General features: G+C 47.1%; 3 protein-coding genes across 3 annotated transcripts; 2 read left to right on the forward strand and 1 right to left on the reverse strand.

Annotated features, from left to right (window-relative positions):
• Positions 1-29,106: 29,106 nt before the first annotated feature.
• LOC135392499 (TNF receptor-associated factor 2-like) lies at positions 29,107-30,537 on the reverse strand. Its single transcript, XM_064623206.1, has one exon. The coding sequence runs from the start codon at positions 30,535-30,537 to the stop codon at positions 29,107-29,109; it is 1,431 nt and encodes a 476-aa protein (XP_064479276.1).
• Positions 30,538-43,394: 12,857 nt separating this feature from the next.
• On the forward strand, positions 43,395-44,168 carry LOC135392500 (TNF receptor-associated factor 5-like). Its single transcript, XM_064623207.1, has one exon. The coding sequence runs from the start codon at positions 43,395-43,397 to the stop codon at positions 44,166-44,168; it is 774 nt and encodes a 257-aa protein (XP_064479277.1).
• A 5,081-nt stretch (positions 44,169-49,249) lies between these two features.
• LOC135392501 (uncharacterized) lies at positions 49,250-49,833 on the forward strand. Its single transcript, XM_064623208.1, has one exon. It carries the CDS (start codon positions 49,270-49,272, stop codon positions 49,831-49,833), a length of 564 nt encoding a protein of 187 aa, XP_064479278.1. The 5' UTR covers positions 49,250-49,269.
• The last annotated feature ends 22,256 nt before the right edge of the window (positions 49,834-72,089 follow it).

Genomic DNA, 72,089 nt, shown 5'->3' on the forward strand with positions numbered 1-72,089 from the left:
TCTGAGAGGAAGGCACCACGCAAGCTTTCCAGAGGACGGGCGTGGGGGACCCGGAGAAGTGAGCTCCCAACTCAACGTGTGCGGCCTCACCTGTGAGGTGTCAACATCTGTGAACGAACTGTCTGGACTTTATGACATCAACACAATATCGGACAGGTTGCCCATGAACGACCTACACCACCGGCCAGTGATAGAACTGACGGTTGGGGAGAAAGTGGCACGTGCGCTGCTAGGCAGTGGATCAGATGCGAACCTCGTATCCGTACAGTTTTTGCGGAATGCCAGCGGAAAGGTCAACACTCGTAGGGGCAGCATTGGATGACTCGAACTGTACCAACATGACAACAGTAACCTGACTACTATTGGTGGATTAGACATCGAGGTCACATGGAGAGATCAAACAGAGTGGATACCCTTCCAGGTGGTACCGGTACAAGCTACAGATTTCGTACTGGGAGCGTCATTTTTGGTACGCCACAGTCTGCTGACGGACCAGCGGGATCAAGTGACGTCGTTTGCTCAGACGGATGATATGATGTACGTTAACGACCTCGTTGGTGACAGCGTTGCATCAAAATGGGTGGACAGATTCCCAAGTGTATTTTCGGACAGGATTGGGAAGACGGGAGATCCTAGAGACCAGTGCAAGTTGCATATGTCCGAGGGCCCGCCGATACGCATCTACCGCAGAAACCTCCCGGCAGCGTGGCAAAGGGAGATACAAGAAACTGTGGAGAGGATGGAGGCGGCGGGAATTATTCGGCGAAGTACAAGCGCCTGGTGCTCTCCCCTGCAGCCTGTCAGAAAAGCAGACGGCAGCGTTAGGATTTGTGTGGACTATCGCGAGTTAAATAAGCGAGAACTCGGAAATGCCGCACCGTTGCGCGATATGCGGGAGATACTGAGGAGCTTTGCGGGTTCCACAGTGTACACAACCCTGGATCTACGGCATGGCTATTGGCAAGTGCCAATGAGCGAGGAAAGCATTCCATACACGGCATTCCAGGGCCCGAACGGCCTTTACGAGTTCACAAGGATGCCCTTTGGGTTGAAGTGTGCTCCCGGTGTATTTCAGGGCATAATGGAAAGAATTCTGACGGGACTAGTTGGGCGCACATGCTGGGTGTATTTAGATGATATCATCATCTTTGCAAGCGGAAGAGAAGAACTAGAGCAAAGGCTCAACGAAGTGCTGGAACGACTGGAGCAAAGTGGCCTTACTTGCAACCTGGAAAAGTGTCAGTTCTTCCGTGACGAACTAAAGTTCCTAGGGCGCGTCATATCAGCAAAAGGTGTGGAGATCGATCCGGCAAAATGTGCGGCTATACAGGAATATCCACGGCCACGTAACAAGCGGGAACTGAGAAGATTCCTTGGAATGGTAAACTGGAATCGCCAACACCTCGAACACGCGTCATCAATAGCAGAGCCTCTTGCGAGGGCAACTTCACGCAAGAAAAAATGGGAATGGAGTGAAGAAATGGAGGACGCATTCACTAAGCTGAAAGAGGAGATGGCTCGTGCTCCTGCACTAAGGTTGCCTGATTTCAGCAAACCATTCATTTTGGCTACTGACGCAAGCGCTGTAGGAGTTGGGGCTGTTTTATTGCAGACCGATGACACTGGGTTCGAACACCCACTGGAGTTTATGAGCGCTACTCTGACGGAGGCACAGCAGAGGTACACAGTCATGGAAAGAGAGTGCCTTGCGGTTGTGAGTGCAGTGGACAAGTTCCGGCAATATCTGCTTGGACGGCAGTTTACCGTCCGTACGGACTGTAGTGCATTAGTTTGGCTACAGGACAACAAATGCAAATCGGCACGCCTGGCCCGGTGGGCACTCACCTTACAGGAGTACGACTACACTATGGAGAAGATCAGGGGAAGTGACAACTGCTGTGCGGACGCTTTGTCACGCCACCCTACAGGTGACCTAGTCTCACCTTTGGTTGACAACGGTGAAGAGAACCGTAGCGAGTGGGACTCGGAACTGGAAAGCTCCAACGAAGCCATCCTAAGAGTGAGCTCCCTTGATGTCAGTGCCGAATGGGCTTTGGATCAGGAAAATAGCCCTTGGATCGCAGAATACCGCCAGCAACATTCTGAACAATGTCAGAAGCTCGGGACCCTCTGGTATCAGTCGATAGAAAACGATGGTGGTAGCCATATGCGCCTGATGGTCCCAGAAGTACGAATACGCGAAGTCCTACGCGAATGCCATGATGCTGAAACCGCGGGACACGGCGGTGTCAAACGCACGTACCACCGGGTATCCGAAGAGTTCACCTGGCCTGGATTGCGGGGCATGGTGAGAGACTATGTGGCATCCTGTGTAATATGCCATACAACAAAAGCAACAAACACCAAGCCTGCTGGCGTAATGGCTATCCGAGAACCTCATGGGCCGAACTATCGACTAAGTGTGGACCTCATGGGACCATACCCGTTGACAGCGGGAAGAAAAAGATGGATTCTCACGATTCAGGACACTTTCACGAAGTTTTTGTGGGCTACCGCATTGTCGGAAGCTACCGTGGAAAAGGTTGTGGAGCGACTAAGTTATCTTTTCTACGAGATAGGGGCTCCAAGGTCATTATCACAGACAACGGCCCACAGTTTCGGGCAAAGAAATTTGGAGAGCTCCTAGAGCTATGGGGAATAGAGCTTCAGCATTCCCCTGCATACAGCCCACACTGCAATCCCGTGGAGCGAGCAAACCGCAACGTGAAGTCATATTTGATGGCGTACCTAGAAGAAAAGCACAAAGACTGGGACACGAAGTTGCCGGCACTCTGTTACGCTATCAACACCTCGCTGAACGAGTCAGTCGGGTATACAGCCATGGAACTTCAGTACGGACGGCGCGTCAGAACGCCCTTGGCCTCACGGTTACAAAGTGAAGATACTTCAGAGGTGCCAGCTGTTGAGGAACAACTTCAGCACTTCCGACTCCTTTGGAAAAGGGCGAGTGAAAATCAGAATCAAGCAAGTACTCGCCAAAAGAAGAACTATGACAAGTCACGACAGGAGGTAACCTACGAACCTGGGGAATTAGTCTGGATACAGACGATGACTCTGTCAGATGCTAGAGAGGGCATTGTTGGAAAGTTTGCACCAAGGTGGAGAGGACCTGCCCAGGTCATTGAACAACGTGGACACAACCTCTATGAAGTGGCTGAACGTGACGGCAAGCAGTCAGTTCAACATATCAGCCGGCTGAAACGCGCAACGCTGCGAACAGCAGAGGTTGAAGAGGAAGTTGGACATTCCTTGTAGTTCTTCATGTCGCACTGACAAGTGTGCCCAGGTGTGATTGCTGAGCAACTTTTGAGTGTGTGGTTGTGTTTGTTGGGCAGACCACGGAACGCTTTCGGAACCGTGTCCCGCTTTGGGGTGGGCGAATGTAGCGAAAGTAGCAGTTTATCCGAGCAGTCACCGCTTAGGGGTGGGCGCCTGTAAGGGCGCTTTTCCTGCACAGAACGATGGGGCGCCAGCGAGGCGGCGGAGAGAAAGACATGAGGAAGAGACTGGGGGAAGAAAGAGAGACAATGGAGATGGCGGCATGACATGTAACGTGTGTGACGGTGTTCGAGGCTTTTCTGTCTTTAAGCAGTTTACAGGCGTGTATCCTATAATAATGTATCCCGGACGTCAATAAATTCATCCGGTGAGCGTTACAAGTTAAAGACGCTAACGTGGGCTTCGGTGAAGAAGAGCTCTGCATACTGCAAGATGTAGCGAAGAAAGGTTTCGTGTACAACGACTCAATCACTGTTGGCGTAAGAATTCCCTAACATGTTCCTTGCACATGGCTGACTCGTTTGTACCCGCCGTGGCATATTCTGCCACAGTTGTAATGAATGCTGAGTAGTTTTAGTGGTAAATATTTCTTACATTATGCGTTCGAACTTATATCACAGCTGTCAATCTTACAATTTCGACACCCAGGTAAGATGGCTCTAGACCTTGAGACATCGGGACGTTCTGATTGGTCAAATTTGCCAAGAAGGCAAGAACAACATTCCCGATATTTCTGTACAAGTTCATCTAACTCTGAGTGCACTTGTTTTTGAAATGCGACTAATGTTTCGTTTCCTGTTGTTACTTGAAGAGAAAAATATGTGCGAACATGGCTTCCACCTGTGTTTCCCCTAGTCATGTTGATTGCATCGCCGGCCAGCATGTCGTCTGACCTTTGAAAACAATCCAAATGCAAAAAAAAACAAATAAAAATAAAATAAAGTAAAATGAAAACGTGAAAGAAGTATTTAACAGATGCGACCTGTATTGTTGGTTCAAATAAAGTAACTGTTCATTTGATAAGCACTCGATTTTTCTTTTTGTTTAATTCCCAGCGTTTGAGTTCGTTTTCCCCGTGGAACATGAATGATGTGGCAGATGCAATCAAACACCTTGCAGGTGAGAGCTGTCGGATATCACTTTTTGTAGACATGGGGGGGGGGGTATAATTATTAGACGAAAAGAAAAAAAAACGGGGGAAAGGTCAGCCAAACGGGACGTCGGCTTGCTATTCCGGAAATTAATAAATAAAGAAAATTAAGAAATAAGAAATAAATGAGAGGAAAAGAAAATGAATTAGGAAATAAAGGATAAACTAACAAAGGATAAGAAGGATGAGGTAGATTAAAGACAAAGATGACAAGAAAAAAAAACAAGATGACTAAGAAACGGTGAAAGAATGATGAGATGGATCACAGAAGATGACTTTAAAAGGAAAGCAGGAGGTTAATGCGTTGAGGGTGAGAGTGGGGCACAGAAGAATGAGATTGCACGACAGAGTTCACAGGCTGTTCATCTGTAGACAACGGATTTGATGAACTTTACACCTTATCTGCATGACATTGGATTAGTTAGAGTGTGAGTTGTTTTCTAAGCAATTAATCAGGCTTGTAGAATTTCATGTTCGAGAGTTTTCTAAGATCCGTTGACTGTCGGGCTAGTTGGTGAATGATTACTCAAGCTGTAGCGCGAGGAAACAAGACGATAAGAAGGAGACTCACACAACGAGCGCTTTTCTGTTGCTCCTGTTTTCTTTCCGCTTAATTTTCTGTGCACCGAATGCAAGCGTTGCTTCAATTCTTCATTCGAAGGGCTTTTCTCGTAGTTGCTCACACAGGGAAATTAGTAATTATCGACGGGATTTCTTTGCAAACCTTCATTAAGTTGGTCAGAAACATCGTCCTGCAATATTTGCCTTTGGCAAAAAGCAAACAGAGTTTGTGCCTGCGTGCGTGAAAAAGAAAGAGATAAAAAAAAGTGATCAATACACATGGTGTTATCAGGACTTGTAAATTCGCATAAATAGAGAGAACATCGTTGACCTGTCTGTCTATGTCCGCGTTTACAATCGCTGATAACATCGCATGTCTGAAGCATAGCAGGTAATCGGTCTCTGCACTTTGATCCCAGTATCAGGAGGCGTTCGTTTTGTTTCTGGGTGAGTATGCTCGTGGTCTCCGATAATGTATCATTCTGTACGAACCATCCCGAAAGGTTTTCACTGCTCACAACATTATATAGATTAAATCTACGGGACTAGGGGACCCCCCGACCAGGGGAGGCGTCTACCCGTATCTCCGCGTTGGAAAATTTCAAACTGAGTTAGAGGATTTAAAAATTAAAATCAACGACATGGAACAGCACAATCGCAGCAGTAACATTGAAATATGGGGTATGCCTTTTCTAGTTGGGGAGGAAATTTTGAAAATTTTGAATGAGGTTGCTCCCATGCTTCAGGTTCTCCCTCTACTGAAGGGTGATTTTGATGCCATCACAGATTGCCCGCGAAGAGGGGTGACCCTGCGCCCCCTATTATTATCAGATTTAAGGATAGGCAGCCCCGTAATAAGTGGCTGGGGAACCAAAGCAGGATAAGATCCCTGGAATATTCCACCCCTGATAAACCGGTCTTTCTCTGTGAGAATCTTACCTCCTATACAACAAGAAGTTGTTGTGGCAAGTACGTATGTCAGCCAAAGATAAATGCTACCCATTCCTTTTGGTTTCGTATCGGTCTTGTTCTTTTTCGACGTTCTGACGGTACGAAAGCCATCCAAATAAGGTGCAATGATGATCTCATGTGTCTGTAGGGCGTAGCCGTTCTTTGTTCTCAGAAGACAACCTAATACCCATCTGTTTTGTTAAAAATGTCCTTTCCCTGTCTGCTTTTCTTTTTCTTTTTTCACAATATCGGTCAGAGTCTCCACGGAGACTCTGGCTACCATTGTACGTTTTGATCCACTTGCAATATATTTGACTGTTCGTAGTTTTCCTAAACACATTGATTATCTCAAGAATGTGATAAAATGCCTGCACTTTACAGTATCGTTTGTTGCGCTTTCTGAAACTTGGACCAATCAAAGCCATGTGACGCTGCTTTACTTAAACGGCTACACAGTTGAATTCAGTCATAGAACCGATTCTTATGGCGGGGTTGCCTGTATACTAAATGGAGGGTGCTCCCTGGAGGGTGCTGATTAATGTGGGGGGTCCCAATTAGCTCTAATTGCTAATTAATGGCGTCCAGAAGCCTTGTAGCGTTGTGCACTGTGAGAGTCCAGCACCTACTACTGTTGCCTGTATACTAAATGTGCCACCCCCTGCTCGCATAGAGATGATCTATATATCAACAAGCCCCTGGTAGATACATTGTTCATCGAGATACCCAGCTACCCGCTTTCGGTTAGCTACTTCCCAGGACGCCTCTTGTCATAGGGTTATTTATAGGTCTCCTAGCAGCGACCTCAATTTCTTCTTGTCGGAACTTAATGACCTTCAGCATGCGCTATGGTCATCTAGATTTAACACAATCATTCTTGGCGATTTCAACGTCGATCTTCTGAACGAAAGTTCCCAAACCATTACATACACGGAAAGCCTAAGCTCCCCCGGGTTTAAACAGTTGATTTCAATTGCTACACGCTTCGGTCTGTCGGGTCCGGGTTCTCTACTTTACCATATACTCACCAACCTTCATGACGACCGTTTGTACCATGGCGTCGCGGCGAGTGATATTTCTGACCACGAAATAATATATGTAGGCGCGAGCTCTGGCTCTGCTTCCTCTGGTTTCCAGCCACAACTTTCTTTAGTTGATTTTTATTTAGCAGGAATCTTTATAGCGCAGGTTACATCGAACTTTAACAATTTTGCTGATGTGGAAGAGAGGTTCAGTTATTTTATGTCTACACTCCAAGGCGCAATCGATAATGCGTCCAAAATAAGCACCCATATGATCGTCGCTCAGTGATTAAGCAACCTTGGATCACGAAAGGGATTCTCAAAAGCATAAAGTATAAGAACAACCTGTATCGCAAGGTGAGGCTGCCGCTACAGAAGACTGTTCTCCGCAGTCGTTGTACGAGGAACAATGATCTCCTTGAAAACACGATCAAGCTATGAAATGACCTCCTATTTTGTTCTCAACTGGTGTTCCCTTCCCTTCTGTTTGTATATATTTCTTGTTTGTGAAGTAAATTTTTCAGCTGTGTTTGAGACTTCGTGTTGTGTCTGTCCCTTCGTGTTCCCTAGTCTCGGGGTTTTTACATTATGCACGATCAAGCTAGCGAAACGGGACTCTTTTCAGCATGTTACTGCTTGTTCCGCTGGCGACTCTAAGCAACTCTGGCGTACAGTTAATAGTGCTATATCAAGAAACAGTGCTTCCGACGCGCCTGGTTCGCGCCTTCTTTTTCATCATGACGTACAGGTTATTGGTCCACCTGACATTGTAGGGAGCTGTTCAATGAGCACTTTTGTAACGTTGTAAATCGTTTCCACATAAGTATCGACGCTGCATCTCCACCACCCATTCGCACGCTGAATAGCGACTCCTTCTTTCTTCTTCCCGCTTCACCCGATGAAGTCCTTGCCACCACTCAATCAATGTAACCACTGAAATCTTGTGGCTCTGATGGTACATCGCAGTATTCCTGAAGCGTTTTGCCAATTTGTTGGCAGAACCCCTTTTGGTACTTTTGAACGAGCTCGTTTCAGACGGTATTTTCAAACAAGAATTAAAACTAGCAAAGATCATACCGGTCCATAATCGAGGTGCTAAGTCAGATGCCTCCAATATCTGACTTGTTTCCTTGTTCAGGATATTTAATATGACCAAGTAAATTTGTGGAGTACAGGTCCGATACAATTTCAATACAATTCCAATATAATGTAGCACAAACTGAATAACAAAATGAGTACGCTACACAAGTCACACCTGGTTATCATCAGTCAGCAAAGTATTGGAGAAAATACTGTTGGTACGTCTACAAGGGGGTATATGTTTATTAAGAAAAAAAAAAGAAAGGAAAAGTTAGCCAGGCAAAGAGCCGTCTTGTTGTTCAAAAAAAAAAAAAAAAGACGGAAAAAGAAAAGAAGGAAAAAAGGAAAGGAAATAAAGAAAGAAGACAAGAGACACTAGAACAACATCACATGCAGTTCACGAGTCTTGAGACTCAGAGAAAACTGAGGAGAGCGGCAGTGGCAGCCCACTGCTTGGGGTGCGGGACGTGGCCAAGGAGAGCGGTCAACGAAAAGATTTTTTTTTTTTTTTAGTATAAGCAGCCTTTTACAAAATCTCAGTTCGCCTTTCGCAGAGGTAAGTCCTGTAAGTAAAAGTCTGTTCCTGCTAGTTTCTCGCAATTCATTCCCCGCTCTCCATCTCAAAATAAAGTTGTTCTTGTTAGGGGATACAGCTACGCATGTGTGCATACAGTTCGGTGACCGGGAGGGGTGATGTTTTTCTATTTTTAACTTTTCATTTTTCTTTTTCCTTTCTGTAGGGTTCATTTAGGGGATCTTTGTGGGAGTAGCAGATTTCGTTAGGTGACGAATTCAATATCTTCCTTTTTTATATATATTCGAGCTCAACTCAAACTCAACTAAATGATAGGAGGAACCTGGCGGTGGACACATGGCTGGAAAATGACATTTAATTAATTGAAATGCTTTCAGTCGTTCGAGCACGTCCGTTCCGAATTTTTATCTTTCCAGACGAGGAGAAGGCCCTGCTCTATTATTCCGATTTATAGCAGACTATGATAAGCGCGGACGCGCGACCGAAGGCGGGCTGGAACAGCGCGCTCATTTTCTTGTTATTTTGGTTTCGTCACTGATCATCATCTCCGATTTCGGAGTCAATCGAATCTTCCTTACCTCCCGAAGTGAAAATCTCTCCTGGGGCGTCACAAGAAACCAAGTGCCTACATCAGTTCTCAAACAGCTAGCAGCGGACATGATGATATGCTAATCATACTGGAGTTTTTAGCCATGAATGTTGATCGCCTGCGTTTGGTATCCAAACGGAATATGTGTCGCATGGACACCGTATCTCACACCGCACATCATCAACGTCGGCTCAGCTCTATGCTATCGCGTTGTTTCTGCGTAAGGCCTCGTGTAACGCTCCGCGGACCTGGGTCGTTTACTGGGGTTCAAAGGCTGCTGTTCAATGTATGGCCAACATGGAGATTCGTGGATCGCTCGCCCTAGTTGTTAATGGTATCCTCCATCAAGTTCAGCTTCTAAGTGATCACGGTCATCATATATCCCTGCAGTTGGTCCCGGGTCACTCTGGTTTGAGCGGAAACGAAGAGGCTGACAGAGCGGCAACGGCTGCCCAACAGTCTCGGACGGCTGTACCAATAGTGTTGTCGAGAGGAGACAGGAGACCACTTCTGACTGAGCTCATCCAGCCACTAGCTCGCCAGTAGTGGAGCCGGGACATCACTGACAGGTCTCTCATGTACTCGGTGGATCCAATTTTGTCTTTCGCAGTTCCAGACCGTTTACAACGCTATTTTACGTCCCTCCTGCACAGGCTTCGTCTCAATGTAGACGTGGCTCCCCAGTTCAAGTACCGGGTCGGATACTATGACAGAAGCCTATGCTCCAAATGTGGTGTCGTGGCGAACATTGAGCACGCCCTAGAGCACGAATGTGAGCTCTACGAAACGGAGAGGTGGCAACTCTGTGCTCAGTTGAGTACTGCATGCTAGCAGACAGATATTCAACCTGGCTGCACTTCTTGGCTCATATCAGAGCAACGTGCAACACTGTCGATGTCTTCTGATTTTCTTGGAGTTCCTGTTTTCTGCCGGTTTGCTCCAGGCGCTGCAGAGTCATACGTTGTATCTCAATGACCATTGCTGCTTCTTTCATGTTTTTTTTTTCTTCATCTTCCTTTTGAGCGGCGTAGCATAGCCAATGGTGGACTGAATTGTTGTGCCTGTACATAACTTCATTCGCATATCTCACATCTAATGTTTGGCGTGTTATGGGGTAGTGTGCTGCTCCGTGGGGTAGTGTACCACACTCTCCGAGTCTCTTCGTCTTGTCTCTCGCCCCTTCTCCCTATCGAAATTGCTTGGTCCCTGGCCTAATCCAGCCCAGCAACGCTCTGCGCTCAAAGCTCTTCTGACATTTCTGGACACCATTGGACTTCAATCGTTATTGTGAAGGGGCTCGTGATTTTATTCCCCACATTCCCACCAGCAATGGGGCAGAGTATCGCCTGTGGCGATGAACCTCCCCACTCTCCAAAGCCAAAAATAAACTTGTCGTTGCTACTGCTCTCCAGCCGGTGAATCACCGCACGAGCAGCGTAAAGCGTGTTGCAAAAAGAAAAAAAAAAGAAAAAGAGAGAGAGAGAGAGAAAGAAAGAAAAAAAGTAAAAAAAAAAACGGAAAGAGTGGAACATAGTACCCTCATACACCCTCGTACTCAGTTTCTCTGTCGAAATATACATCTTCAGCGCGCAAAAGGCGTGGGAGGTTTGAATAAAGGCAATTACGCAATGCGATTGAGAAAAAGGCAGCCTAAGGACAAAGTTGGCAATGTTAACTGGAGACGTTAAAACAACGTGTTTCTATAGGTGGTTGTGAATCCCTCTTTGAGGCATGTGAAATCCCGGATGTGTCATTAGATGTGATAAAAAGAGAGCTTGTGGAAGCCACATTAAGGGTTCAGGAAATTATATCAGCTTGCGTAAATGGCGCCAGACGGCCTTCTGGATTCGACGCGCGTCTTGCTGGTGTGCAGGGAGTTGGGTGCGACGGGCTCGTCTCTCAGCACGGTGACGTAGGGCACGGAATCTAGCGTATTCGCTGTCCACCGCAGAGAACTGCGCTGGTATACGGAAAGCCGTCGTAGCCGCCTGTACAGCGTTGGTCACGGTGTCCCGGAAAATGCGCTCGTCTTCCAGCGTGCCGCTTAGAGGGACCGAGTCGATGGCCGCCTTGTACTGCTGCAAGTCCGTTCGCCTGACAGGATGGGACGTTGCGAGGTGGGAATGCCCCTGACGCCGATCAAAACGGGGAGATGGTCGCTACCGAGTGTGTCAGCATCCACGCGACAGACCAGCCGCCGTGCTAAGCACGCTGAGGTGACGGTGAGGTCCAGGCACGACGAGAGGAACGCATCGTAGAGAAACGTGGGTGGGCCGTCGTTGAGGACACAGAGACTATGGTCTGCAAAGAAGCTTGCGAGCCGCTCTCCTCTTGCATCGGTGTGGGTACTACCCCAGATGACATTATGAGCGTTGAAATCGCTGCATAGCACGAAAGGCGGGGGAAGGCTGGCGAGGAGCGCAGCCAGATCATCGACATTGTAGTTGACTGCCGGCGGGAGGTATAGAGATATGATTGTGACATCCAGGGAGCCCAGGCGAATTGAGCAGCAGACGTACTCGCCGAAACCTTGCGCCTGCACGTCGCGCTGAATGGCCGGAGTGTCAGAACGAACGAAAATAGCAGCGCGGCTCCGTGCACCATGGGGCTCCGAAAGGTGAGTAACATAATTAGACAGACGGAAGTCAGGTGAGAGCCCACATTCTGCGATACACATGACAGGGAATTTATGACGCCATGCAAACTGGCGGAAGTCCGATAACTTCGACCGAAGCCCTCTGGAATTCCACTGGAAGATGGCCGTGGTTTCGTAGCGCACTGACGTCGAGTGCTGCATGCCATTATTCATTATGGGTGGCAGGGGCACGAAGGCAACTGTTGAGCAGTGGCTCCAGAGCAAGCACAACTTGAACTGCTGACAGACCAGCAGACGCAGGAAACCGGTGAACGATGGCGCGCAGCGCAGCGAAGAGCATGGGGAGGATAGAGTCAAAGTGGGTGTCCTGTCCAAAGTGGGTGTCCTGTCCCTTGGGCAGCTGGGAGAAGCCTGCTACAAAAGGCCCAGATACTTGGGGTCCATCGGCATCGGACTTGCGAGGGCCAGGTACTGTAGGAGGTGGAGGCGCTGTTGACTTGACAACCGAAGCGTAGGCCTTGTGAGACCGGGGTGCTTCGTTTGTTTCTCTTAAGGGCTGTTCACTCCTCAGAACGCTTGGGAAGACTCGAGAACGCTCAGGAAGGCTCGGGATGTGGTCCGCAGAAACAGGGGACGGTCGCTTGTCTTGTGGCGCAGAGATGGCCTTCCCATTCAGGACCCGTCACCGATGGGCAGCAGCAGCAGCCTTGGCAACTTTACACGCCCGAAAGGTCGCAGTATGTGGTCCGGCACAATTGGCACACTTCGGCTCGCGTCGAGCAGTGCACTCTTTATAGTCATGTGGGCCAGAGCACACTTTACATCTCTGTGGCCCACGACAGGCCTTTGCATAGTGACCGTGCTTTTGACAGTTGAAGCACTGAACAGGAGGGTCGATGTACTCCGAAACACGGTAGTACGTGAACCCAAGGGAAATCTCTGCAGGGAGCATGAGGCCCGTTTGGAAAGTCAATAGGACGCTGGACTTCGTGACTGCAGTGGCAGATCCGTCGCTTTCACGGGAGAAGGCCATTTCTCTTTTAACGGCGGTGACTCCACGGGGTTTGAAGACTCCAATAGCTGGTCCTCGCTGTAACGGCGGGGAACACCCCATATTCTGTCCGTGGTACGAGTATACGAAGCCGGTATACGGGATTCGACAGGGATACTCGCAAGTGACTTCAGGCTGAGTAGTCTGCGCGCCGAATGCTCGGAGGAGACATGAAGGATGAGAGTGCCCTGCTTATTGATTCGATGATGGAGCACTTTCTCCTGAGTCGCCGTTAGGATGTCATGGGCGATAAGATCAGGGTTCACATTCCAGAAGGAACCCGAGTCGCTCTTGCACCTGAAGACTACCGGGATGCCCCCTGGGCGATTCTTTTTGTGGGTGACGACTTGAAACGGCGGCTCACCCTGTTGGTGACCCTGTGGGTCGCCGACCAGCATGCCTTCCGTGCGCAGGGTGCTGTCAGGGCCCTGCAGGTCAGGAGCACCGTCGAGGCCGAGCATAAGCTCTGTTTTCGATGACCGTGGCCCGTTATCGCTCCCGAGAGTGCTGCTCTGGCGCCGGGCAACCGGTGACCGGCGCTGAGAGGCTGAGCAGACCTCCGGGAGTCGCCGCTGGCACTTGATGCGCGGCGTCTCCCTCTGCCCTCGTCCATCCGATGGGGTTGGAAGGAGCAGTAATTGAAAGCAGCGCAGAGCAGAGAGCAGAAAAGGAACACGTCCGTCGGGTTCGAACTTCTTCTTCTGGGTAGAAGGGACATTACCATCGTCTTGGAAAATCGCTACGGTTATTCCACTTCTAAAACATGGCAAGGAACCATCTTGTCCGAGCAGTTACAGACCTATCGCTCTAACGAGCTGTATAGGCAAGACCTTTGAACGAATGGTCAATGGTCGCCTTGTCCATTTTCTTGAGGAAAAGAAATGTCTATCAACACTGCAATGTGGTTTCAGGGTGGGGCGTTCCACAATGGATCATCTCATTCGTTTAGAAACGACCATTCGTGAAGCGTTTGTTAGAAGGCAGCACTGTTTATCCGTCTTTTTTGATTTAGAAAAGGCGTATGACACTGCATGGAGGTATGGTATTCTTCAGGACATCTATTCTTTCGGCATAAGGGGACGCCTACTTAGATGCATTGCCGATTTTCTTCAAAACAGAAAATTCATGGCCCGGCTGGGCACTGTGTTGTCTCGTCCTATCTGTCAGGAGAACGGAGTCCCGCAGGGATCTGTTCTCAGTGTTACTTTATTTTTAGTCAAAATCAACTCAGTGGCATACGCCATCCCACCTTCGATATCGTATTCTCTCTATGTAGATGACATATAAATATCTTGTTCTTCTGCAAACTTGACAATATGCGAAAGACAAGTGCAGCTAGCAATAAATTGGCTCAACAAGTGGTCATCTGAAAACGCGTTTGAATTCTCGGCTGAGAAAACTGTGTCAGTCATGTTTTCGAGGGTGAGAGGAATGTTCCCACCACCGTCTTTAAATCTGGGTGGTCGCGATATCCAGGTAAAATCCGAACACAAATTTCTTGGGGTTACCTTTGACAGTAAGCTTACCTTTCTACCACATATTAAAAATCTTAAGACCAAATGCATGAAGTCTCTGAACCTCCTAAAGATACTATCTCACAGATCCTGGGGAGCAGATCGAGACACATTACACAGGATTTATATTTCCACAGTACGCTCTAGACTGGATTACGCTTCAATTGTCCATGGATCTGCCCGCCGATCTGTACTAAAAATCCTTGATCCGTTGCATCATCAAGCGCTGCGTTTGATAATTCGCGCTTTCCGCACGGCACCAGTTGAAAGCCTTTATGTTGAAGGGAATGAGTGGTCCTTGGAGAGACGGAGGATGTACCTTTCAATATCGTATGCACTCAGAGTAAGGGGTTACCCGAACCATCCAGCCGTGCCTTGTGTGAAGGAAACACGGTTCAAACAGCTTTTTCTTAGCAAGCCCAGTGTTGTCCCTCCTTTTAGCGTGCGTCTGTTGCAGGTAATTGAGGCTTGTGGGTTTCCTGAGTATCACACTCCAGTTCTCGAAGTGGATGAAAGAGTTCCGCCATGGCAACCACCTCCACAGTCTGACTACTCTCTGATGAAATATAGGAAGCAGGATACTCCTCCGTGTGTTCTCCAACAGGACTTCATGTATCTTGTGGGTACTTTTGGAGAGCATACAGCTTTTTATACAGATGGCTCGAAAACAGCTACTGCTGTTTTCTGTGCAATGGTAACAGGATCTTGCACAAAATCCTGTCGATTCATGAACCTTGTGTCAATTTTTAGTGCTGAGGTCTATGCAATTATCTTGGCGGTTAACTATATTCTGGAACAGCAGATTCAATCTTCAGTTATTTACAGTGACTCCCTCAGCTCCCTCCAAGCTATCTGTAGCTTACACAAACAAAATAACCACCTGGTCTTGACTGCACAGTGCTTAGTAAACAAAGCATTGCGCAAAGGTTTTGGTTTGTCCTTCTGTCGGGTAGCCAGCCATGTTGGGATACCCGGGAATGAACATGCAGATGCTGCTGCGACAGCCGCACTTTCCTCTTACATTAGCTCATTTGATGTCCCTCTTCAGGACCTTCGCAGGGTCTTGAGGACGAAAATAAACAGCACATGGGAGCAACACTGGGACACCCAGCATCACAGTAAGCTTAGGCTCATTAAGCAGTCAATCGGATACTCCTACTGTAATGTCGAAAACCGCCTACAGGGGATCATTTTAGGTCGTTTTAGGCTTCGTCATACACATCTGACACACGTTTTTTTGTTGCGTGGCGAAGAGCCACCAGAATGCATGCATTGTGGGGTACAGCTGACTGTGCTCCACCTACTCATTACATGCCCACTTTACGAGGTAGAGCGTCATCGTTATTTTCCTGAATTTTACCGCTTTCATTTGCCAATTCATCCCTGTCTTTTTCTGGGGGATGAACCTCTCTTATCCATCGTACGTGTTTTTAAGTTTTTAAAGGACATCGGTCAACTGCATAATCTGTAATCCATCCCATTTCTCTCACTGTGCCTTTTTGATTTCTGTCTGGTTTTAATATAATAATTGAAATTTTAGTCGAAGTACATGCTCAACACCTGTCTTGGCGCATTATAGCCTAAGCTGCCCTTGCGCCATTAAAGTCCGAATCATCATCATCATCAAATAAGCTTGGAGGGGATGAAAAAATTTCAGGAGGAGCAGAAATTAGGATTACAAGCCCTGGGATACATGCACGTTCGCAAATAGAATAGCGCAAAGTCTTGGTGGGTAGGGGAGCTTTCGCTCTCGCTGATTAAAAAAAAAGTAAAAAATGAAAGGCCCTCGGCTGCCAGCCTACGACGTCATCTGATCCGCCTAATAGTGAGACGTGCACCGACTTTTTTACTTTCTTTATTTATCTTTGCGGTTGTACTTGGCGCCACTCGTTCCAGGCCCGAGAGGGAGCGTGTCATATGGCTGGTCGCCTACCTCCAACGCTGTAGTAGACGGTTCCCAGAAGCCAAAAAAGGTGTTATACGATGTGATGTCACTACACGGCAGAGCGAGATGGGAGAGTTCAGTGCCGCTGCACCACTTTTGGAACCTAATTTTTGCAGGAAATGCGCGCTTCACGAAGAAAATATTGTGCGTCAGCCTGAGGACCCTCAGGTACTAGGGCAACTATACCGAATTATACGCCTGTTCAAAATATGTTTCTTACGGTAAAGGACAGTCTGTCTCGGCGCCTCTTATATATATTTATTCATCGACGCCATACCTCCAATAATTACCTAAGTATTTTATACAATACCCAAACGCGTTGTCAATCGAATTCCTGAGACGCGCTTTGCTCCCATGGAAGACAAATGGCATTCCACCGTGGATGCGAAGTTTGGACGACCATCCTGCAGTCATTTCACCTTCGCCCGTCGTGGGGTGAAATTTTACTCTATCGATTGGGATTCTCCAATATACTTTCACAGGAGGGGTCACGGTTAGACGTGGTGGTCGATAAGGCAAGAAGAAGGGTAACGGCAACAGTGATTGCGTTCGCGTGAACGAAGCCACCATTCCGTGCATCTTCCAGTTTGCAAAACTTAGGCCAGCCGTAGCCGATATTGCAACTTGCGACTGGCCTATTGAAATACTTGGAGCATTCCGGAAACCACTTTGAGACATCGATATGGTTGTCGATATTCTGTTTCTGATCAGTTGGATGAAACGAAGGCAGAAAAAATAGGCGATGTCAAGTTGCCGGTGGTGAGTAAATCAAAGAGTGATATTAAACGGTAGGAACAACTTATTTATTTACACATGGTAAACAAGACTTTCGTGCACGAGACTGCACTTCTTCAGGTTACAAAAATGTAAACATGGTACAGGCACATATATACAGTTGAAGGGGGAGTTCTGGCATGAGAGGGTAACAGGTTGATGGAAAGGATGCAAACAACAGATAAAAATCACAAGAACATAAATACAAAAGCAGGGGTATCAGAAGCGAAACAACGCGAGCCCAAGGGCTTATACACAGGAAACGAGAACACTTGTTGGTGACGTTCGAGGAATTAAGGATAAAAAGGGGGGGTTATGGCGACGGAATGAGGACACGGGTGCGGAGTACAAAGGTGACCAGTGGACCGTGAGAAAGTGAAGACGGAGGTGGTCTCAGGAGAGAAACAAACGAAGAAAAATGTGGAAGTTGGAGAGTAGTGTGTGTGTGTTTATCATTATCTTCTTTTATTTGAAAAATTATATTTACGGGTTCAATAATTGTAGTGGGCCTGCGTGGATGTTCAAACCATGAGGCTTCAGAGACTGGAATTTCGCAATTAAAAAGGATTCGCGATTTTTGCGCTTCATGTCACTGTTATAACCCGATTCAAGGATAACGATTTTGAGGTCTGTACCTAAAGCGTGTCCAGGAAGGTTAAAATGTGTAGAAACGGGTGTAGGATGGTTATTAACAATATCGGATTTATGGCCGTAAAACCTTTCCCTCATGGTGTTCGAGGTTTCTCCAATATACTGAATACAACATTTCGTGCACATAATGAGGTAACATACGTTAAAAGAGTTGCAGTGCAATCCCTGTCGGATTTCGAAAATAAAAGAGTTTGAGGTGCTCGAGATAAATGTACATGGGCTAATGAAATGACATGTTTGGCAGCGTTTGTTACCACAAGGGGAACACCCAGGATTTGGTCGGGATAGACGGGATGAAACTAGTAAGTTACGAATGTTACGTGATCGACGGAATGTGATATTGGGGGGAGCAGGAAAAATTATTTTAAGTTTTTCGTCGCTGTGAAGTATGTTGAGATGGCGGGTGAAGATGGACCCTGCGCCACTCAGTGCTTTGTTATAGGCGGTAACGAAGGATAAGGGGTTTTGTTGCTGCCGCGGTTCATGTGAAAGTAATCTATCCCGATCTAGAGATTTGCACGCGGAGAGAGCATTGTTTATAAGGTTGGGAGGGTAGTTTCGTTTTCTAAAATCGTTGGACATTTCTTCAGCGCATGCCTCAAAATCTTCTGGGTTAGAGCATATGCGTTTTAGACGTGTAAATTGACCAAAGGGGATGTTCCTCTTCTGAGTATTAGGATGGTAGCTGTTAAAATGAAGGTATAAGGCAGTATAAGGCAAGAAGAAGGGCCATTTCAAAAGGGAGTCTTTAGGGCCACGACAAATACGCAGGAAGACACCTATACGTATGATACTATCAGATTGTTTGAGCTCCACAGTTAACCTTACAGAATAGCCACGCAAAACGAAAACGCCAGAAGAAGTGTCGACGAGCGGTACCTCCTTTGCCTCCTTCTCAAGCTTGTCGACGTCTTGAACATGGAAAAAAAGCAACATTGCCTCCGTATCCTATGGGAGCCTGTGGAACTCTGGGCATATTTCTCGCGCTACTCACTTCGTCGTCGGACGACGTTTGTGTGCGTTTCGACATCGCTTCAAGTTTTTCGGAGCATTGTTTCCACCCTTCAACCGATCTCACTACGTTCTGAGCCACTTCTTTTTGCAATTCCACAAGAGTAGTTAGCCTCTCCCGGTTGAAAGTGACGGTGTTCTTGATTTCGGCGGCACATACAACTTGGTTGTTATGTTGCCCTTCAACCGAAGACAACGCCTCCGTAACACTGTGTAGGCTACTGGCCATGTTTGATACGCCCTCTGTGGAGAGCCTATGTTCCTCTTGAATCGTGCGGAGTACCTACGCACAATTCACAACGAACTCTTTCGTAGTGTCGATCCCCACAGTATGTCTGTTTAGCTGGTGTTCAATAGCGCATAGCTTTTCGGCCAGATTTACTAGTGAGGCGGTGATCTCTTTGCCAATCTCAACGACACTGCTGTCAATATCAACATTTTCCCTCGGTCTATTTTCTTCCCCGCACTGTCCTTCCATGTAATGGTTCACGACGTCTTTACGGAGCACCGTGGCACAACACTTCTTACAAGCTAACGCGTGAAACTCACAGTCCGTCAAGAAGTGAGATTTCATTTGTTCCAGCGACCCAACGAAATTACAACCATGGTTGAAGTTGCAACAGTGAGCCTCTAGTTTCTGTAGACGCGTCGTCCTGATTGGTAAAATAATCACTTCGCTTTGGAGAAACTCTTGCTTGTCGAGCGGACACCCTCGGCTGCTTCGAAGAACGCTCTGGTAACATCCCTCACAAAGGGAATGGTAACATTCGAGCCTGAAGATCTTCTCAGGAATGACGGCGCACAAGTCACACGATATCGTCGATGGGAGATCCACAAACTGCAAGGGACGCCAGTCAAGGGCTTCATAGTGTCCCAGGAGGTAGCTTTTGGAAGACATCTTACAATCGAAAACGAAGCCTTCGATGAGTTTCCGACGGCGAGAAAACGAAATCTGGCACACACTGCGTGCACCTTTCTGTATCACTGAGTGAAGTCTGTCGAACTGTAGTAGTTGAACGCCACGCACTTGTACCGATAAGAACCGCGTGATTATTTTATCGGCACAAAGGGAAGCGCCCTATGTTGTATCATGGCCATGGTAATGTCAGCAGCGGACCTTGAAATGGGGCGTTTTTGTGATATGAAGTTTTTTGGACACAACACATCGTCTATAATTTTACTCGCATTAAATAAGCTTGGAGGGGATGAAAAAAAAAAACAGGAGCAGCAGAAATTAGGATTACAAGCCGTGGGATACATGCACGTTCGCAAATAGAATAGCGCAAAGTCTTGGTGCGTAGGGAGCTTTCACTCTCGCTGATAAAAAAATAAAAAATGAAAGGCCCTCGGCTGCCAGCCTATGACGTCATCTGATCTGCCTAATAGTGAGCCGTGCACAGACTTTTTTTCCCTTCTTTATTTCTCTTTGCGGTTGTACTTGGCGCCACTCATTCCAGGCCCGAGACAGAGCGTGTCATGTGGCTGGTCGCCTACCTCCAACGCCGTAGTAGACGGTTCCCAGAAGCCAAAAAAGGTGTTCTATGATGTGACGTCACTACACGGCAGAGCGAGGTGGGAGAGTTCAGTGCCGGTGCACCACTTTTGGAACCTATTTTTTGCAGGAAATGCGCGCTTCACGAAGAAAATATTGTGCGTCAGGTTCCCGTGTTCATGTTAAGTGGTAAAAATACCGCGGTCCTCAGGTACCAGAGCAACTATACCGAATTATACGCCTGTTCAAAATATGTTTCGTACGGTAAAGGACAGTCTGTCTCCGCGCCTCTTATATATATTTATTCATCGACACCATACCTCCAATAATTACCTAATTATTTTATAAAATACCCAAACGCATTGTCAATCCAATTCCTGAGACGCGCTTTGCTCCCATGGAAGACAAATAGCATTCCACCGTGGATGACAAGTGTGGACGACCATCCCGCAATCATTTCGCCTTCGCCCGTCGTGGGGTGAAATTTTACTCTATCGATTGGGATTCTCCAATATAGTTTCACAGGAGGGGTCACGGTTAGACGTGGTGGGTCGTTTGGTGGAAATATACCTCCAGTCATGTAGACCGGATCGGCCTGAACTCATCCGTGGTAGTTCCAGAGTTACACAAAATTGTAGTAGGTGGTGGGGTCGAATCTCACATCTGGTCGCACTGTGTGGCACTATTCCTGGGCTTTACAGTTGAAGCTCCAGGTGGATGCCAGTAGTTAGTTCCCCCTACAGAAGGCACATAACGTCTATAACACCCTCTCTCCCAGTGTTTTTCTGTGCGCTTCTCTCTCTACATGTCCAGCATAGTAGTAGGGAGGCAATATATTTTTGGAGACCACCGTGTTCCACATACCACATACCGGCCATACGACGGCCAGCCCCCACGCGCACCGACAATCATCGCGAGCCGTTGCACTTCCTCATAAAAAAAGGTACTCTCCAACCCATACATGCAAGGAATAGGCGAACACCGTTGTACATTCGATATTGTTATTATCCTAATTCGACACCACGCAAGGATTTTAATCAACACAGATAGGTGCAGTAACGTCTTGGAACAAGTCATGGAGAGCATTAAGAATATACATATACCAGCTCCCGTGGCATAGTGGCCGCTTTCCACGCCGAGACTGGGAGGTGACGAGGGTTCGTATTCCACTTGAAGTCGGCCCAGGACGCACAATAAACCACATGTCCTCCTCTCCTTCCTGCTGTCCTCTCTCCATCTGTCCACTCATCTGGCCGCTCATAGCCCAGATGCTTTGCGGCGCTAACACGGAATTTAAAAAAAAAGTATAATTTGTAACGACAAAAGTAACGCAAAGAAAGCCAGGGAACGTCGAACGTCGAAAAGGTTAAAAGTTCGACGTTCAATGAGCTGTCGTCTTCTTTGCTAATGGCTCTTATTTATACTTAAATGCTTACTCTTAAACTATAAGCTTATTATTATTATTATATATTATTATTATTAGCTTATAACTTATTAACTATAAGCTTATTAAGCTCTTATATTATACGTATTAATAAGTTGGCGTATTAACATTAACATTATTATTATTAATAACGGTATTATTAATTCGCGTATTAACATTTGAACCGAGATCAACGGTCCTTTAACTTGAATCTAACGCTTAACTGCGCTTCACTAAAGGGAGTTATTCTTACTGAATCATTCATCGCATCACCGATTAACGTTCGCAAAAATAATTGAGCGTTAACTTCGAGTTTTAGCTACGCTTGATCTCGGTTCAAAGTTAACCAGTGTTGGTGGAACCGGGCCACCTCCTTTCTGCCGGTTTGCTCCAGACGCTGTAGAGTCATACTCTGTATCTCAATGACCATTGCTGCTTCTTTAATGTGTTTTTTTTTCTTCATCTTCCTTATGAGCGGCGTCGCGCAGTCAATGGAGGGCACAGCTCAATTGTTCAGCTTCTACATAACTTTAACTACATTCTCATATCTCACATCTAATGTCTCGCGTGTTATGGGGTAGTGTACTGCTCTCCAGCGGTGAATCACCCCATGTCATAGTCTCGATTATTTGTTGTTGTTGTTGTTGTTGCTATTTATATGCTGTCCGAGCCCGTGTGCCCGCTCAGTGCTATTACTGCATGTCCGTTTCTTGCTAGTGTTTCTCGGGACCACATCTCCTCTGGATGCATCTTTTGTCGCCCCTGCTCGTCAACGATATCAGGACGTTGGAATTTTTGCTGCATCTCTGTTTCAAGTACATATTGGTGCTGCTCCATTAGCGGATCAGGGATATTACAATATTTTTGATATTTTTAGATGTACAAATTATAGCTTTTGCCTCAAAAGACTGCAACTAAAAACGTTCCCTACTTCCAACGTTCCTTGTCGTAAATCATTTGTCACAGCCACGCCAGGCAAAAATGACGCGGTGTGAAGGTCTGAGAGTCACAGCTTGAATTCACGGAATGGCCAAAAGACCGGCCTTACTATTGTACAGAAACAGCAGAAACTGTTGTCTGGCCTATCTGGTAAAGCCGCTGTTCTTGAGGCCGAACAGTACATTCTCCTTCCTCATCTATCTCATAATTTTATCAGTATTAGCATGCAAACGGAGGAGGAATTTGGTTGTGTGAAAGGGCACACCTACACGGCGAGCCGAGTGCGTGAAAAAGTTGCAGACGACCACGGAAGGTGTTGCGATTTTCGGCGGCAGCTGTTACTTACTTTTGCTGATGCTGACAAAACGTTTGACATTGCCGCTAAACATCGCAACACTTTCCGTGACGGTCTCCAAATCTGTCTGTAAAATGCTTGCGATATGTTTACAGAAAGGTTATACATTGGACGCACTTGTCGACATGTTTCAAAATGGTTTCTTTATTTCTTGCACAGCAGTGCGTACGGCTTAAGGCAAAAGTTCACGGAGCAGCGGGATGTCGCATTTCTCCATCGGTCGACACCCTGGAAACTGGAACGGACAGAGGTACTTAGAGATGGTTAGAATAGCCAGTCACCAATTTCTTATTCGATGCCTCTCTGATAGCTACCAGGGGCCCGTTCCAGTGAAGAAATACGCTTCTGCCATGTTCCGTAAACTTTTCTCCCAAGCTGTACGATCCTCCTTGTAAGGAGGGAAGACAAACAGCACAGCCGACCTGGGGAAGCTGGAGATCGGAATGGGACCGTTAGTGTTAGCCCAGAAATGGTGGATATCACCAACATTTTCCCGACTTCTTCCCGATAGTTTGAGAGAGGAGAGACAAGAGAGTGAGGAGAAATAGGATCCTCTCCCGACCTACCCCTGTCCGCGAGCCAGTACTCTCAGACGCACAGATGGCGCCGTTCTTTTCTCGGCAACTTGACGATTTGCCATTATGAGGCGGTTCCATGCACCGCGGTGAAGTTCTGGCACAGGAAAGTAAATCTCTGCCGCCGAGGAGGACGCAACCACGTGATTTCAGCATCGCGCAGTCGCAGTCAGAGCATCAAAACGAACCGGAACCGAAAACCGGAAAGAACCGTTATTTTTTGCCAGAACCGAACGGTACCGAACCGAAAAGGCCGCCGCCATCTTGGAGCTGAAGCGGAAATGAACCGATTTAGAAAATTTCGCTTACCGTTTCAAACCCGGTTTCAAGGCATCGAGAGTTCGAGACTGACCAGTTTTCATCTTACCTACCTCAAGTGCCCCAACCTGTTCCAAAAGTGACCGGTTCATGCGACATTTTTTGCGACCCGAGTCTCCAATACAAGCGGAAAGGCATAGCTGGACGCGCGCATCGATGGAGACAACGTCTGACAACCGCACTCTGTAGTTTCGTTTTCCTGTGGACAAGCGTTCTTGTCACAGCTTTGCGGCCAGCTAGGACATGCGAAGAGAAATAAAGGTTTCGGAACTTTCCTACCATTTATTTTAGGGCATATACCTTGTGCAATGACCCGGTTCGGATATGTGTCCCTCTGGAGCTGAAGCGGAACCGAACCATTATGCCTGGACACGGACCTGAACCGAAGCGGGAAAAAATGGGTCGGGAAAAAAATCGGTGGGGTCGTCACACGTGTCACAGTGTTCAGCCAGGGGGCTTCGTTGTTGATCCGATTTCCGTGCATCCTTTTTGTGCTGCGACAATCTCTCCGGGAAGTTTCTGGTCTCGCCGATGTAAGAGGCTTTCCACACAGTGCAGGGGATCTTGTATATAACTCCAACTGCCCTGTGCAGGGAGTTATAAAGGGGGTACTAAATAATTTTCAACCCCTCGTAAAATAGGGCTCGTTCGGCTGCCCGGGGGGCGCCCTCGCTCACTGCCACCCATGAACGAAAGAAGAAAAGGAGGCTCTCCAACGGCTCTTCGACAGAAGAGAGAAGCGTGGGGCAAGTGACGTGAGGATAGGAGATGAGCTGTAGCTTCTTTGAAGCCGCGCGAGGGTCACGTTACCTGAGCAGCCCAATGATGTCGCTTTGCACACGCCACTTTGGGGGCCACTTCGGCGCACTACCACCACCCCTCTCCAAGTATTCCGAAACTATGCGTTGGGGGCTACCATAGAGATGTTTGTAACTGAAACCAGAAAGCGAGCGGTGATGTCACTGGAATGGCCCCCAACCTTGGCTTCACTTCTCAGAGCAGTAGGGCTCCTCCTCTCTTTCCTTCTTCCATGCTGCCACCAGTGCCACCTGCGTTGGCAAGGATAAGTTATTCCTTGCATTTGTTTAATCAGGCATTGTGCACATTCACTGAGGTAGGTCGAACACAAGAAAGGATTCACGCGATGGCGCGCGACATCGGCAACATCGTCATCTACGCTTGTAGAATAGGCTGGAAAACTTTTCCTCCGCCCGAGACCAGGGGCGGATTACTGGCCACTTGTCGGTGCGTAGCGCAGCGTCGTCTCCATAGTAACGCGTGCTGCACGTGACCCGCTTCGTCGTCAGAAGGAAGAAGTGACCTTACTCGCAACCTGCCACCGTCGCCAGGCGTGTGGCGTTCGTAGCCATTGGGCGAGGAGGTCAGCCGACGCAAAACGCTGCGCTGTTCGTCGTTGAAAATGACGCTCGTGTAGCGTTTCTAGTGGAACAAACAGCCGCTTCAGTGAAGTCAACGAGGACATTTCGTGTTCACAAGGATGTCTTCACGTGGTTGTCAGAAGAGCAGTTTGTTTCCTTCTTCCGACGTTCCAAAGCCTCGTGTATACACATACAGGATGTATATGGAAACATGGACATGACATCGAGTGTCTCCCATGTAGGGAATGTTATCACCCACAAGCTGAGTTAGTGTGTTTGTAACCCACCATTGTGAAGTTAACTTCGTCTTGCAACAAACATGACATTTCTTTATTTATGAAATATTTGGACACTGCAATAAAAAAAAAAGCTAGCAATACTTGCGCTATTCATTTGTATGCTTTTTCTGCAGAAGCTTGTGCGCATAATATTGGGATATTGGAACCAGTTCCTACGGGAATGAGCCAGCACATATTTTATTGTCCGTATTGTTAGTTACTCTGATTGGCATACCTAGTATAGGCAGTCAGTGCTTCCTGCGGTCCGCCGTTGTTGTTCCACCATTCTCCTTCGTTCTTCAAGGAGTTGGTGCGATATTAATGGTGGCACCTGCCTCCTCCTCCGTCGACATCTGCCTCCGCTCCACACATTTTGAGCTTGGCTGCTTGCTGTAGCCGGCAACTCTCTGGAAGCCTCAGAAGGCTGTGTGTCGCCCTGAGCTCTTACCCGAATAACTGCTTAGTTTAGTTGTACAACTAAAATGGAGGAGGAGGTCACTCGAAAAGCTCAGCAAGCACACCGTAAGTCCACCAAATAACTTTACCTTCGTCAGTATAGCAATCTTCCACGCGGCGTATAGTGCACAGATTACCGTCCTCGTCTTCTACGAATGTAATGCTAAAATAAATACGCAATTAATCCTCAACACATATTCGCGCGAAAAGAAAAAGAGACAGCTCCGAGCACCGAAGGATTCTCTTCGAGCCGATGACGGCAGCAGACGACACTGCACTGCATTCGCATTGGTTGATTCGTGTCTTACGTGCTCACATAGCGAAGTATGTGCAAGAAGGTTTCTTTCCACGCGGTAACAAAATTTATATTTCTTAGAGGTAAATACAAAGTAAGTTAATGTCGTCAAATTTAGGCTTTTTGCTTGATAGACTTGCGTCTGCCATCGAGAGTAGCGTCATTGCTCCTCGCGCTGGCGAGGCTCGCCTACCCAGCGGACGACGGTGGCCTTACTGCCCACTTCAGACCGTGCGTCGGCAGCACGAGCTTGCCCGACGGTGGGCGTTGCCACGTTAGGCCGACGCACCGATGCAATGGCCAGTAATCCGCCCCAGGGAAGAAAGGAGGCGCCAGTGTCGCCGTGCCAACCTTTAGCTTAACGTCCATACGGGTCGGTGGGGGTGGGGTGGGGCCTGCAATCCCAGCATGGCTCCACAAGCTTTAGCACTCATACTTTAGCCGCTCATGTTTTCAGTATTCCAGCCAGCCTTGGATTTGAAAGATTTGGAAATGCCAAGAAAGGATGGGTGTCTTGAATATTATTCTATCTCAATATCTTATAGCTAACCAAAATACCGAACAAAACCGAGGTTCCTTCAACTACCAGAATGAAAGCAACCCACGGCCGTGAAAAAAAAAAGAAAGAAAGAATGAAAAACAAAGAGAAAATGTATAATTGCGCATGGACCTAATATGGCACACTTGCGCGACGTCTTCTACCATGGTCATCGAAGGCCAAGAGGTGTTGCAGCATGAGCAGCGTAAAGCGTGTCGCCAAGGAAAGAAAAAAAAAGGAAAAGAAGGAAAAATGTGGAACATAGTACCCCCATACAGCCTCGTACTCAGTCTATGTGTCGAAATATACAGCTTCGACGCGCAAAGGGCGTGGAAGCTTTGAATAAAGGCAATTGCTACGCAATGAGATTGAGAAAAAGGCAGGCAAGCTGGCAACGTTAACTAAAAAAGTTAAAACAATTGGTTGTAAATCTCTCTTGTAGGCATGTGAAATCCTGCATGTGTCATCTGATGTGGTAAAAAGAGAGCTTGTGGAAGCCACAGTGATTAAGGATTCAGGAAATTATATCAGCACGGAATATCAGTTTGTATCACTGACAGAGATCTTGATATGATTCGAAGTGCTCTAAGGGGGCGTGTGTCAAAATACGAATAAGTGTGTTTTTGTACTTTATATTTTGTTGGAAGTAGAAGTGGCTGCCCGTGTCTAGCCCTTTCTGTCCCTGTTCCTTCGCAATCGTAACCAGTTGATTCCTACCAACACGCCGAAACCACCTTCTTGCAAACTGGAAAATGTCGCGTATATACGCATTTTTTGGCAGTTATCGGCATATGGCGACCAAAGACCCGGGCCCTACAGCCCCCACCCCCCAACAAAAAGGAACAACACACACACAAAAGGAAACTCCTCTACAGGCAGCGATCCGCATTCAAGCGAGGGCTGTACGTAGCTTAGGTGCCTCCAATAAGGACGTCTTTGCAAGGCCCAGTGTTATAGTTCTTAGTTTTGTGTCATACTAACCAAAATTAATGTGGCTCACTTATGAGTCACACTGACTTGCTATCGTTTTCTTGGTAAATTCCCTTTTCGTAGATCTTGCATGTGTAAACGACCCGGTTTTTATTACTGGCAAGTACAAACTGCACTGGACGAAACACCAATCGATCGTGCTGGACAGAAATAAAAAAGATAATGAGTTGGCGTAGACATAGCTGATCATGGCTGATGAACCTGCGACGTGTAGGATGATATCCTCTTCGTGCCACAGGCTAGGACGCCGTTCTTCGCACGGGCTGGTATATGCGACTGCCCGTAGTTAAACCTACGGATTATCAACGTCCTTCAGCAAGGGTAACGGCAACAGTGATTGCGTTCTCGTGAACGAAGCCACCATTCCGTGCATCTTCCAGTTTGCAAAACTTAGGGAAGCCGTAGCCGATATTGTAACTTGTGACTGGCCTATTAAAACGCCTGGAGCATTCCGGAAACCACTTTGAGACATCGATATGCTTGTCGTGTTTCTATAGGTGGTTGTAAATCCCTCTTTGAGGCATGTGAAATCCCGGATGTGTCATTAGATGTGATAAAAAGAGAGCTTGTGGAAGCCACATTAAGGGTTCAGGAAATTATATCAGCACGGAATATCAGTTTGTATCACTGACAGAGAGCTTGATAAGATTCAAAGCGCTCTCAGAGGGCGTGTGTCAAAACATGAATAAAGTGTGTTTTTGTACTTTATATTTTATTGGAAGCAGAAGTGCCTGTCCGTGTCTAGTCCTTTCTGTCCCTGTACCTTGGCAATCGTAACCAGTTGACTCTTACCACCACGCCGAAACCACCTTGTTACTTAACCTGGAAAATGTCGCGTATATACTCATTTTTAGGCGGTTATAGGCATATGCCCAAACATCCGTGCCCTGCAGATCCCCCCTCCCCCTAACAAAAACGACCAACACACAAAAAAGAAACGCCTCTACAGGCAGCGGTCCGCATTCAAGCGAGGGCTGTACGTAGCTTAGGTACCTCCAAAAAGGACGTTTTTGCAAGGCCCATTGTTATAGTTCTTCGATTTGTGTGAGCCACACTGACTTGCTATCATTCCCTTTGTAAATTCCCTTTTCGTAGCTCTTGCATGTGCATAACAACCAGATTTTTATTACTGGCAAGTACAAACTGCACTGGACGAAAGAGTAATTGATCGTGCAGGATAGAAATAAAAAGATAATGAGTTGACGTAGACCTAGCTGATCATGGCTGATGTACCTGCGACATGTAGGATGATAATATCCTCTTCGTGCCACAGGCTAGGGCGCCGTTCTTCGCACGGCCTGATATATGTGACCAACGATATATAGTTAAACCTACGGATTATCAACATCCTTCCATAAGGGTAACGGCAACAGTGATTGCGTTCTCGTGAACGAAGCTACCATTTCGTGCATCTTCCAGTTTGCAAAACTGAGGCCAGCCGAAGCCGCGATTGCGACTTGCGACTGGCCTATTGAAACACTCGGAGTTTTCCTGAAACCACTTTGGGACATCGATATACTTGTCGATATTCTGTTTCTGATCAGTTGGATGAACCAAGATAAGAGTATAAGGCAAGAAGAAGGGCCATTTCAAAAGGGAGTCTTTGGGGCCACGACAAATATGCAGGAAGACACCTATGTGTATGACACTATCAGATTGTTTGAACTCAACACCTAACTTTACAGAATAGCCACGCAAGACGAAAACGTCAGAACAAGTGTAGACGAACGGTACCTCCTTTGCCTCCTTCTCAAGCTTGTCGACGTCTTGAAGATGGAAAAAAGCAACGCTGCCTCCGTATCCTATGGGAGCCTGTGGAACTCTGGGCATATTTCTCGTGCTACTCACTTCGTCGTCGGACGACGACGAATGATTTTGTGTGCGTTTCGACATCGCTTCAAGTTTTTCGGAGCATTGTTCCCACCCTTCAATCGATTTCACTACGTTCTGAGCCACTTCTTTTTGCATTTCCACAAGAGTAGTTAGCCTCTCCCGGTTGAAAGTGACGGTGTTCCTGATTTCGGCGGAACTTACAACTTGGTTGTTATTTTGCCCTTCAACCGAAGACAACGCTTCTGTAACACTGTGCAGGATAGTGACCAAGTTTGATGCACCTTCTGTGGAGAGCCTATGTTCCTCTTGAATCGTGCGGAGTACCTGCGCATAATTCACGACAAACTCTTTCGTAGTGTCGATCCCCACAGTATGTCTGTTTAGCTGGTGTTCAATAGCGCATAGCTTTTCGGTCAGATTTACTAGTGAGGCGGTGATCTCTTTGCCAATCTCAACGACACTGCTGTCAATATCAACATTTTCCCTCGGTCTATTTTCTTCCCCGCACTGTCCTTCCATGTAATGGTTCACGACGTCTTTACGAAGCACCGTGGCACAACACTTCTTACAAGCTAACGCGTGAAACTCACAGTCCTTCAAGAAGTGAGATTTCATTTGTTCCAGCGATCCAACGAAATTACATCCATGGTTGAAGTTGCAACAGTGACCCTCTAGTTTCTGCAGACGCGTCGTCCTGATTGGTAAAATAATCACTTCGCTTTGGAGAAACTCTTGCTTGTCGAGCGGACACCCTCGGTTGCTTCGAAGAACGCTCTGGTAACATCCCTCACAAAGGGAATGGTAACATTCGAGCCTGAAGATCTTCTCAGGAATGACGGCGCACAAGTCACACGATATCGTCGACGGGAGATCCACAAACTGCAAGGGACGCCAGTCAAGGGCTTCAAAGTGTCCCAGGAGGTAGCTTTTGGAAGACATCTTACAAACGAAGCCTTCGATGGGTTTCCGACGGCGAGAAAACGAAATCTGGCACACACTGCGTGCACCTTTCTGTATCACTGAGTGAAGTCTGTCGAACTGTAGTAGTTGAACGCCACGCACTTGTACCGATAAGAACCGCGTGATTATTTTATCGGCACCAAAGGGAAGCGCCTTATGTTGTATCATGGCCAAGGTAATGCCAGCAGCGGATCTTGAAATGGGGCGTTTTTTTGTGATACGAAGTTTTTTGGACACAACACATAGTCTATAATTTTACTCGCATTAAATAAGCTTGGGATTAGAATGGGAATGAAACAAAAATTCAGGAGGAGCAGAAATTAGGATTACAAGCAGTGGGATACATGCACGTTCGCAAATAGAATAGCGCAAAGTCTTGGTGCGTAGGGGAGCTTTCACTCTCTCTGATAAAAAAAAGTAAAAAATGCAAGGCCCTCGGCTGCCAGCCTATGACGTCATCTGATCCGCCTAATAGTGAGCCGGGCGCTGACTTTTTTTTCCCTTCGTTATTTCTCTTTGCGGTTGTACTTGGCGCCACTCATTCCAGGCCCGAGACAGGGCGTGTCATATGGCTGGTCGCCTACCTCCAACGCTGTAGTACACGGTTCCCAGAAGCCAAAAAAGGTGGTCTATGATGTGACGTCACTACACGGCAGAGCGAGGTGGGAGAGTTCAGTGCCGGTGCACCACTTTTAGAACCTAATTTTTGCAGGAAATGCGCGCTTCACGAAGAAAATATTGTGCGTCAGGTTCCCGTGTTCATGTTAAGTGGTAAAAATACCGCGGTCCTCAGGTACCAGAGCAACTATACCGAATTATACGCCTGTTCAAAATATGTTTCGTACGGTAAAGGACAGTCTGTCTCCGCGCCTCTTATATATATTTATTCATCGACACCATACCTCCAATAATTACCTAATTATTTTATAAAATACCCAAACGCATTGTCAATCCAATTCCTGAGACGCGCTTTGCTCCCATGGAAGACAAATAGCATTCCACCGTGGATGACAAGTGTGGACGACCATCCCGCAATCATTTCGCCTTCGCCTGTCGTACGTGGGGTGAACTGATGGGATTCTCGTAGTTTCATGGAAGGTGTCACGGTTTGGTGGGTCGTTTGGTGGAAATATACCTCCAGTCATGTAGACCGGATCGGCCTGAACTCATCCGTGGTAGTTCCAAAATTACGCAAAATTGTAGTAGGTCGTGGGGTCGAATCTCACATCAGATCGCACTGTCTGACACTATTCCTGGGCTTTGCAGTTGAAGCTCCAGGTGGATGCCAGTAGTTACGCAGACTTGTGCCCGTTACTCGAAAAAAGTATTTGATTAGCGTTACCGTTACTTGTACGAAAAAAGGAATTGGTTACCGTTACGAATTACTGGACTCCAAATATAATTGAGTAACGAGTAGAAAAGTAATGCGTTACTCAGGTCGTTACTCTGCACTCACGCAAGTTATACCCATCTTTGTGTGCCCCAGAAAAGAAAAGAAAATAGAAAAGGTCCAGTAGCAGCTGTACAACTGAAACAAAACAAAAAAGAAAGAAAGAAAGAAAGACGCCTAGGACAAGTAGCTCTGTATGTCTCTTGTATTTACCGTACGGGAAGACGTTGACCCGATTGTGGAAGAACATTGAGTGGAACTTCCCCATGACTCACTTCCAAAGATAAACTAAATTAAACCAAAGCTTAACTTCCAAAGCTTCAGGTACAGGTCCCGACAAAAGTTTACGGAACGCGCCAGCGGTGTATTTCCTCCTCGGTACGACACCCTAGCGGCCATGCTAGCGGCAAGCGGAAGCTGGCGAAATCAGGCCAGCTCATTGCCTCAGAGGGGTGGACGACTGCGCTCTTAGCGACACACTGCGGTCGTTTCGGTATGATTACTGCTGTATGTGCCCGAGAGGTGAGTTGGATTTTACTGTTGTGCTCGCCAACAACACGTGATTCGACGGTTGTTGAGACAGGGAGCTCGCCGCTGTCATCGTGATAGCAAGGATGAATCATGGTGGCAACACTTTACGGTGTATTGCACTTATTGGAAAGCCGTGATATGTAGACAAGAGAAAGAAAGCTATCTTGCAAACAGTTGCTTTATTATGGACGACGCGTGACGAGCTGATGAACAATGGACGCTGACATTGATAATTGATTGGTTGATAAACAACTGACGTTGAGTCACAAGTTGTTGACGAGCGCAACAGTTAAATACAACTCACTTCGCGGGCACATACAACAGTAATCATATCGAAACTACCGCTGTGTGTCGCTAAGAGCGCAGTCGTCCACCCCTCTGAGGCAGTGAACTGGCCTGATTTCGCCAGCTTCCGCTTGCCGCTAGGGTGTCGTACCGAGGAGAAAATACACCGCCCGCGTGTTCCGGAAACTTTTGTCGGGACCTGTACCACGACACAGGCGTAGGGAGAGATTAGGGAGAGAGACCCTGAAATTCCTGAACTTCATTACAATGACCTCCGCTTGCTATAATGGAACGGCCCAAAAAAGGCTCACAGCGCGAGGGGCTCGACCTGGGACGGAACATGTGAAAAATAAGTAAATCTGTGCCGGAAAAGTAATCAATTACTGAGTAATCGATTACTCAGAAAAGTAACTGATTACTCGAAAAATTAATAAAAAAAATGTAATTGATTAGAAGTAACGCAATTACTATTAACGCGTTACGCACAAGTCTGGTAGTTAGTTCCCCCTAGAGAAGGCACATAACGTCTATAACACCCTCTCTCCCAGTGTTTTTCTGTGCGCTTCCCTCTCTACATGTCCACCATAGTAGGAGGGAGGCAATATATTTTTGGAGACCACGGTGTTCCACATACCACATACCGACCATGCGACGGCCACTTGTGAGCCCCCACGCGCACCGACAATCAACGCGAGGCGTTGCATTTCCTCATAAAAAAAAGGTACTCTCCAACCCATACATGCAAGGAATAGGCGAACACCGTTGTACATTCGATATTGTTATTATCCTAATTCGACACCATGCAAGGATTTTAATCAACAGAGATAGGTGCAGTAAAGTGTTGGAACAAGTCATGGAGAGCATTGAGAATATATACCAGCTCCCGTGGCATAGTGGCCGCTTTCCACGCCGAGGCTGGGAGGTGACGCGGGTTCGTATTCCACTTGAAGTCGACCCAGGACGCATACTAACCCCCCTGTCCTCCTCTCCTTCCTGCTGACCTCTCTCCATCTGTCCACGTCTTTATGCCGCTCACATCCCCAGATGCTTTGCGGCGCTAACACATAATTTAAAAAGAGAAGTATAATTTTTAACGACAAAAGTAACGCAAAGAAAGCCAGGGAACGTCGAAAACGTTAAAAGTTCGACGTTCAATGAACTGTTTTGCCTTCGTCTTCTTCGCTAATGGCTCTCGAAACCTGTCGCTGCGTCAGGTTTTTACTTGGTTGATATTACTAGTATAGATCGAGATGTTACTCGGCTAAAAGAAGTCGACAACAAAAGGACAAGAACAAAGAGCAAACAAAACAAAAAGGAAAAGACAACACGACACGTTCCGAGAACGTGTCGTATTGTCTTTTTCTGTTCCGTGTCTCAGGTTTTATATACTTTTGCGCAGTGTTAACTTTCAGAGGAACGCGTTTGTTTTTCATGTAACTTTGCCAAAGTAACTTAAGCTAAGTTCGAAGTTACTTTTAATTCGCTTTTCACTTACGTCCACATATTTTCTTGCCTTTTCTCCGGTTCTTTCATGGCATTTTATGCTATAAAACGTGGTATTCAATCAATGACAGTATTCCATTAAGGAATTAAGAACCGCTGCCATTGAAATGAAGCTGAAGCATTGTGCGCCCACAGGGACTAAGATGCAAAGCGTTCGAATTGTTGGACATAAATGGAAACGATCTAAGCGCGTTGCACTCCTCCGCAGGCAACTCAAGATTTACCTCAACTGCTCATGCGCGCTGCACCTGTGTAGTGCTATTTTGTGTTCGAAGTAACTTGGAAGTAACTCGTTCTTTTTTTAAGTAACTCCGTAACTGCAAGTTACAGTTCAGGCTGAAGAACTTCGTTATTAACTTAGTTACATTTTTCACAGGGTAACTTAACTCGTAACGAGTTCTTTTTGACAGGTAACTTCTCTATCTATGCTAGTAATATCAATCAAGTAAAAACCTGACGTAGGGACAGGTTTCGCGATCCATTAGCGAAGAAGACGAAGGCAACAGAGTTCATTGAACGTCGAACTTTTAACCTCTTCGACGCTCGACGTTCCCTGGCTTTGTCTGCGTTACTTTTATCGCCTTTGCTATTGTCATGTCATGTGCCAACCGGGCCCGAATGTATCTGAGTTGGAGAGTCATCGGCATATACAGGTTAGTGGCAACAGTTTTCTACCACCAATTAACGCAAGATAAACTGCACGAGTACAGAAGCCCAATGACAACGCCACGACCGTTCATGAAGCTTGGTCCAAATATTTTTCCGTTAGTTGCTGGGGGATCATGCGGGCCGCATGGCAACTCCAGGCGGGTCACTAGGGTTCGGAATCCCGAGTCGTTTTTACAATCCCGGGATTTCAAAACGTGGATCCCGGGACGGGATCGGGATTTTTTCGCAACTATACCCAGGATGTCGTATAGGACTGTATCCATTTGCACAACCATGCAATCACAAATTGCGATATAGTTCGCGTCTTTGTCGTCCCCACGGAACATTCTAGCGACAAAAAAAAGCAATAGCAAAGCTCGTCAAGTCACCAAGGTGACTTTTTTTCACAGTTCCCGCCACATGTTATACTATGTGGAAATAAATAAATTATTATTATTACTATTAATAAAGAAAAAACTGCTCACGGGGCAAAACCTGAGTGTTACATTGAGCATTCGCACCGTGCCGGAATGTCACCTGAAATGCCGCAATGAAATGCGTCTCTTCTTGTCGTCTGCTAGGGAATATCTTCTGGCTGCGCCCCAGGATATTTCCCGCAGTTAGTAGTGCACGAGAAGATACCAGGGTTCGTACACAGAAATTTCAAAATTTTTCAAGGGTTTTCAAGGACCTGCCGGATCTGCACACGGCAAGATTTCAACGCCCTTTGCCCCTATTTAGACGTCAGCTATATGTATGGGATCGATGTAAGTATACCAGGAGAATTCCAAAAGAAATTTCTTCGTTAGTTAGAAATTTGTTTATACAGGGTGCCCCAGAAAACTTGTCATTGAATTATAATAAAAAAACTACGCCACCTAGAATCATGCGGTCAACAGCATTTGTTCTTATTAGGTTTTTGCCACCTCCTAATGTGAATATCATGTATTCCAAGTTTAATTATGTAAATATTTGCGAACTGAACTCGGAAATTTGCCAAGTAAAGGTCACTTTTTTACCCCACCAATATGAAGAGCGTGCCGAATTCACTCAAATTCATGATAATTCACAGTGATACTCACGAGCTATCCCATCGGAAAAAATAGCCGAATATCATGCTTTCCGGAGCACCGGACCATAGCGCGCGATGACTTTTTGTGCGCAATCGCTCGCAGTGCGATGAAAGGAGGTTCCGAAGCCAGCCCACAGAGTGATAGTAGAAAAAGTTCCAGTTCCTAAAATTGGGAGAGGGAAACATTATCCCAGCGAAAGTCGGACGTGATAAGCCGTGCCAGTTTTATCTCTTTCTGCGATGTCGGGGAGGGCTGGGTTTCCAAACGCCTTTCGGGTGCGTTCCAAAACAAATCCTCGAGTCGAGTAGGTCACATGACCGAGTTGTACCATGTGACCACAGAGTACGCGCCCGGTCGAGTAGCTTTGGGAACGCATGCGGGACTCCGACCGAGTTAAGATGGAAGACATGTCATCACCGCTGTCATCTCGCGCGCGACAGATTTATTTTACAGAGATTGCTTGTCCGGTAGTATTTTTTCCAGATACTGCAGAATAATTCTTAAGCCCCTCTATCGGAGAATGAAATGGAAAAGCAGCTGACATTGTCGTCATTTATTTGTTAATCTTTTGTGGGATGGAAGACCTCACGTACCATAAGCTACCCCAAATGCATGAAGTGGATACATCCCGTTGCATTTGGTAGAGATAATAAAAGAAAAATATTAACATCATGACGACAGAAGATGAACAATACAAAAGGTGGAAGCTGCTGGTTGGAATCCTGGAACTGAGGAAGTGGTGCGGGCGTGATTAGGGTCACGGAAATGTCCGCGGCGTCGGAGTCGAATGTGAGCTGAACGGCTGAAACAAAACAGGTAATCAGAGCGCGATGAAGCGGTTCTGATAGTACACGTATCGCGAAGCGCGCCAAAACTTCCTGTTTCATTCACCTTGAAAGAAGTCTGGGATTGGGCGAAAAGACGGGAAATTCGTGACAGAGAGTAATGTCGTGTTGTCCCTTCCTTCCACAGCTCAGAATTTATCCAAGTTCCACTCAGGCATTTATCCAACAGCTAGCCTGCGCCTATGGTACATATTTTATCAGAAACCTATTCACACGACCGTACCGACGAACCACCTGACAACTGTGAAGGCGAAGGAAGAAAAGTAATATTCCATTTAAAATCCCATTTCGGACACACACACACAAAAGTAATAATAATAATAATGCTGGCCAGTAGCAGCCCTTGCTCCTAATATAGTTTTGAGCGTTTCACATAGAGCTGCGCCTTTACAAGGACCACGTGGCTACAAGGCAGTGAAAGACATAAACATTGCAGGGCAGCTGTTAGTGAACATATGCTGAATAGATAATGGAAAAGCGACGTACATGAAGACAAAATAGAAAGGCGCACAAGCACACTTTGTCCACTTTGCCCTTTGCACACTTTGTCCTGGGAAATGTATCCGGCTCATATGTCTTTGGGCGTTCGCCTGGTCCTCAGAAGCCATGTCGCACAATCCGCATCGGAAGAGTGTTACCATTTCGGTGTCCAGTTGTGTATTGATAACCCGTCGTGGAAGTAGAGGCTTTTCTACAACCAAACGCTCAACTGGTTTCGATACCGCGCTTTCGCGGGAAAGAGCAGACGACAAAAGCATGACGTCATTACTCGAGCGAACCTTCCCTGACCGGCCTCCGAGGAGAGTTGAATCGAGTTAACTCTCTGGTTACTCCACCTTGTTTTGGAACGCAGGTAGTGACGTCATCGAGTTACTCGACCCGGTTTTGGAACGGCGCTTCGGGTAGAGAGCTACTCCCGAGTTGACTCGAGTAGGTTTTGGAACGCACCCTTCGTCGGACTGACAAAGATTGCGCTGAAAAATTCATCGTGCGCTATTCTGTGCGACCTCCGTAGAGCATGATATTCGGCTATTTTCTCCGATGGGATAGCTTCTGAATATCCCTGTCAATTATCATTAATTTGACTAAATTAGACACGCTCTTCCCATTGGTGGGGTAAAAAAGTGACCTTTACTAGGCAAATTTCCGTCTTAAGCTCGCAAAAATTTACATAATTAAATTTACGTTACACGACATTCACACGAGGAGGTGGCAAAAACCCAGTAAGAACAAATGCCGTTGACCGCATGACTCTAGGTGGTGTAGTTTTTTTATTATAATTCAATGACACGTTTTCTGGGACACCCTGTATAGCCGTAATACGTACAATCTGAAAGAACACTGGGCCACGTACTGTTTTCCCTGGTGAAATTCAGTATGCTTACAGCAAAGTCTCTCAATACACCGTATTTCTTCATCTGTTCGAGCGAGCTCTTCTTTCTTGTTTTTGGCAGTCTTTCGAAGGCTGTTCGATTTTATGATGAGGGTTACATCGTCGGCTGCTTCTGCCTTCTCCGCATAGCCATCCGCAGCTTCCATCAACGACTCAACTGCAATTTCGAGCTTTCGCCGTTTTGCTTTCATCTCATCAAGTACTGTCTTGTTGGCTCGCTTCCTGTCATTTTCTGCCTTTTCCTCCTGCTCTGCTTTGATGCTGTCTAGATGCTCAGCGTATCGCTGCCTAGCACCTGTGACCGCAGCTCTCAGGCCTCTCGTAATTGGAATATACAAAATTCCGCCATGGCACCTAACAGCGTCGCAGATGACCCTCTGTGAAACGCAAGAGAGGTCCTTTACGTTTTCTACAGCGATTTGCCTGTTGACACTGAACCCTCGCTCAACAGTTGCCTGTCCGTGGCTCAGTACAAGTAGCTGCCGAATCACATTCCACAGGTCAGCAAATGCCAGGTCATGCCCGATGACGTCTTCATACCAGACATCCAGGTTGTCACTGGCTCTCTCAAATGTGCATATCTTGTGCATTTGACCTTGGATGAACTCGGTGTACTGGCCGAGCACAACCTCTCGCTTGTGCTCACTCATTCGGTTGGTAGCAATGAGACAATCCAGTACAGATTTTAGTCTTGAAACATTCTTGTCCGGCTTGCTGCATATTTGTCGAGGATCAAGAGAGGGCAAAGCCCTGAAAACAACAAACTGCAGGGGACTTTTCTCCACCAGTTTCTGTGTGGCTTTCACAAGAAACTGCTCGCACTGCATCCTGAACTGAAATGTATCTTTGCTGCTCGCCTTGCTTGCCTTGACACTTTTTTCAGCACCATGTGCAATGTCGAGTTTTTCTGATGACACGTGGTTATTAGGATCATCTAGATCAATGCCCAACAGAGCTGTGACTTAGGCTGAATCTGACAGCGCAGAGCACTTGACGAACCTTGCCAATAGCTTCCACAGGATCGCTTCGAGGTCTCTGGCTAAATAAAACGTCATCGGTCTGTCCGTCTGGTACTCAGTCAGGAAGGGCTGGAAATTCATGGCCATGCTAAGAGCGAAGTTCAACTTCGCAGGCAGCAAAGGGTCGCGTGAAAATTCCATCAGGTTCTGATAACTGCGGCACTTGGGCGCAGTAGCTTTCCGCTTCTTTGTGGCTTCGATGTACTCCACGACATCACCCCAGATCAAAAGTGATCGTTCTATAACAGGAATGTTCTCGAGCCATCGAATCGGCACGTACCTAAGTGGGAACGTGCTCTTGTTGGTTATGGCTGTGAAATCCTCGCGTCGTGCAGGGGCATCGTGGAACAGGGAAGCCAGGCTCGACAAAAACGTATCCACATCCCATTTGGAATCTGCCAGTCCAGCCTTGTAGGCATTGTGAACAATGTGTAGCCACAGGTGCCCAAGCTCAAGCACTGCACTTGGTAGTTTGTCATCATATGGTGCCTGAAGCTCTCAAAAAACTTCTAGTTTACATTAGGCCCATCCATAGAGATCTGTATTATTTTCTGAAGTGGCAGCGGCTTTAGTGCATCAAGTAACTTCTGCTTTATATCCTCAGCCGTAGAATGACCCAAGAACACCGACGTAAAGTAACGCGTGACAACCTTGTGGGTATCATTCATGTACCTCACATGCACATCCATCTCTTTTGTTGCAGTCCCTTATTGAGTGATTCATCAAACAGAACAACGTAGCATTCGCATTGTTGAACGTCCTTCTGCAGATCAGGCAGAAAGTATGGCCTCAGGCCGTGGCAGGCCACATACGCACATTTTTTTTCACCACACGCGAATACTTTTGCTACTTCGCTGTCTCGGAACATGCGCTGGAACAGGTCACCGATTTGCGAAGATGAATTACAGGAGTAGTGCGCCGTGATCACCTTCAAAACCCACAAAATTTCAGCATCTGTCACCATCTTATGTCTCTTACAGGCAGTATTGATGTCCCTCGCACGGGCTGATGATGCGCTTGAGCTGGTCGACGGCTGACTATCCTGACGCGGAACATAGTGCAGCACTGAGTTCTGAACACTGTCGTGAAGACTTGCACAGTCCTTCGCGCTTTTCGCATGACTTCGTAGTGCCGACTCCCCCATGGTGCGCAAATCAATCGTCTTTTCACACAACTTGCATCTTGCACGGTTTGGATGCGTCTTGTCTGGAGCGATCCACTGTTGATATTTCTCACTGCGTAGCCACGACGCTTGAAAGGTACACTTCCCGGGCATCCTGGTGCGTTTTTCAACTAAACAACTCACACGCACCAAAGCGTCTCGGAGCTGACGCCTCAAAGTTGAAAATGAAAGCGCGCGCGGGACGCGCAAGCTCTGTCGCCCAGTGTGGCCAAACGAGACGCGCAAAAAGTTTCGTGCAAAGGCGAAGACGATGTTTAAGCCTTGTCAGGTTCTACAAGTTGTGTAGAACGCAAAATTTCCGGTATATACAATTGATGTTTTGGAATCTCACAGAGGTTCTCGTGAAAGGAAGCCAACGAATAATATTTTTTCACAGAATTCAAGGGCTTTCAAGGGTCAGTCAAAATTCAAGGGTTCACAAGGCCTTGAGAGTATCACTTTCGGATTCAAGGGTTTTCAAGGTTTTCAAGGCCCTGTGCGAATCCTGAGATACATACTTATGACGTACAGCAATTCTACTTACGCAGCCGCTAAAATCAATGACGTATTTCGCATCATCCGCTGGAGTATTCTGGGGAATGTCACTTGTGTGAGTACGTGGAATAATGTGGTTTGCTCGTCTTGCCTTTTATTCATCCACAGTTACTGTTGTGTTCTAGTCAGCAGCAGCCGAGTCTACAATTTCCTGAAAAGGCTGCCTCTATTTTCTCTTTTTAATTTGAAAAAAAAAAAAAAAATGTATATATATATATATATATATATTGACGTTTCAAATATACGTATTCGCGAGGATCAAAAGAACAAAAAGAGATATTCTGCAGAGAGAGAGAGAGAGAGAGAGAGAGAGGTTCCGCAATATTTCTTGTTGTATAGGCTTGGAAGACTCCTTCTGATTTCATGGGGGTTTTATGCTATTTGGGGGATGTTCTCCGCTATGGCTTGCGTAGTCCACATGAGTCAGCAGCTAACGTCGTTGTAATGTGTTGTGGACGACAAGGTTGGCTCGGTTTCGGATTGCAAATCATATTTTTCGGGGAAGGGACGCTTGAAGCAAAAAGTCGATTGGACGCCGTTCCATACACTCACTAGTACCCTTCACTTCCCTTTCCCTTTCCTTTCACTCGTACCACAACCGAACATTTGGTGTCAAAAAAGCCGAAATTTATAATCTCGAAATCGCGGGATTTCTGGACATGAAATTATGCTGAAATCCCGAGATTTCGGGATCCCGGGCTCCGAGCCCTACGGGTCACATTCGGCCCGCGGGACACCACTTCGGCATCCCTGCTTTACAGGACCCCACTTAATGTATATCAGCACAATAAAAGTGGACGCATCCTTGTAGTCCACCTCTATATATGATGCATAGGTGGTGTAACTTCGCCAATCATCCTTGCGATTACCACGTTACAGAATGAAGGCTGATGCTGTGTGGTGGGTGGTTGTACGCGACAATTCAATTCCCAGGGCAACAAGTTGCTGCGCATCGCTCCCCCTCCTGCACCACCATCACCTTTTTATTTTCTTTTAACCCTTCTGTCTTTACCCTACCCTGCAGGGTGCCCCGAGCTGCCACCCTTCCAGGAGCCTGATCGCACCTTCCCCAACATCATCTAAATTCATTCCAAAATTTGGGATAATAAATTTCGGGTTTCACGACAACTCATTGACAATTGCTTGAAAAATATTAGTCGCGATCGGAAATCGAACCAACTTCATCGTCAACGACACGTGACAGAGACGCGTTAGCTGCTGACTCGTGTCCACCAGGCGAGCCATAGCCGACAACAGCTCTAAGTAGTATAAGCTGATACGAAATCAAAAGAACTGTTCCTATACAAAGTATTGCAGAATCTCTCTCCCTCTCTCTCTCTCTGCAAAATCTCTGGAATACAGGAATACATGCCTTACAATAATTCCTTCCCGGTGGTGTTCCCGGGAAGATTTTCTTCTAAAATTTTACCTAGCACCAGCTTGCTGTTGCCACAGGCACTGTGGAATAACAAGGAGATTCTGAGACACAAATACGACGCACACTTCAACATAGTTCAAGACAACATGGAGTATCTCCTGTACTCGCGTTTATGCATATTTCCCACGTCTGTTCTTGCAGTTAGCGTAGCGGCCGTGTCAACTTCCGGTGGTTCTGTTTGTGCAGCGCCGTAAGTGCGCCGGCGTGGGTTCAATGTAGAAAAGAAGCGCAACCAGTGTAACATGCATACTCAATTCACTCGAAGCTTCTCTGCATTACAATGGTCATTCGCCATTACACATGCCGTCGCGTGTATAAAGCATTTTTGGTTTATGCTTATCATTTTCTTATCGGTAAACGCATTCGTAAATTAAACCATTATCGTAAATTAAGGCATTACTAAATTAAAGTATTATCGTCAAATTAAAGCATTCTTATTGGTTTCCACAGCGAAGTGGACAAGAGTGATGTCATATGCAACTGGGAAAATACTGTAACGCCCACCTGTCGTGCATGGCTGCATCGGTTTCAAATCCCACGCAATTGGATGCCTTACATATGATAAGATATTTTATCTGAACCATCGTTTTCCTTTTGTAGAAAGCTATGCTGTGGTACAGTCCCCAAGCAGCACAATGCACTGAAAGTCAAGTGCAATAGGGGTGGACGGGTAGGTGGAAGGCCTTGAACAGACTCGTGAAACTCAAGAACATTGATAAGACACATACCGTCCACCCCTATTGCACTCGACTTTCGGTACATTGTGCTGCTTGGGTCGTATCTCGATGTCAACTTTATATGCGTGATACAATGAGGACGGTTTAAGCCCTCTGTGGGCGTCCTCCCAGTTTGGGCCAGTTTCATAAAGTTTATCACAACTGCGTTCGTCATTCTTTTACTGGTTAATGCGCGCTACGCATCCCCGAAAGGGTTGTGCTGAGAGCTGCGGCTTTTCGACATCGTCCCCAATACTTTATCGTTTCCCTGCTTGAAGATGACGACATCAGAAAGACGACTCGTCGGCTTCTCCGAAGCAATGGATTGGCGTTTCATGAACTTAGTCGATCTCAGCCCTTTGATGGTGTGCTCTTTGTGCCACGTTGTTCCGGAAGTGACGTATGTTCTAGAATGTTCTCACGTGCTCTGTGAACTGTGCTACCAGAATGTTCTTCAGGCTAAACAACAATGCCCTTTAGACGGTGAAGACTTCCGAGAAAGTGGTACAGGCAAGTTAATGCTGACACCGGTGCAAATAGGGAAACAAAAGGCGCAGTGTTGCAACTTCAAAGACGGATGTGATTTCGTTGGAACTACCGAACAAGTGAAGCAGCACTTTTTCAAGGAGTGTGCATTTCATGCGGTCACCTGCACTCGATGCCAAGTGAAGGTGCTCAGAAACGAGATCGTTGATCACTACATCCAGCAATGCAGGTCACGCCAACCTCCAATTGTGTGCTCAGCGGCAGATGTCATGGACGCTGCATTGGAGATGGGAAAGAAGATCGACGTTTCACTGGGGGCCATGACGCTCCGACTGTCTGCAATTGAGAAACAACTCCAGAGTCACGCCGAAGGAAGAAAGAAAGCCTTGGACAGTGAAGTATCAAACGTTGACAGAACGAAGACGACCGTGGAAAAACAAGAATGTCTAACAAATCACGACAGCTTCGAAACTGTAAACGAGAGGATGCGTGTCATGATGGAGCAAATCGAAGAACTGACGAACTGGGTACGTGTCATAAACAATGAGTTGTCAGATGACACTTAAGAACATGCAGAAGCAGCAGTGAAAGAGCCCATAGAAGAAAGTAACAATGAGGCCGACAACGCCCAAGAAGGTGAAGGTTGTGCTAGGGATCCGCAATATTCACATGGCCAAGGTGCTTCTGTAGGTAGAAACGGTATGAATAACGTGACGAGAACCTTAAAAGCTGTGCTTGAAGCATTCAAGCAACTTCATTCGGTTGAAAAGATTTTGAGTAAGCTGAAGTCAGCTAACCCCTCCAGGACGAACGTTGCCTATTTTCACATTCAGGGCTTTGTCGATATTGAGAAAGAATCGTTGACTGGAAAGAGAGTTGCTCGGAGGCCTGATATCTTTCACTTGTTTGGCTACTCTGCTAAATTGGAAGTTGTCATTGGGTCATATCATGACACAGTGTATTTAGATATTTTCTTCAGCATTTGTGCGAGCTGAGACGACACGCGCTTGAAATGGCCATTTACCCTGCCTTATACTCTAATGTTGGTGCACCCAACTGATGAGAAAAATAATATTGAGCCTCACATTGACGTCTCAAAATATATAGATGAGTACAGCGAGTGTTTCATTAAGCCAGTTAAAGACGCCAACGTGGGCTTCAGTGAACAAGAGCTCTGCATACTGCAAGATGTAGCGAAGAAAGGTTTCCTGCACAATGACTCAATCACTGTTGGTGTAAGAATTCCCTAACATGTTGCTTGCACATGGCTGACTCGTTTGCACCCGCTGTGGCATATTCTGCCGCACTCGCAATGGATGCTGAGTAGTTTTAGTGGTAAATATCTCTAACATTATGCGTTCGAACTTGCATCACAGCTGTCAATCTTACAATTTCGGTACTCATGTATACGATGACTATAGACCTTGAGCACGGTGTAAGATAAAGATAATCTTAAGTCGGCCACGTCTTACACCGTGCCTTGAGCCATCGAGACCTACTGATTGGTCGAATTTGTCAAGAAGGCAAGAACAACGTCCCCGATATTCCTGTACAAGTTCGTCTAACTGTGAGAGCACTTGTTTTTGAAATGTCACTAATGCTTCGTTTCCTATTGTTACTTGCTTACTACTATTGAAAAAAAAAGGTGCGAACACGTGTTCCACCTGTGTTTCCCCTAGCCATGTTTATTGCATCGCCCGCCAATATGTCGTGTGACATCTGTAGGCGATGCAAAATGTGAAAGAAATAAAATAAAAAAAGTAAAGGAACCTGAAAGAAGTATTGAACTGACGCGACCTATATTGTTGGTTCAAATAAAAGTAACCGTTCATTTGATGAGCAGTCTTCTTTTTTTTCTCTCACTCTGTCTCTTTTTTTACTCCCAGCGTCAGAGTTCGTTTTCCCCGTGGAACATGAATGATGTGGCAGATGCAATCAAACACCTTGCACAAACACCCGTTGTCTACAAAAAGTGATATCCGACAGCTCTCACCTGTCGCATATCACTTTTTGTAGACAGCGGCTTTGATTGGATATAGCTGCTTATCTGCATGACACTGGATTGGTTAGAGTGTGAGTTGTTTTGCAAGTAATCAGGCTTGTAGAATTTCATGTTCGAGAGTTTTCTAAGAAGCGTCGACTGTCGGGCTAGTTGGTAAATGATTACTAAAGATGTAGCGCGAAGAAACGAGACGATAAAAAGGAGACGCACACTATGAGCGCTTTTCTGTTGCTTCTGTCTTCTTTCCGCTTAATTTTCTGTTCACCGAATGCAAGCATTGCTTCAATTCTTCATTCGGAGGGCTCTTCTCGTAATTATTCACACAGGGAACTGATTATTATCGACTGTGATTTGTTTGGAAACCTTCGTTAAGTTGGTCAATAACATCGTCCTTCAATATTTGTCCTTGGATGAAACCAAACAGAGCTCGTGCGTGCGTGAGAAAGAAAGAAAGTTTAAAAAAAAGGGGGATCAATACACGTGGTGTTGTCACGACTTGCAAACTCGCATGAAGAAAAGGGCATAGAGAAGACATCTTGACCAGTCTGTCTATGTCCGCGTTTACAATCGCCGATAACATCATGTCTGAAGCATACGAACAAATCGATCTCTGCGCTTTCATTCGAGTCTCAGTAGGCGTTCGTTTTGTTTCTGGGTGCGTATGCTCGTGGTCTCTGATAATGTATTATTATGTACGAGCTATCCCGAAAAGTTTTCACTGTTCACGACAGTACTGGTTAAACCTACGGGACTAGAAGACCCCCGACCATGGGAGGCGTCTACCCGTTGGGAAATTTCAACTCTAGAGTTCAAATTGAGTAAAGGATTTAAAAATTGAAATCAACAACATGGAACAGTACAACAACAACAAAAACTACAATAAATGAAGGAGAAGTGATGGTGACATGGCATGTTTCCCCGTGGTAGCTACAGGACCCTACCTCACTTCACATAGGTTAATATGAGAGGATGAGTTATTGTGAACGCGAAGCGACGAGAGGTCGGAGTTCTGTTTCGAGCTCTTCGAGGAGTCCAGTGGCGTGCATGAAAGCAAAAAGGGAGCGAAGAACCTGGCACTGATGCGCAGGGGAGCTCTGTGGGCCAAGCACTTTGGACAAGCTGAATGATCTATGGTCAAAGAGCTCAAGTTGGCGTGTGAAACACCCGGCGTTCACACGTGTACCGGTCACAGCCCTCAATGATATGGATGATCGTAGAACAGTAACATTGAAACATGGGGTATGCCTTTTCTAGTGGACGAGGAAATTTTGAAAACTGTGAATGAGGTTGCTCCTATGCTTCAGGTTCCCCCTCTACTGAAGAGTGATTTTGATGCCATACACAGATTGCACACAAAGACGGGTGACCCTGCGATCCTTATCAATATTAGAATTAACGATAGGCAGACCCGTGAGAAATGGCTCGGTAATAAAAGTAGATGAAGATCCCTCGAATGTTCAACGCCAGATAAACCGGTCTTTCTCTCTGAGAATCTTCCTACAACAAGAAGTTGTTGTGGCAAACACCAAACACGTATGTCAGCTAAAGATGAAGGCTACAAATTCGTTTGGGTTCGTAACGGGTATGTTCCTTGTTCGACGTTCGGACGGTACCGAGACCATCAGTAACGGATAACTCGAAGGCCGCGCCGTGACGATGGCTGATGGCCTCGTTCGTAGGTCCGAGGTTTTTACACCGATCCTGTTCCTTGTCTCCACTCCCGGAGCCCCGACGACTGAAAACCCTTTCGTGATGTATGCGAAGGGTTTATTTACATATGGCTATTTACACGTTTGACATTTGGTAACCATATAAGACAGGGAATCTGGTGGGCTCGCGATGTAATGTTTCCGGGCGTGCCTTCCGCATCGGAGCCCAGATTCAGATTGAGTTTTTTGGCCGTGAAGGCCCTTGAGAGGTGACATCTTGACCCGTGCCCTCGTTGGCAACTTCACCAATCAAACGGTCGTGGCCCTGACCCATCCAACTTCTAATTGGCCTAATTTCAAATCTCAACTGGACCAGGACCTCCCAAATGTCCACCCACTGCTGGTTATTTAGTGCCAACGGTCCTGGCTGTCAGGCCGTGCACTTCGTAACTTCCAGCAGTGCAAACTTCTGGGTCATTCTACAGATTTATTGCCAGTGGGGGCCTGGCGCTTGGGCCTCCGGTGTCCCCCACTCCCGAGCTACCGCGACGCCTTGGCGTTCTTGGAACTCCAACTTCCCCCTTCCCACGTGGGGAGACAACTCTGCACACGTGCTTCGCGCCGCTTCTCGCTGGCGACCCTTACACCTTCCCCCTAAAGTCCGTTGTCCGACCACATGGTCGACAATGGACCACACTATTGGCAACTCCAGCAAGACGGACGCCACCTAGCGCTCAAGCTTAGAACTTCTGAAAACAGGTCACGACGTAGTAGTGGTAGTGGGGCGGCCCGCTTCGATTGTACGGGAGACATTGCGAGTGTTTTGCATGCGGCATGTGTCCACATAACAAAAAACGTGTGTCGAAGGAATTCTGTAGCGTACCGCAGTGTCTATCAGCCAGATGGAAAGGTAAATCAATATCTTTCCATCACTTCCCACACGGTAACGAAAATCACTCCGACCAGCCACAGCGTCGAACAAATCGCCGCAAAGCATGGATACATCGCCTTCGCATGGGGAAAACTGTCACCCCAACGATGCTTGTCTGCTCTAAACACTTTCGTGATGAGGACTACATCTTGCCACGTAAGTTTCACTTACATACAGCTTACGTACACGTAAGTTTCAGTTTACGTACACTTCGTTCAGCGTGCAAATATCGTGGGTGCACGCGCTCTGTAACTTTCCTTCGGTGTCTTCTCCCTGCCACAGAAATTCCCACGAAGACGAGGCGACTAAAGAAGACGGCAGTGCCGAGTCGAAACCTCCCTACAACATCAACGTTCAATGCCAAACGAGCTGAAAGAGAGGCGAGGCTTGGCGATGAGAGACTGGCTCGCAAGGAGCGGCGTTCTCAAGTCCAAGAAAACAACGTAAGTGCAACCATGTGTTCATGGTTCATGTTATTCACTTTAGCCTAAATGTATGTATTTGAACCACAACACCAAGCAATGGAAACGACCAGAAAACCAAGTTTGTGCAACAAAATTGTTGTTCTTTCTTGAAAGGTGCACTGTTGCGGCTGTGACGAAAACACCTTGGCCGAGCCCCAAGATGACAGACAGTACTCTGCTGCTGAAATCGAGGTAGCAGAACTGATGCTGTCATTAGAGAGCACCATCCAGAACGAGACAGGAAGCTCAATGCCATCTACCACCCAGGAAAGAGCAGTCCAAGTTACCTCAGGTGACTTTGCACAAAAGTTTACACTCATGATAAATGATGCAAACATAACATCCTTCACTGGTCTGCCATCACTAGCACTTCTCAATTCACTTGTACAGTGCTATGAAAACATAGTTACTCTTTCTGCAAGGCACCAGCTGTCAGCAAGAGAAAAGATTGTGCTGACAATGATGAAATTGAAACATAATGTATCAACAACATTTTTGAGCAAGCTTTTTGGTTGCTCGCTTACAACATGCTCAAGTGTAATTACGCACACTGTCAAAGTTCTAGCCCAGGTTTTGGCATCAGTTGTAGTGCTACCTGATAAGGACGAGGTAATAAGGAATATGCCGAAGCAGTTCAAGCAGTTTCAAAATGTCAGGGCAGTTCTTGACTGCACTGAAATCCCAGTGTCGCAGCCAAAGTGCCTCAGTTGTGCACTTAACGTGTACTCTTACTACAAGAAGGGATTTACATGCAAATATATGATTGCAGTTACACCTGGTGGCATAATCGCCTTTGTTTCTAAGGGTTACGGGGGTAAGGCCTCTGATAAAAAAATATTTGAGGACAGCGGTTTTGTCGAAAAACTTGAACCATTCAGCGATGCACTTATGGTGGACAGGGGATTTTTAATTGATTCAATCTGTGAGCAACACCTTGTTAATGTGGTGAGGCCACCTTTTAAGAAACAAATGAAACAGTTTCCTAAGCGTGAAGCTCTACAGACGCAAAGCATTGCTTCCGCAAGGGTTCATGTGGAACGTGCAATTCAAAGAATAAAGGTATTCAAAATCCTGTCAACCAGAGTGTTGTGGAGCATGGTACCTATCCTAGATGATATCGTTATGATCACAGCTGGTGTAACAAATCTGTCTGCACCGATTTTTGCACCGGATAGATTTTTGTAGGACATTTGTGCAAGGTACTTCCAGAGGAGATATCACCGTACTACACTCAGTGAGATTTCATCTGAAATATTTTCTTCAGTACAAATGCTCGCTAAAAGTTGTGATATACATTTTCATATACATTATTTTTGTGATTGTCTTTGGAGATTTTTCTTTACAGTGACTTGTGTAAGATGTTCTCGTGCGTGTACTTTTGGGGACACGGTTAGCTAAAATCGCATGTCAGTAGTTCCGCGGCCCGTATTACCTCAGTTGAACTTAAAAGTGTTGTGCCAATATTATATTTGAAGGTGGACCATGTGCTGCACGTGTTTATTACTCGAAAGAAAGTCTTGCAACACCTTGCCATTTCAGATGGGATAAACCACGGAGTGCTGATTTTAGACAGCTGTGTCCCATACAGTACAATAACCAGCTGTAACCTTGTAATTCCTTTGGAAGCTGTGATAAACTTTTTTGTGATATTTTAGTTTCTGTATATCTTTTGTACATCAATGGCTAGCAGTGTACATGTGTGAAGTACTGAGTCTTGTCATATTTGTTTAGTGTGTGCACAATACTGTTTTCTAGATCTACGTATACATCATTAACTGCCTTGCACCTGTAATGAGCTGTAGGTTTGTGAACGAGCTGTGGCACCAGATAGGTTTTCGTAGGACATTGTGCAAAGTACAGGGTGTTACCCTATAAAAGTCTACCCGTGCCGCCATGCCGTATTCGCCAATTACTCAATTCAGGTGGCATATTGTGCGATCTTTATACAAAGCTCATAAGGACATTTAATCTTGGTAAATTTCAAAGTGATGGAGTGCCGCAGCACGAAGTTATAACCCAAAACGTGAAATTCCCATAGTCAAAACAAACAAGATGGCGGCGTTGAGAAGAGCACTTGCACATGCCGCTCCCCACACGACAACGTGTCGCATGTCCTGCCAGCCGGATCGAACTGCAGATTTCATTTCGTTTTCGTGTAACTGTCATATTTTGCTCAGAAGTAAGAAACGTGAGGAACGATAAATGCCGACGCATACTAAGCAGACGACACCCAAAAGGGATGTCGTCTGCTAACTGAGAGGCGCCATCTTGGCTGTTTTGACTACGGGAACCTCACGTTTTGCGCTATAACTTTGCGTTACGGTGCTCAATCACTTCGATATTTACCATGATGGAATGTCCTTATGAGTTTTATACGTAGGCAACACATTGTACCGCCTGCATTGAGTAATTGGCGAGCACGGCATGCCGGCGCGGGTAGACTTTCATAGGGTAACACCCTGTACTTCCGGAGGAGATATCCCCGTAATACACTCTGCGACATTTTCTCAAGCTGTGATATATGTGTTCAATAACATTATTTTTGTGATCTCTCTCGACTTTTTTATCCTTTACAGTGACTTGTGCAATAGTTTTTCCTGTAAATATATAATAATGAGCTTTTGACCTTGTATTTACTTGGGAAGCTGTGATATTGTACTTTTCTGTGATATTTATTATATAGCTTTTATTGACATCTGTATATCAATGGCTGGTCTTGTATATGTGTGAAGTACTGAGCCTTAGTCTTGTCATAATTGCTTAGTGTGTCTGCAGTATCTTGTTTTCTAGATCTGCGTCATTACTAACTGCCCTGCATCTGTGATGAGCTGTAGAGTTGTGACAGAGCATTGATACTATTGCCGTTCTTCCAGCCTTGTAATGTGCCTATGCTATTAATTTTATAGTAAAGATACAAGCTTAGATATTGCTGTGAATGTGTTTATACACTATCAGACTTTCACAAAGAATAACATACAAAATATATACATGGCAATACAACCTAATACAAGCAATTTTTTCATGGCAACATAATTCATGTTCACTTTACACAAATCCTGGTGCGCAGCTCATCAATCACATACTTCCGATAAACTTCGGTGATTGGTTTGCACAGGCTATGAAATGCATTGGCATCATACACTACTTCTTGCAAATAATAGTCTGTAAGACCAACATACACAAAAAAGTGCGCTAATGTAATTCCACACACTCCCATCTGTACATTTATCTGAGTGGCATAGTCCCTCTTTATGTTGCCCTTTTTATAGTTGGAAAATGAGTTTTCGATTTTTGTTGGGCACTTAATTTCAAGGAGGACTTCCTTGCCTGCGCAACAGTTGCACTGAAATACCACTATACCATCTGGTGAACAACCAATGTAAGGCTCCTTGGCATATATCACAAGCCCGCTGATCTTAATGTAGACCTCATGCCCCTGAGAACGAATAAGTGACAAGTATGCCACACGTGCATCTCTTTCTTTATCAATCCCCGCCCACATCTGCTTGGTACAGACCCTTTTGCTACGAAGTAGCAGCTCAATAAGGGGATGCAAATTTACAGGTTTTTGGCTACGCAGTATTGAATTACATTTTGTCATGCAGGCATGAGCAATACTGGCTGTCACCAAACCCTTTCTGTGACTGTGCCATGCTGGTGATTCCGACTGGTTTCGCGTTACAGCTTCGACGTGCTGCACTGCTCCAGGGTTGCTGTATACAGAACGCAAGTGTTGCAGCAGTTGTTCAGCTGGCAGGGCTTGCACATGTGGCAGCCTGATGTACTCCAACAGCGGAATGGGATGCCCAGAGTCCAGAACTGTAACATTTGCATAATTGCATGAGCATATCAAATTGCACCTAAAGTACATAATCAATTTGCTTACGATGGTTGTTGATGCCGTTTCCATCTACTGTTTGTGAAAACTGCCTCTTTCGCTTTCTGCAAAACAGCGTAGACTTGACTTAAATGGTCTGGTGAACTTAAGGTACCTGTTCTAAATCGACAAATCCTCAGCAATTGTATTACCGATGTTGTTCGATTGCAGAATCTGGGCAGCCCTTTCGTAGGATGTGTGCATTGGCTTCTTGACTTTGGCGAGAAAGGGCAGGCATTATATCTGTAGCCACGTGACAGAAGTCATGAAGAGGGACTGCTTCATACATTTCTTGAACTTCCTTTTTTTTGGTTGCCCATGCGCACTCCACATCAGTGCAGCTTAGGTGGTTCAACGATGATATCCCAACACTGTTGAGACACAAGGACAGATTAACTGTAGCAAAAGTTTTTGCGATGCTATTAACACAGGAACCACAAGTGATACTGCATAAGCCCACTTGTAATCGTTTAACAAACTGAAAATCTAAAGGCGTAGAGATCCAAGTGCTCTACTCTGCTGGCGGCAGCACCGTAGCCAGAAAAAATATTTCAGGAAGGGTTCTATGGGAACTTTACATGGGAGAAGAGGATTTCCACTCGTTTCCCTCTCCCAAATGCACTACCAAAGGTACCATTTCAGGAGACGTTTGAACACCCAGAACCCCTCTCTCTGGCTACGCCTGCGGCAATGCTCGGAAACGAGTGTCATCACTCATAATGAGAATCTGCGCAAATATGCAACTTGCAATATGCAGAGCAGCCAAGTAATATTTGTAGCCATAATTTGTATCATGTGTCACAAACAGACGCTACGTTTTCGACATGCTGGTGCTAATTACATTGAGAATAAACGTTACTTACGGGTAGCAGTGAAGCAGTAGCGCGGCAATGTGTTTACATTTCTCCGATTGCCCAGCTGTGCAAGAACATAAACATTTGATCACTTGTGGAGTTTCACTGCCGCGTGATTGAATGGAGAACGCGGCTTCCACGGTATGTGGCTGGTCGTATATGCCCGAAGTTTGGAGGCAAAGTCCGACGACTTTTACTTCAAGGGCGTCGGTTTGCGTGATGCCAGCAAGGATGAGGTGTTTTGCTGCTAGCACACGTTCACCCTCAACAAAGCAACGCGACTCGGGCGTGCAAGCGAGGAATTTCATTATCGCAGAAAGTGTGAGCGTGCCTACGGACCTGTTTTCGGGCGCCATTTTGAAAAGTAGCAGCGCCCTCTGTGGTTGTTGGAGTTGCCAATAGGGATACAACAAAAATGTCGCCAGCCGAGCTTGAGTCCTTCAACGAGAAAGAATATAATCACATCTGCCCGGCAATACGGGGCTGTCCAAGCAGTCTCTCTGCAGTCCGCGGCACACTTCACCAAGTACACTTTGCATGACACTCGTCACAGAGTCCCACTTCACAGTTCGTCAGCACAACTCCTGCGAGCCTCAAGGGCATCGCCACATGGGTGTGCCAATTTGGGTCCTCTAACTTCTGGCTACCCCCAGCTCGTGTTTTCAAGCCGAGAAAAGGCGTCAGCATTGACATGCGCCTTACCCCTGCGGTACTTCACTGTGACGCGGTATCGTTGCAGGGCCAATGCCCATCTCACTAGTTTCGCACTGTGAGGCGTGCTCGCCGTGAGGTACGAGAGAGGATTATGGTCGGAGATCACGAACACCTCTGCCCCGAACACCCAGGTGTCGAACCTTTTGAGCGCCCACATAATCGCGAATGCTTCTTTCTCAATGGTAGCCCAGCGTTGCTGGGTCGGAGAAAACTTATAGCTGGCAAACGCGATCGGGACCTCGCTCCCTTCGTCTGACACCTGCGCCAAGCATGCCCCGACAGCGTAATCAGAGGCATCCGCGTGGAGCCAGAACGGCTTCGACGGGTCGGGGGTGGCGAGGGACGCGGCCGACAACAGTGCGTCTTTTAGAGCTTGAAATGCCCTCTCGGCCCTTTCCGACCAAGGAACCACGTTGGGCACCCTTTTCGCGGTCAATTCTGTTAGCGGCAACGCGAGTTCCGCGAAGTTGTTTATGTACTCCCTATAGTACCCAAACAGGCCCAGAGCGCCTCTCACGTCCCTTTTTGTCGTTGGTCGCTTGATACCCCGAACGGCGTCCACCTTCTTAGGGTCGGGGGCGTGACGCCCGGAACCAATAACGTGCCCCAAGTACGGGATCGAAGCCTGTGCCACGGTGCACTTCTCTGCCGCTACGCTTAGCCCCGCCTGTCGCAATACGTTGAACACCTTTCGCAGGTGCTCCATGTGATCGGACCACGTCAGCGAGAATATAGCGATGTCGTCCAGGTACGCGACAGCGTACTCCTGATGGCTGCGCAAGAGGGTGTTCATATTGCGCTGGAAAGTGGCGGCCGCGTTTTTCAATCCGAAAGGCATCACGCGCCAGGCGAACTGCCCCTCATGCGTGACAAAGGCAGAAAGATGCTGTGACCCCCCGGCCAGGGGTACCTGCCAGTACCCGCGCCGCAAATCGACGACGGTTATGTAGTTCGCCCGCCCCACTCGCATGATAAGCTCCTGTGGCAGCGCCATCGGAAACGCGTCATCTCTCGTGATCGCGTTGAGTCCCCTGTAGTCTACGCACATCCGGATGCTCCCATTCTTTTTAGCCACGCATACCACTGGATGCGCGTGTTCACTCTCGACAGGGTACACGAGACCCTGAGCGACGAGCTCATGCACCTGGCGGCTGACTTCTCCCTTTAAACTTTCGGGGATTCGGTATCTATGGAGCCTTTTCGGTGCCTCGCCTTCTTTTAATACTATGCGGTGCTCCACCACATCCACCATGCCGGCCTAGTCCCGAAACAGGTCCCCGAATTCTGCGAAGATGACCCGCGCCTCCGCCTGCTGTTCTGCTGGCAAATGGTCCAGGCTGACCTTTTCCATTGCGTCACCTGTGGCTTGCATCGCTCCACACGGCGCGTAACTTATTTCACCGAAATCCTCGTCTGTTTCAAACACCACCCCCACCTGGTTCACCCGGGCCTGATAGTGCCTGAGTCGATTAGCATGTACAGTCTTACGCCTGCCTTCCCTGCTCTCCACGACGTATGTATGCTGCCTCTGTTTAGCTACAACGGTATGTGGGCCACTCCACCTCGGGTGCAGTTTACTGGGAGGGTCAGCGTCGTGTAGCAACACCTGCTCCCCAAGCGCGAATTCTTTTTCTTTTGTTTGCCTATTATAATAATTCGCATATGCAGCCTGGTTTGTTTCACAGTTAGCCTGCGCGATTTCAGCCGCTTTGTGGAGATCGTTTCTTAATTGGTTCAAATATGCAGCCGGGGACTCCCGTAGCGTGTCTGGAACCTCAACCTCACCTGTCCAGCTGTTCTTCAATATAGCCAAAGGGCCCTGCGGTGTGCGCCCGTACAACATCTCAAATGGGGACGCGCCGGTGGTGTCATGGGGAACCTCTCTGTAGGCCCATAGGACGTACGGCACGAACCTATCCCACCCCCTCCTTTCTTTCTGAATAACGTGGTGCAACATGTTCTTGAAAACCCTGTTCCATCTTTCCACGGAACCATTGCTCTCGGGGTGATCTGGGGTGGAGAATCTCGGCGTGCAACCCAGCCGTGTGAGGAATTCTTGAGTTAGGGCGGACGTAAAGTTAGTGCCCTGGTCGCTGCATATCTCATCCGGCACGCCTGTCCGACTAAAGATCTCTAGGAGAGCCTCGCAGGCGGCTCTCGCGCTCAACGACCTCAAGCACGACACCTCAGGCCACCTCGTGTGAAGGTCGACCACGCAAAGCGCGTACGGTGTCCGCGAGATGACGGCGGCTCAATCGGACCGATGACGTCCATGTTTACGCGCTGGAATGGTCGCTCCGCTCTAGTCAGAGGGGTAATCGGAACGCGGTCGGTCTTTCGTCGGTCGGACCGCACCTGGCACCCGTGGCACGATGCACAGTGCGCTTTAACATCCGCCTCTATCCCTGGTCAATAAAAGCTGTACTTAATTCGCGCCATGGTTTTCCTCACTCCGAGATGCCCACCCCAAGGCGACTCGTGGGCCAGCAGCAAAACTTCTGCCCTCCTGACCTGTGGCAGTACTAATTGCGCAACTACTCGGCCCCCTACTTTGTCGCGGTGGTATAAAATGACGTCCCGCGTGTACATTCCCCCCTTATTGACCTTTGCGTCGCGTAGAGGCTTCGCGAGAGTCGGGTCCTCCACCTGCGCGTTTTTGAGCTGTGTCGCCCTTTCGCCGCTGCTAAGGGTGGTGACCGCAGAGTCCTCCTCCCCCGTCGCGACACTTGCACTGTATACATGAGCTTCCGCGTTTCTCTGATTGTCCCGATCGTCTTCTTCCCGCTGTGCCCCGAACAAGAGGGACAATAAAGGTTCCTTTCCCGCGTTCTCCGTCTCCACGCGTGGGGTGTCTCTCTCCCTTTCCTGCGTGTCCTCTGTGCTATGCCGAACTTCCCCTGTCTCGCTGCGGCTAAGTGCATTAACCGCTTCCGGCGAATCCGTGCGCCCGTCGGTGGCCACTGCCGCAGGGGCCACCTCGCCGCGACCCTGACAAAGCGTCTCCCAGTCCTGTATGGACAATAAACAGTCTACCCCCGGTGCTAACTCGTCGGTTACCGCGCAAAGAACGGAAACGTAGTCGTCTACATCGTGGTACACGAGGTTAGTTCTTCGTGGGAGCATCAGCGGCAACGTCACCAATTCTACTGGGGTTTTGTGATTGAATGCTGACACCAACTGCATTGAACCGCACGGCTCTCGCAGCCGCACGGGGACCAAGTCGCTGCGCACCACTGTAATTTCCGCTCCTGAGTCGAGGATAGCGCTTAGTGGACAACCCGCGCATACTATGTCGGCCCGTTGCAGTGCAGAGAAACAGGCGGTGCCAGCGAGCCCAATGTCGGCCCTTGCTAAGAGCACCCCCGCTCCTGGGGTCCGCGGCCCGTTTCGAGACGTGGTCCCGTGTCCTGACGTAGCCGGGCCTCCGTTGCCTCGCCACTGAGGGCAATTCGCCTTCTTATGTCCCCTATCGCCACACTTAAAGCAGCTCCCGCTTGCCGCACCTGGACGACCTCTTTCCTGCGCCCTTCTCGACTGAGAGACATTCGCGGGCCCCGTCGCCTGCCTCTCTGTACCCTGTCCTGCGCGCTGCGACTGACTTTCATTCGAGCGCTTCGGCTCCGACAACGCGCCGATACCCCGTCTCGCATCCGCCTCGTCGTACACAGCGAGTAACTCAGCGATCTCATATGCGTCCATCCAGTCATCGCCTTCTCTAAGCGTAACGTATTTTAGAGCGTCTGACCCGATACTCGCCTTCAATTGATCGGCCACAATTAGATCTTTTAACGTCTCCATATCCATCACTCCTCGCGCCTCAACATAGTACGAAAAGGAACTCCCCAGTTGGCGGACAAACTGCGTCCAACTTTCATTTTTCGCCTTCGACAGTGAAAGAAAGCGCCTTCTGTATTCGCTGGGGCACAAAAGCAGCTCCTTGAGGACGGCCGACCTTATAGTGTCGAAAGTGAACTCATCCTCCCGTTTCATCTGCGAGCATAAGTAGCCCATCCGGCTAGCCACCGCCGGATAAATTAAGTGTGCACGAATGTTTTCGGGCACTTCGTACCGCTCGAACACGCGCTCGACCGTGTCAAACCACACGGGTGCCTCCGCGTCTGCCGGAAATTTTGGGATCGTGCCCTGCAGCATTTTGGAAAAGTGCTTTAATCGATCATTATTTTGACTATGAGTTCCCGACATTGACCCACGGTCCTCTTCGCGCGTGCCAGCTCCCTGCCTCAATTCCGCCAATCGAATTTCTAGCAGTAGTTGTTGTGTTCTTTCCTTTGCTAGAGCCAACTGGACGTCCGTTGCAGGAGCGTCCGCGCCCTCCGACCTGTCGTCCACCCTCGCATTATCACTCTCGTCTCCCTGCTCCCCGTTTTTGCTACTTCTTGTTAAGGGACCCATCGCTTACAGCAACACCGATGTAGCGCTGCCCCCAAAACCAGCAAAAGACAGTGCTCACCGCTTCCGGTCTCTTCCCTTGGCTGAAGCCACCGCAATCTTCGGTTCCTGGGTATCCTGGGTACCCGTTTATTTATTTATCGATCGTACCCTACTGCTCCACATCAGTGGAATTACGTAGGGGAGAGTGCAGTACACGACATGCAATAATAACAAAAATACAATAACACGTAGTACGCATTGAGCCAAAAGAATGTATGGCGTGATAACACATCAACAACACAAACAAGTACAAAATCTAACCAAAGTGTGAGCCGTTACTCCGAAAAGAAAGAAACCAGTTTTTGTGAAAACAGAGTCGCTGAGTCTGAAAGGACAAGGTCACGTGGAAGGCTGTTCCAATGTGGTATTGAGCGAACAAAAAAGGAGTTTTGAAACACGGAGGTGCGAAAACGATATGGTTCGATTTTACATTCGTGATCTAATCGATCGGAAAAGAAGTTTGGTGGCATCAGATAAAGATCACGCGAAATAGCGATGGTACCATAATAAATATCATAAAAGAATCTGAGATTTGCTATCCTACGACGAGTTTCTAACGTGGTCCAACCCAGCACGGACTGTAAACTAGAGGCCCTAACATAAGGCGAGTAGTTGCCTGTTACCCACCTAACGGCTCGTTTTTGGATCTTCTCAAGTTTCTTCTTGAGACCTATTTCCATTGGGTCCCAAACCACACTACAATATTCCAGAACGGGACGAATGTACGACTCGTAGACAGTTTCTTTAACGTCCTTTGGGGCACCCTTAAAATTTCTTTTCATGAACCCGAGAGTCCTACTAGCCTTATTACTAATATAATCTATGTGCCTGTCCCACTTGAGGTTTCTACTAAGTACAACCCCTAGGTATCGATATTCTTCGACCGTTTCTAATGCTTCGCCATTTAACTTGTAATCTAAGGTATACTTGTTAATCGAAAATGCAACGCATTTACATTTTTTAGCATTTAAGGTCATACCCCAAACTTGACACCACTTTTCAATTTTAGTCAGATCCTTTTGAAGTTCGTCGGTATCACTAGTTGTTTTAATTGTCCTATAAACAACACAGTCATCTGCAAATAGTTTAATATTTGAATCAACTATATCAACGAGGTCGTTTATAAAGATTAAAAACAAAAGTGGGCCCAATACGGATCCCTGCGGGACACCTGATGTGACAGTAGCTGGTGGTGATTGAGTGCCATTTAGTACTACACACTGTGTCCGATTTTTGATATAGTCTTGCAACCAGTCCAGTACTAGAGGATCCAAGTTCAGGAGACTTAACTTATATAACAAGAGGCTATGGTCAACGGTATCAAACGCTTTTTTAAAGTCCAAGAAAACGCAATCTGTTCGAAACTGGTTGTCAAAATTTAAAGTAAGATCGTGATAGAAGCAAACGAGTTGTGTAGTACATGAAAGATTCTTACGAAAACCATGCTGGGACGGGGAGAGAAACTCGTTTGGTCCCAAAGCTCTGGTCCCAAAGGTCCCGTTGGTCCCAAAGCTCTCCAGCGACGATCCCTCGCTACTATTCCGAAGATGCGTCCCGCGGTCTTTTCCTCGCCAAACGCGTTCAATACTCCCAGGCCGCTGTCCTCGTCGCCCGACGAACTAGTGAGCCTTCTCCAGGGTTGCTTTGAACGTGCGCACGTAGACCTCGGCGAAGCACTATCCTAGTGAAGACACCTACAGGATCCTTGTCGACTGCGCCAGTAACGGATAACTCGAAGGCCGCGCCGTGACGATGGCTGATGGCCTCGTTCGTAGGTCCGAGGTTTTTACATCGATCCTGTTCCTTGTCTCCACTCCCGGAGCCCCGACGACTGAAAACCCTTTCGTGATGTATGCGAAGGGTTTATTTACATATGGCTATTTACACGTTTGACATTTGGTAACCATATAAGACAGGGAATCTGGTGGGTTCGCGATGTAATGTTTCCGAGCGTGCCTTCCGCATCGGAGCCCAGATTCAGATTGAGTTTTTTGGCCGTGAAGGCCCTTGAGAGGTGACATCTTGACCCGTGCCCCCGTTGGCAACTTCACCAATCAAACGGTCGTGGCCCTCACCCATCCAACTTCTAATTGGCCTAATTTCAAATCTCAACTGGACCAGGACCTCCCAAATGTCCGCCCACTGCTGGTTATTTAGTGCCAACGGTCCTGGCTGTCAGGCCGTGCACTTCGTAACTTCCAGCAGTGCAAACTTCTGGGTCATTCTACAGATTTATTGCCAGTGGGGGCCTGGCGCTTGGGAATCTGGTGTCCCCCACTCCGGAGCTACCGCGACGCCATGGCGTTCTTGGAACTCCAACTTCCCCCTTCCCACGTGGGGAGACAACTCTGTACACGTGCTTCGCGCCGCTTCTCGCTGGCGACCCTTACACCATCCAAATAAGGTGCACTGATGACCTCATGGATCTATAGGACGTAGCTGTTCCTTTTTCTCAGAAGACAACCTAATACCCATCTGTTTTGTTAAAAATATTCTTTTCCTGTCTGTATTCCTTTTCTTTTTTTTTAAGAATATCAGTTATGTTTCTCTGGAGACTCTGGCTACCATTGTACGTTCTGATCCGTCTGCAATACATTTGAATGTTCGTAGCCTTCCTAACACATTGATTATCTCAAGAATGTGATACAATGCCTGTACTTTACAGTATCGTTTATTGCGTTCTCTGAAACTTGGACCAATCAAAGCCATGATCCGCTCCTTGACTTAAACGGCTACGCAGCTGAATTCAGTCATATAGAGCTGACTCTTACGGTGGGGTTGCCTGTATACTAAATGTGCCATCCCCTACTCACGTAGAGATGATCTTTATATGAACAAGCCCCTGGTAGATACTTTGTTTATCGAGATACCCAACTACCCGCTTTCGGTTAGCTACTTCCCTGGACGCCCTCTTGTCATAGGGGTTATTTGTGGGTCTCCTAGCAGTGACCTCAATTTCTTCTTGTCGGAACGTAATGATCTTCTGCATGCGCTATGGTCATCTTGATTTAACACAATCATTCTTGCCGATTTGAACGTCGATCTTGTGAACGAAAGTTCCCAAACCATTACATACACAAAAAGCCTAAGCTCCACCGGGTTTAAACAGTTGATTTCAATTGCTACACGCTTCGGTCTGTCGGGTCCGGGTTCTCTAACTTTATCATATACTCACCAACCTTCCCGACGACCGGTTTGTGCCATGGCCTCGCGACGCGTGATATTTCTGACCACGAAACAATATATATGTAGGCGCGAGCTCTGGCTCTGCTCCCTCTGGTTTCCAGCCACAACTTTCTTTCGTTGATTTTTATTTAGCAGGAATCCTCATAGCGCAGGTTACATCGAACTTTAACAATTTTGCTGATGTGGAAGAGAAGTTCAGTTATTTTATGTCTACACTCCAAGGCGCAATGGATGAGGCGTCCAAAATAAGCCCATGATCGTCGCTCAGTGATTAAGAGGACATACCACCCCCTGTTTTCTATGTGAACTTTGCATAGGTTTTGTGGCTGAACTACGAGACAGATCGTATTGCGGAAACCTTCATTGGAAAGGTGACGTCAAGATCTCTTAACTCTGGGAACTGAAATATCGCTCTAGCGTTGTAATTTTTTTTACGGACCCCTGAAGGTGGGAACCCCTCTGTTTTCTATGTGAACTTTGCATAGGTTTTGTGGCTGAACTACGAGACAGATCGGAATGCGGAAACTTTCATCGGAAAGGTGACGTCAAGACATCTTAACTCTGGGAACTGAAATATCGCTCTAGCGTTGTAATTTTTTTTTAAAAAAGAAAAAGAAATGAATTTTGTCGCTACAGCTTCAAAAAATCCAAATAAATAAATGAAAGCAAATAAAAACAATCCGCTTCTGAGGTTAACCGGGGACATGTTTCAGGATTCAAATGACGCGTTTTTTGTGTGTTTTTAGCATTCTGTTTTTCCGAAAAAGAATTAAAAGTGAGTACAGGCATGCATCCAAGGCGTTTACCACTGATTCCGGAAGGTGGCGCCGTCCGCTCGCAGCGCCCGAACGTAGTCCGCTCGTAACCATCCGCGTATTGCGCAGCAGCTGATCGGCGTCCGTGGTTTCGGCGGTTCGTCCTGAAGTGACCAATTCGTGGCTAAGTTACGCGTTTTTTTCACTTTCTTGTCCTGTTCATTTGCTCTCTGTCCTTGTGTGTTTTCTGCGTGTTCATAGTATTTACCCATTATGGCTCGAAGTCACGTCTACGGACAACGGAAACGTAAGAAGAAGGACTTTGCGAATTTACGTGGTAGAGGCAGGCATGTGACGGAGCCTGCGGATTTGAGAGATTTTGGTAATGCAGGATGCTCCAGCCGTGCTGTTCCCAGTGATCGTTGCACTTCGACGACTCCACATCGCGCAGATACCCTTGTAGGCTCAACCTTTGGTGGTAGTGTTGTTCCTCAAACTGTAACTGATGCCGGTCGGAATGCTTGTTTCGCTTCGAGCACAAGCGAAATTCGTCCTTCAAATTCGTCATTTGCTGATTCAGCTGAGGTAGATAATGTAGTCCCCTGCAGTTCAGGTTGTGACGAGCTTGCCGGTTCCAGAGCAAGTCCCGTTCCAATCACTGCCGCTGTTACACCCAGTCGATCTTCATCTTTCGATACTGGCAATGTTCACCAGACACAGAGTCAGCGCACAAGCAGTGTGAATGGTCGGCGTATAGTGGAGATTGATCACTTCTTCTCGTCTTTGCAAAGTTTGTCGGTACATAGTCCGTTTGGTTGCGGCCTGGCTGACATGGAAATTGTATCAGAACATCGGCGAGGTCTGTGTAGCTCTTTCAGTTTGAAGTGCAGGATGTGTCTGAGGAAAGATGTAGTCACAACAGAGGCACCAGTTGATCAACTTGTTCAACAACGCATGGACGTCAATTCCTCAGCAGTGAACGGTATCGTGTCTATAGGTTCTGGTTTCTCAGGCCTTCGCGAGCTCCTAGGTGCTCTGGACATACCCGGCATGGCTGGTAGCACGTACAGTAAGTATCAGGATATTGTTGCTAAAGGAATCGACGAAACAGCTTGGGAAGAAATAAGAAAAGCAGGCATTGAGGAAGCTCGGTTAGCTAGGGAGGCTGGGGACGTCGATGCTGACGGTTTTCCTATAATTACGGTCGTTGCCGATGGTGCTTGGTGCAAACGTTCATACAAGAACAAGTACGACGCTCTTTCTGGCTTGGTAAGTAAAAATTTTTATCTACACTTAATAAAGGTGCCCGAAAAAGGAGGATTTATCTTGCACACCGCTTGGCAGACGGGATATACAGGAAGTCTGTGCCCACCATTTGTGGAAAGAACACTATGAGCATTTATTTGGAGGAAAAAGTTGACCCCTCTGGTGCTATTAGTGGCACTGCTGTCTTTTGGTAAACACACTTTCTAGAGTGGTATACATCCTGTGGCATTAATTCGTATGATACGCGTACAAATGCATAATTCCTCGAAACATTGTCATTGGGGGTAGAGTTTTGTGGAATACAATCCTGACATTTTTTCGTTTTTGCAGGCTGTAATTGTTGGGTACCGCACAAAGAAAGTACTGTTCCTAGGCGTCCGGAACAAATTTTGTACACTGTGCGCAAGTTCCAAGGCAGGGTCGAGCCCAAAAAAGCATCTGTGCTTCAAGAACTGGGACAGCAGCTCTACCAGTATGGAGAAGGATATCGTCGTTGAAGGCTTCAGGCGCAGCATTGGGTTGCACGGGGTAAAGTACTTGCAGTTGATCGCTGACGGTGATTCGAGCACATACAAGTCAATTCTTGAAGCTGCACCGTACCAGCATCAGGTAGTTCAGAAGGTAGAATGTCGCAACCACCTTCTTCGAAACTATGTAAGTCGTCTTCGAGATGTTGCTGTGGCAAAGAGAACAACCCCCATTCCCCCATCGTTGAAGAAGCTACTTCTGGATAATGCTGTTCGACTAAGAGTTGGAGTTGCTAGGGCTATTCACTATCGCAAAGAGCAGGCCGAGTTCAGCAAACAAGATCAGATTCGGAACCTGGTGGCTGATATCCGTAATGGGCCACTCCATGTGTTCGGCGACCACGCAAAATGTGCGGGTTACTTTTGCAGTGGTCCAAAAGAAGGGGAAGTCAATCACGTCCCAGAGCTCAGGAAATGCGGACTTTTCAATGAAATCCTTGTAGCGATGAGTCGTTTGGCAAACAATGGTAGCAGCTTGATCCTTGACGTTAACAATAATGCTGCAGAACATTTCAATTCTCTCGTTGCAAAGTTTTCTGGCGGTAAAAGAATAAACTTTTCCCAGAGGGGATCATTCGGAATGCGGGCTTCAGGAGCTGTCGTGTCTTTCAACTCTAAGCAGTACCATCGTGCTCTACATAAGGCAGTGTACAACACCAGCCCTGGGAAGTATGCAAAAATTATGCTGAAGCGTAAAGCAGCTGTTCGTGCTGCTTGCATAAGGCATCGGAGTTCTGGGGCTGCTCGCTGTAAGCGTTCACTTGAAGGTGCGCCTTGCAAGCGTGCTTCCAGCGACAACCACTATGGTTCCATAGTGGATGCTCCAGACATGAACCACGATGACTATGTTGAAGCTGCTGCGGCGTACAAGGATTCCCTTGTGCTCTCCCAACCAGATGCAGAGCAGCTCGAGGCTGATACTCGAGGTCAAGAAGGGAGAACTTTGTGGATGCAGGAGAGGCGAAAGCGACTCACCGCTTCTAATTTTGGCAAGGTATGCAAGATGCGAGATGCAACGAGCAGTGCAAGTACTGTTCGTTCCTTGCTCTATGGTCATTTTGACACTGAGGCTCTCCGATATGGTCGCGACACTGAGCCCATTGCAATTGCTAAGCTGCAGGATGAGTTAGGGGTGACTGTTTCACCATGCGGCCTTGTTGTTGATGAGGAGTTTGCATACCTTGCTGCAACACCTGATGGGCTTGTCGGTGATGACACTGTCGTGGAAGTGAAGTGCCCTTATTCGGCTCGGCCCCTTACCCCTGTGGAGGGAGTGCGGGCAAAAAAATCACCTTTTGCACTATTGATAACTCTGGTAATATTTCGTTGAAGGAAAGCCATGACTACCACTATCAGGTGCAGGGACAGCTCCACATCACTCGACGTCAGTTTTGTCTTTTTGTGGTATATTCTGGCGAGGAAATTTTTGTCCAGAAGATCGAGAGAAATGATGGCTTCTGGAGCAAAATGATTGGCCACCTTCAACTGTTCTACTCGCATAGCCTTCTACCGGAGTTGGTTGACCCTCGTCAGTCCCGTGGGCTGCAGCTCAGAGATAACAAGAAGAGTGACCATCAGGTTGCCTCGCTCTGTGATGCCGCCAAAACAACTTCCAATCAGGGCGATTCATCCAGAAAGAGACGGAAGACTGGTAAAGATAACTCACCTGCCGCTGTTCTGTAATTATGGCTAGACTGTGGATTTACGTGTCATTTAGTTTGTGCGGCTCCACCTTTGCCAAGTGTTTTAATGCATAGTCATCCATTTTGCTTCATAATTTACTGAGTGTTTTTCCATATACATGTCTTCGACTTTGGCTCAGGCTGCATATCTTCACGTTTGTGTTTCATATTTAAGTTACCTTTTTCCATTTTTACTGTGCATATCTGTGCATATTTTTCAATTTTCCTAAATATTTATATTAATATATTTCTATGTATAAATCCACAGACTAGTCGTGCGATGCTTGTCATATTTTAAACATGGCGTAAGAGTGTGAAATCTGAATCCAGCCATCAGCACGTGAGGATCTAAGTATGAGAATGGTGCACAATCTCCCAACCGTAGAACCGTCTTCCCCGGCATTGTTGAAACACGTCCACACGTTGATGCTATATGTGTGAGGCCATCATGGTATTCTACCTTGGCTTGAGTGTATGAAGATATAGCAAAGCTGTCCCCAAACCGTCGTTCTTCCCAGGCATGGTTGAAACACGTCCACACGTTGATGCTACATGTGTGAGGCCATCATGGTATTCTGCCTTGGCTTGAGTTTATGAAGATATAGCAAAGCTGTCCCCAAACCGTCGTTCTTCCCAGGCATGGTTGAAACACGTCCACACGTTGATGCTATATGTGTGAGGCCATCACGGTATTCTACCTTTGCTTGAGTGTATGAAAATTGTGGAAAGAAACATTAATGGTATTCCTAGCACTTTTGAAGCTCCACCAGCCTGTTCAGATGTCGACATCCTGAGTATGAATCCATTTTGATATTTTGACAAGGTCGGTAAGTATCATTGTGCAGAGCTGTCTCCCAACTGTCGCCAGTTCCCCGCATTGTTGAGCACGAGCAACATCCCAACATGTCGCTCTGCGTTACGTCCTCTTGCCATCTTGCCTTTACTTGGGTGTCATTTCAACATATGAAAATTGTATTTTCAGATTCAGGTATCCAGTACTACTGCAAATATGATGGCCAGACGCCCAAAGGTCAAACTTCCTAAGTGTTACTGTCTTTACCTGTCATTTGAAAATTTCCTACTCTCTCCCTGATTATGAAGCACCTGCCCTTGCCAGTGTTGTACCTGGTTCAGCATTATGTGGCCAATGATGAATGGTGCCCTGTTGGACATTTTTTTTCCATAAACACACACTCTGAGGCTTTAGCTGCCAACTGACAAGCATGGCAAAAGCAACTATCAGTTGCTACTTCATTGCTCAAAAAGGAAACTCGTTGCTGAGTAACACGTTCCAAGTTTTTACTATTCCCATATTATGAACCTGGCTCTGTCCACCAGGATGCTATATGTTGATGCCGTATGTGCGAGACCTTCATGTCAAAGTGCGCCTACATGCAGCGGACTGTATGGTACTTCATTATGTGTGTATGCCACATCGCCAATGATGAAATGTGCAGTTGGATACTGTATCCACGAATGCACATTCTGAGGCTACAAGCATGAGCTGATACGCATAAGTAATGCAGAAAACGTGACGATGTATACATGCTGCGTTCTTCAATAAAATATCTCCAATCTACCAATAGTGAACACGTGCTACTGATTTCTTTTTAATCTTTCGGGTGCTGGCTGTCTAGGATTTTCTGCTTGCAGTAATCTGTGAACCAGTGGTTACTAACAATGGCTATCGGTCACCTTGACCAGATTTCATCTGAAGAAAAACTTGAGACCGGGGGAACACTGCAAACACATCTGTACGGACCACAATACGAATTTGAGGAGAAATACATTTTTTCTCTTGAAAAGCTTGCTATGAAGCATAATATATTTTATTAACCAAAATATATTGCACGAGTTGCACCCGTAGGAAAATACCCAGCCATCTCATTCAGGCTACAGTGGGCATCAGTGACTCGCACTCATAGTGGCAAGCAATGCAGTAGTCTTTCAATTTCAAATTTCACACGCATTATCATGCACCACCTCGCTGTGTTTAGAGTTTCTGCTCCAGGAAATATCACGGGGAGGGGGGCATATGTGCCCTGGACCAACTTCTAAGGAAACTACTGGTCTCAGGGTGCCTAGGGTAACGAGCAGACAGCCCAGCCGGAAGCTGGCAGACGGCATGAAGCCATTACAAAATTTCCATCGGAATGATGATAGTTGTTTACAAAATTTTATCGGGCAGGTCTTGTGTATGATGTGGGCCATTTGTACACTAATCATGGGACAAAGTATGCGATGGCAGGAGGAACAGGTTAGAAAAAGCTTTGACTACGTTGCTGCTGCTGACAGAAGTGAGCATAGGATTGGGGATCAGATGACGTGGTTGTTATAATACAGCAGGTAACAGTGGTAACATCGTTCTGTGTCGTCATGACATGGCGGCTAAAATGGTGAGCGTTCACCACGGTGAGCGCACAGGCCTGCATGCACTCGTGGGGTGTCCCTTAGCACGACACTCTTCACACGACTCCATTGGCTTGAGTACGATGCCACGACGCGGACCCGGTGCTTTCAGCCATGGTCCGTAGCGTTTCACGAGGGCTGTGCGGAGGATGCCTGCTAGGCACGATAACCCCCGTCCCGTCGAAATGTGATAGCCATCCCGTGAAAGCATCCCCTCTTTCACCTCCTTGTTCCTGGTAAAGACCTTGTGCTGGAAAAGATATTTGAACATATATACGGAATGTTTTTGCAAACAGCACTTCACAAAGACAGCAATACAAATAAACCGGAATTCCTGGTAGGCATGTGCCAGTACTTCGTACGCATTTTATTTTCGGAAAAATTGCGCGATAAAAAGCAACTGGAAACTAGCTTTGTGATACTTGAATTACAAACAGGTACCGCATCAAGACCATCAACTGTTTGTAATTCAAGCACCACAAAGGTAGCCCCAGTTACTTTTTGTCGCACTGTTTTTCCAAAATTAACGAGCATTATAAAATACCTGCCATGACCACCAGGAAGTTCCAGAGTTAGCGTTCGAGAAGCGACTACTCACGTCAATGCTCAACACCGTAGCGTCACCGGCACGGACAGCTGGAATCGTGCGCAGCATCGCGTTATATCCCTGAATTGTGCCAGAAAGTTCAGGCCGCCTTGTCTGTGGCATCAGCTTATACAGGAATATATGCTCCGCGTAGCCTTTCGCCACCTCAACGGTATCCTGTGAAAGAAGACCATTCATGGAAATGAATCTTCCCTGGCGTGTCAGAGGAAATGGGTTTTAGCAGCACAGAGATTGAAATCGTTGCAATCTGTACTTACTGAGACTTCCCGCAAAACAGCTGCGGCACTCTTCCCATCCTGGATATCGTTGCCACCGATATACATGACGATCCAGTCTACTGCTAGGTGCAGTCGATGGATTTTTTCTCTCAGACGGGCCGCTGTAGCTCCGGGATAGCTAAAAGTGACGATTTCCACGTCAGAGTCTACGAACAGCCTGTCGCGCGTCATAAACTTCAGCTGGCTACTGCCAACCAACGCGCCTTTCATCGTTTACGTTTCTCTGGGATCACAATGCGTTGTGCGGCGAACTGCAAAGTCAGTTGATCTCCGAAGAAGCTGCAAGGGAGAACCATGCGTGCGTCTGTGGCGTGCGCGAGACGCAGTTGGCGCCGTTGCGTAGTCCTCCTCTCCACAGCTGTCTGGTCGTCTGCTCGCTGAGGTCGACGCGACCACCAAGCCTTTGGCAGCCCGCTCGTGCAGACGCGGATGTTATGTGACGGGGCCCACACAACAAACCCATCGCATGCAAAAATATAAATAAAATCAAATGCGTTTGTGGTGTTTTGCACATTGGTTTAGGGCCTTATGGACCAGCAAAACCAAATATAGTGGGATGACCGTGAGGGTGGGGACGTTTGCCACAAGATTTCGCGGCACGCTACCCAAACCCGGATTTATTTGTCATGAGCATTCTGCATGTATTCCTAAGAATCCTTCGCTGTAGTGGGACGATCATATGTTTAAACACTAAAAACAACAAATTATTTATCGAGCGGTCAAAAGCTTCCTTTTATGAACTGTATATGCACCGCGGAAAGGATGGAAATTCGCCTGCGATCTCTGACGGTGAAAATGAAATCATAGTTCGATTGCCGCGGAAATAAACACTTTCTTTTATTTTTGAATCGGATAGTCCGCAATTGATGCAAACTACACTATGATAAACAGTCGCGTCCGAAATATCGAATATTCAGACAAACAATTCAACACGTCAGCCTGAACAGACTGGAAGACAGGTTGCTTTATCTTGGAATTATGAAATTTTTATCGTGGTTGAGGAAGGCCCGGCTAGCATTAACCCCATAAAAAAGTAACAACAATACAGTGAAGGAAGTAACAAATCGATACCTGCCGTCTGCACGCACACTGTATCACGAAATTGGCCAAATCCGGCGGCCATTTACTCAAAATCGCCGCCAAAATTTTGGCACGATTTTCGGGTATGTTATGGAGCTATCCTTCCCGAGAACACAGAAAGAAAATTGGAATGGACAAATGGGACTGGCCATCGGGCCCGCTGCGAGCCTGGGGAACACTTAGAGCAGAGGTGGGTTTGGATAGGGCCTCAGTATAGAAATATTGGTGTATGGGCAGGGCACGGGCCTAAAAATCCGGCCCATGCAGTGCTCTACCCCTTCTCAAGAGGCAACTACAGTGCCAAAATGCGCATGACCTGTGCATACGTGCACTGTTTGGTTTGTTTGATAGCTGAAGAAACTCGGGACGGGGGACAAGACAGCCGTTTCTATAGAAAAGCGCTATCACGCATTTTGTTTTCCCAAATGTTCGCGTAAGCCAGACGGACACTTGGTAGTTCGACGAAATGGGCACTTGGACCGTATGACGTGCAACCCATTATTTGAGGGTGAAATCCATACCCGACCCCTAAATCCTCTGACAAGACCCGCCACCCGCGCTCTACCAGAAAATGAAATCCACACCCAACCGGACCCGACCAGCAGGGGCTGCGGCGCCTTTGTTTACTTATTATTTGGTATGATCTTTTCTCTTCGTTGTTGTTGCTGTAGCCGTTGCTTGTTCGTGGCCGACCCGCCAGCAGTGCTTGTGCCAAAAACGCTGCCCGCAACAGTCTCGCTACCCGCGCGGGTGTCAATAATATCACCCGCAACCGACCCGCTACCCGCGGGAAACTCCAAACCGGGATCCGCACCGCAGGATAGAGCGTGTCGTGCAGAACCCTGCCTGCACTACGCCTGAAAACTCCGCACTTCGGCTTTCCTCTTGATCAGCGTCTCACTCTGCTTCACGGAGAGAGCGGTGTCGTGTGTACGCGGTTGCTCCTCTCTGGCTTTGTTGAAGGACGCTCCTTCTGCTGTTCAAACGCGCCCACCACGCCTGTGGGCCCCAACGTGTGTGAGTGCATGTGTGTGGAATTTTGAGTAGCAAGCCGTAGCCATCTGACTGACATCTCCTAACCCCTATGTAGAAGAAGAACCGAGACCCGACACAAACATTCAGCTGTCGAGTCTCATGAAGTCTGTTGACGTACATGCCGCACCATGTGTTGTCGAATCCGAACCTGGCACGGGCACGTGCGAAAAACGTAAAGCCCGGCCCGACAAGGCCCGCGCAATGCTCTAAAGGGGAGTGCGAAACCCTATCGAAATTTGCTAGCAGTCCTGTGCGAGCGCACCGGCCTTGAGTTCTACTATGAAATAATGGGAGCGCTTTCACGACACCAATCGACAGCAACGAACGTCATGGTTCAACAGCGTAAGTGTCACTGGCAAGAAAAGCAGGGATGTTTTGCAACGGGATGTTGCAGTGTCATATGACCGTCGACAACCCCGCGTCCTTTCTGGATACTGCTGCCTCTGACAAAAATCGCTATTCAGCTCAACTGGAGTCCCCCGATACTCTCAGGGACACGTGATCCTGTGACACCACGAAAACTGAAAACTACGATTACTATATCACGAATAGACACCTCCACGGACAGTCTCTGCGTATCGGGTGAAAAGCTTTAGCCCGCTGCTACCGATCAGAGCAATCTTCATCCACGAGAAAGCGAGGTGGTAACGGCGGTACGCGACAGTCACACGGCATGTTCGAGAAATGCCAGTAAAACGTAAACAGCAAACGCGAGACAA

Source organism: Ornithodoros turicata, chromosome 4 (genome assembly GCF_037126465.1).
Source record: "Ornithodoros turicata isolate Travis chromosome 4, ASM3712646v1, whole genome shotgun sequence".
NCBI lineage: Eukaryota > Metazoa > Arthropoda > Arachnida > Ixodida > Argasidae > Ornithodoros > Ornithodoros turicata.

What these genes read in the sequence shown, in the direction of transcription:
- LOC135392499 (XM_064623206.1), bottom strand. Translation starts at nt 30,537, where the DNA reads ATGTCTTCCAAAAGCTACCTCCTGGGACACTTTGAAGCCCTTGACTGG.
- LOC135392500 (XM_064623207.1), top strand. Translation starts at nt 43,395, where the DNA reads ATGACGACATCAGAAAGACGACTCGTCGGCTTCTCCGAAGCAATGGAT.
- LOC135392501 (XM_064623208.1), top strand. Translation starts at nt 49,270, where the DNA reads ATGCCGAAGCAGTTCAAGCAGTTTCAAAATGTCAGGGCAGTTCTTGAC.